Source organism: Chinchilla lanigera, unplaced genomic scaffold (assembly GCF_000276665.1).
Source record: "Chinchilla lanigera isolate Chin_1 unplaced genomic scaffold, ChiLan1.0 scaffold00078, whole genome shotgun sequence".
Classification (NCBI taxonomy): Eukaryota; Metazoa; Chordata; class Mammalia; order Rodentia; family Chinchillidae; genus Chinchilla; species Chinchilla lanigera.
The window spans coordinates 8,634,700-8,703,933 of NW_004955479.1; the positions used below are offsets into that span (position 1 = coordinate 8,634,700).

Here is a 69,234-nt window from a genome sequence, read left to right on the forward strand (position 1 = left end):
GGGAGGGAGGGAGGAAGGAAGGAAGGGAGGGAGGAAGGAAGGAAGGAAGGAAGGAAGGAAGGAAGGAAGGAAGGAAGGAAGGAAGGAAGAGAGGGAGGGAGGAAGGCAAGAGAGGAGAGAGAAAAGTACGGATGTCAGAAACATATGCACTTCCATGTTTACTGCGGCATTATTCACAATAGCCAAGAAATGAAAATAACTGATGAATGGATAAAGATGTGGCACATATACACAACAGAGTATTCATGTATAAAAATGAGATATTATTTGCAACAACATGCATAGCACTAGAGATCATGTTCAGTTAAATAAACAGGCACAATAAGCCAGGCACTGCATGAGCTCACTTGTACATGGAACACAAAAGTTTATCTCATAGAAATTGAGAGTAAAATGGTGATTACTACCAGAGGCCAGGGACAGTAGCAAGGACGAGATGAGATTGATCAATGGCATTAAAGGCAGGAGTAAGAAGTTCTGATGTGCTACTGCACAGTAGAATGACTACAGACATTAACATACAGTATATTTCAAAAAGCTTGGACTTTGAATGCTTTCATCATAATAACAAATTTTTGATGAGCTGCATTTAACCTGATTTAAACATTACACAATGTATACATGTATACAAACATTACTTGGTGCCTCACTACTATGTACAGTTCTTCTGTATCTGTTTAAATTTCTCAATTTAAAAAGCATAAATAAAAGACAAAAAAATGCCTTACAAAATAGGAAACCACCAATGATTTAAACTTGAATATATTAGTATTTCTAATTATGATACTAATGGTGATGTGTCATTTTTCCTATTTAAAATAAAATTGATTTTGTCTAACAAAAAATCATTAACCAAAGATTGAGCTTCTTTGCCCAGTTATTATCTTCTTAAAAGTCAAAAGCATAGAAATTATTAGTTCTAGAAAAGCAACTGTAACTATACATCTTTCTATTCAACCCACAACCACCTAGAAATAGCAACAATCACAAGATACCCTGCATTTAAAGAGACAAGGTAAAGAAAGGAAGGAAGTCTACGAAGGATGACCTGAGATACTTTTATAAGACACAATGAATCCTGAGTTTAAGGATAATAAAGTATTCACCAACAGATTACTTCTAGAGCTTGAAACAAATTGTAAGTGTCAAACCTGCCCACTAAAACCATGAGAATACTTCTCCTAGTGTAGCTGCTTTTACATAAACATATGCACAAATTCCAGGCTAAAAAAATGTGTAATAACTGGGGCAGTTAATATACTGAATGGGATTGTTGGGCATGGCACATGCCTGTAATCCCAGCACTCAGGAACCTAAGGGAAGAAGATCACAAAGAGTTCAAGGCCAGCCTGAGCTACACAGCGAGTTCAAGGCCATCCTGAACTAAACAGTGAGACCCTGTGTCAAAAAACAAAAGCCAAAAATATGTATTTTTTGAGGTGTTTCTCCCTGGATTCAAACTATAGATTAACAATGAAATATTATTTTCAGTCTTTCCGTCCACCATTTCTACTCACATTCTATTTATACTCAGATATATAGATACTATTAAGGAAACACACAGGTCAAATCACTCAGGTTTAGTAATTCCATAGTTTATTTTTATCTGAACACATTATACTTCTGTTTAAACAGAACCAAGGTCACCTAACTTCCCATTTAGAACACTGTGCATCAAAGTCTGCTATACCCCAAGCCCTCACAAAGCAGACATTTATGACAAACAGACAGATACATGTAAATATAACAGTCCAATTATGGCCAAGTATTAGTCTTTCAAGGCCAAAGATCTCTGTGACCAGCAAGAGCAGATGAGGAAATAAAAGAATAGGACCCAAGCTTTCTGAGACCCTCCTTTCCCTTTGTGAATAAAGCCACCCCACTGGGCAGAAAATACTCTGCCCCAGCTTCAGCTGAACTTCCACCACTTTCTTATGAGGGTCATAGGAATCTTTTGGAATCTTCTGCAGCAAATCTCTTCTTCCCTGTCCTTACAAAGCAAAAACAGCTGGGAGCAATTCTCAGTGGGAATTCCTTCTACCCAACCAGGATCAGAGCTTACCTTCGCAATTCCACTCCATAAGAGGCTGGATTTTCTCTCCTAATACAAGTTCAATATTAAGAAGATAGTGAAATCATTCACTCACAATCTCAGGGCAACCTTAGACAGATAAATTAAGGCAGAGAGAAGTGAGAGAGATCTACCTTAACCCTGCCCAGCCAAAAGCAGGTCATTCAGGAAATTCCAATGATCAAACTGGTGCTCAGGGTCCTCTCTAAAATGGTTACAAGGAGAGTGTTATCTAGATTGCTTAAGTCATCATGGGTCTACCTAGACCAAGATTCCCAGTTCCAGGATGAACTTACTGTGGATTAGCTCTAGGGACAAGTAGATAACCTGTCATTATTTCAAATTTTCCTACCTGTCTTTATGTCCCCAGAGAATTGGGGCAGCAAAGGACCACTCAGACAGGGAGGAGACAGAGGAAATATACAGAACTCCTTCTGGAGTCACATGTACTCCTATCTCTGCACTAGGAGCCTAATATTAAAACAAAAAAAAAAAAAATCTCATTTTAAAAGATTCTTATCACTTCCCCAACTTTTCTGCCTCAGACCTAACCCTTTGCCCAATTCCCTTCACATACACACAACCAAAAGATGCTGTCCCAACACATTTAGTATCTCCAAGGCCCAAGGATAAAGCAGCATTAATGGCATTTGGCAGAAAATCCCATCCCACAAGACTCCTGAGTGCAACACAGTGAAGAAATGATAAAGTAAGAGAGAGGGCAGTAAAAATCAGAGCTTGCCCATTCTCACCTAAAAGAGGCACAGAGATTTCAGAGTCAGTGAAAAAGTATCATCTCTTGCCAGAAGGCCACCAGCTACCACTGCTTGGGAGCCGCATTATCACTTGTTTCTCTTCTGGACTAAAGTGCAAAATAGTCAGAATTGCTGTGAGAGTCTGCTGGCGCCCCAAGCTGTCAGGTAAGGTCAGGAAACGGTAGATGATGTTTTTAAGGTACTCCAGGTTGGCCCCCTCTCTGCTCTGGTCCCTGATGTTCTTTTCGATGTGGCTCTGCAGGGCTCCAACTTCCTCACGATGCCGCTCCCCCTCCTCCAGGAGTCGATCCTGCAGCTGGTGCACCTCCACCTCCAGCCTGTGTTTCTGCTTCCTCAATGAGGTGATCTCCACCTCCTTGCGAGCCAACTGCTCAGCATACAGAAAAAAAGTTGGCTCATTGGCCACAGCAAGCTGCAGTGCTTGGGTTAGGCTATCTGGGGAAGATGTGTCAGCCGGGTCCCTAGGGCCCCCACCACCCACAGGGCTTCTGCGACCTGAGAGCCCAGATGACAAAGCCACAGAACGCAATTGCTCCAGCTCCAAATCCTTCTCAGTGAGCACAGCCAGGGCTCGGTCCCGCTGCTTGTGCAGCTCCTCTTCCAGTTTCAGCGTTCGGTCCCTGAAGTCCAGCTGGCTGCGCTCCTGCTCCTGCCGGTGAAGCTGCTGCAATTGGACCAGCTCCTGCTTCCAGTCCTCAGCCTCCTGCTGGTGCTGGCGCTCAAGCTCCTCACAGGACAGCCGAAGAGAGATATACTTCTCCTTCAGCTCTGCAAGCTGTTCCTGTGCTGACTCCAGCTCCTTTGCCAGGTTCCCATCTTTGGTATTCTTGCTCTTCAGCACAACCTGGGCCCTCATCTTGTAGCGTTCAAACTCTTCCTTTAGCTGTTTCAATTCCTGTTGATAATAGAGTGCAGTAGCCTTTTCCCCATCTACAGCCTCTGAACTGGGCATTATCTCCAGGTCACAGAGCTTCTCCACATCCAGGGTCACCTGGCTTTTCCTGGCTGCAACCTGCAGCAGCCTCTTCAGCTTCTCCATCTTATCCTTCAAGACACTGACATCCAGACTGGACTCATCTCCATAGCTGTCAAGGGGGGATCGGCTGGAGGCTGCAAGAGCCAGCGTCTTGTTCTCCAGATCCAGCTGCAGAATGCGCTCCTTTAGTTTCTGGATGGTCAGCTGGTCCTTCTGCTTGGCTTTCTCATAGGTGCCCAGCAGTTCAGACACTTCAGATATTTGATTTTCTAAGGCTGCGACCCTCTGCTCTTCTACCTGAGATTGCTGGCGGAGCTGATCCTCTGCAAGGGCTGTCTACAAAACAAAGGAACAGACAAAAATACATTCAGAAAAGTCAATACATTCACAAAACAAAGGAACAGACAAAAATACATTCAGAAAAGTCACACAGCAAGCTTTGGGGGTTGGAGAACAAAAGAGTCACAGTACAGTACTGGGACGGCCTAGGAAACTAGGAATGTTTACTACTAAGCTCCTTTGCATATCTATTATTATTACTATTCTATTATTCTGCTTTAGTTTTCCATAGCTCAAACATAAATTACGTTCCTGTTGTCTATCATGTGCTTCCCCAAATCCTATTAAGAAATTATACAACGTTCTTTTCTAATACTCCTAGACATTCAAAACTTAGTTAGATTTCCCCCTACAGTGAAAGGAGACACTATAAAACAGCACTTTTCTGCCAGGCATGGTGGTGCACACCTGTAATCCCAGCACTCAGCAGACTGAGGCAGGAGGATTGTTTCAAGTTCGAGACCAGCCTGGGCTACAAAGAGAGCTCAAGGCCGGCCTGAACTGCATAGTAAGACTCTGTCTCAAAAATACAAAAAAAAAAAAAAAAAAAAAAAAAAAACAGCACTTGACTAAAAGCAATTCCAAGACGTTATTAGGTCACTCTACCTACAGGTACATACCTTCAGGTATGCACACTACCTTGCACTGTACAACTGTAATTACTATGCTTCACAGAGCACAGCTGGTAAGATTCCAAAGCCCAGAGGCTCAGAGCCCTCTGGCTCAAACCCAGCCACACTCAGAAACTCCATATCCTATTGGAAGGACACTGTCTAGATACTGTTAACACTGCACAGAATAGGATTTCCCAGGACCCATTTTTTCAGGTTATCAAAAGGAGGAGGGGAGGGGCTGGGGATTTAGCTCAGCGGCAAAAGCGCCTGCCTGGCAAGCGCAAGGTCGTGAGTTCGGTTCCCGGTACCGGAGAAAAACCAAAAAAAAAAAAAAAAAAAGGAGGAGGGGAAAAAAAATCCTACTATTTCCCACTTTGGGCTAAATGGCCAATGTCTGAACGAAACATGGATGATTACCTTTCTTATTTCCTGCTGCAACTGAGCCTGGAAATGGCTCTTAAGGTAGGCGGCCTCCTCTTGAAGCTCTTGCAACCGGGGATCTGGCCGATTCTTCTCATCTCGAATGGCTTGTAACTCACCTTTCAGCTCCTCCACCTCACGAGTCAGCTGCTTGGTCTGCAGTTCAAACCCTTCCATCTGATCAGCTGCATATGCCCGCCCTGCCAGGGCTTCTCGGGTCTCTTCTAACCTAAGCTCCAAGTCCTGACGTTGGGTCCTCTCTTCCTGCAGCAATTTCTGGAGCTCACGCAGCATCAAGGCATGGTCACTCTGCTCTTGGGCCCGATCATGCTGTTGCGTGATAAGCCGGGCTTTGGTTTCCGCTATTTGCTCCTGCAGCCCCTTCACTTCTCCCTCTAGGCGGCCCCTCTCTTCCTCGGCCTTTTTATTGGCCTCCTCTAAGTCCTGTTTCATCTTCTTCTTGTCAGCCAGGTAGGAAGCCTCCATGCGGGACTTTTCCTGTGTGACGGTAGCCAAAGAGCTTGTCAAAGTAGCCAACTGGGTCTTCAGCTGGTGCAGTCTTTTGTCCACCTCACCACCTGCAAATGATCCATCCCCACTGCTACTGCTGACGCCACTCTCCGACCCACTAGCCTCTTCAGACTTCGGAGGTGGTGGTCCACGGGCCAGTCTGTCATCCTCTACACCAAGCTCACCCTTGATGCTGGTGAGACTGGCGGCGGTATCCAAGCTAGTGGCGGTCCCAGTGCTATCCTCGCTGTGAGTGGAGCAGTGGTCATCCACTGAATCAGAAAAGGTGAGACCTGAAGGCTGGACACCCGCGAGGCCCACATCCGCCTCGTGCGATACCGACAGCACCTTGATGCTGGCCTCCAGAGCCTCCTTCTCCTTAAGCAAACTTTTGTAGGCCCGGACCACATCCTTGAGCCGAGCCTGGTACTGGACAAGCTGCTTCTTCTGCGTCTCTATGGTCTCCAGCAGGTCTTTCTTGCTCGGGCCGCCGCCAAAATTCATCCCAAACTTCTCCATGGAGAATCCACGCGGGCTCCTCTACGTCAGAGTTTTGGCAGCCCAGGAGAGGTCAGCGGCAGAAGCGACCGTCTGGAAGCAACGCGGAGACCTGTCCGGCCGCAGACCACACAACCGCTGCACCCTACGGTCAGAGACCGGATACAGGGCGGGTGACAGCCTGGCAGAAACGCCTCCGGGCCCCAGGCCCAGAGCGGAGAGCCAGTCCTACCCTGGAGGCGGGGCGACGCCGGCAGGAGAAAAGCACACAGCCAAGATTCGCCCGCACTGGTCCACAAGCGGCTCCACCCTCTCCGGCCCCAGCAAGCCGGGCCGGCCCCCTCGGCCCACAGTCGGCCGAGGGTTTACCCTGAACTCTGTCCCATCACTACTTCCTAACTACCGCGGGCGCCTACGAGGCGCTTCCGGGTCCGCTGGAAGTGACGACAGCGCGACGCCGCAGGCCCCGCCCCAGGGAGCGTGTGGGCGGGGCTCCTTCCATGGCGGGTGGAGGCGGCTTGTAGAGAGTATCGTGGGGCTTCCCGCTGTAAGCAACCACTGTAGGGACGAGTGGAGCCCGGCTGTTTTGTGCACTGAGTGCTGCTTTGGCAAGCTAGCTCTCAGGCTGCATCAGCGTGCGCCGGGCGGCCACGTTGCACTGTGTTCCTCGCAAACATCCGGGTGAGACGTGTCCAATTGTTTGAGAGTCAAGACCTACGTCCCTAAAGGACGATGGTTAAGACTCCTACTTAGACCAAGGAAAAGTGCCGCCCTTTTGAGCACTACGCTTGGCACCTCGTTGGCGTTATAGCATTATAGTTGGTTCCCCTTTTCGGTTCTGCTGAGTAGCTTCAACAGTTACAGAAAGCAGTGGATACCCACGAGTTCCATCCTCAAGGCCAGCTATATGCCAGAAGCCTCAAGTTCAGCTGGTCTTTACAAAATTCTGTTCAGAGATATCATTAGCGCTGTTTTACAGATGTGGGAACAAAAGTCACAGGGAAGTTAAGTGCCGAAGGTCACACAACTAGTAATTCTAAGTGCAGTCTGACTTTCAATATACTAAGTAAGAAATATGCAGTTGATACGACCATGAAGAGACATGGCTTTGACCGCAAAGAGCTCACAATGTAGTAAGAAATCAGACAGGCAAAAAAAAAAAAAAAAGAAAAAGCTCCCATTATCATACCAGTATGTATGGGTATATTCAAAGTGGTATGGAAAAGGAGGGAAGCCTGTCTAGGGAAGGCACAGGACCTCAGGGAAAATACTTTTGGGATTTTGAAGGACAGTAATGATTGCCTGTCTAGAGATAAAGGAAGTCAGCATTCCAGGCAAGTGGAAGAGATTGCAAAGGACTTCTAGGTATCCAAGAGCCTGACTCATCCAGGAAGCATAAGAATAATCTCAAGGCAGTGTCTTAGGTTACAGCAAGAAGTTGACAATAGATGGGCCTACCACAATAGGTAGGACCCGACTTAAGCATTTAAATTTTATCTTGGGTGACAGAAACTAAAGGATTTTAACTTCAAGGGGTGGGGGTATCATCAAGACTTGTATGGCATCATGGAGATACCTAAGGGCAGGAGACCTGCGAAGAGTCTTTCAGTTATAGAAAGAGATGATCGTGACATAGGGTAGTGACAACAGGGGTGGAGAAAGAGCTGGTAAGAGCTTAAATGGTGACTGCTAGCTCTGTGAGTATATTGGGAATCTTTTAAATGTATTCTTCAACCTTGTAGAAGCCTTAAGAAAGTAAATCTGTGACCAAGGAGTAAGTCACACCAGGATCCAAATGTCTGTGCCATTACAGACTGCTGGACAGGATGGACTAGGCTCTGAAGTTCTATTCAGACCAAGTTTCCTAGCAGCCCAGCTAACATCCAGATGTGTTATACGAAACATTTACTGGCATTATCTTATCTTTTTAATCTTTACTATAACCCTGGAGTTAGGACAAGTGTAAGTTTTCTTTTATAAATGAAAAAATGAAGGTTTGTGGAGATTGTTGACGCCAGATCCTAAAATTAAAAAAAAAAAAAAAAGGAAGAACTGATATTTAACTTAAGGCCTAAAACAGGGCTGACACATTTACTGAGTAAAGGCTTTTAAATGCCCAGCTCAGCTCACCTCCATAATTACTCCATAAGTAACTAATGGGAGAAGTCCACCTGGAATCCAGAATAGACCTGTCCTAACTCCACTTCAGTCCTGTTCAAGCCAACATGCATTTGTTAAGCTGCATGAGATGCCTGACATCAACTCACCCACTCTCCACCATAAAAGAAGTGTAGATTAATTCCCATCTAACTACTCTCCTCCAAAGCTAAAATGACAGAGATTACTTGGGAAGCTCTGTAGATCTAAGAAGACAAAACCCTCAGAAAATCTTGGGTAGGTGTGCATTAATAATCCAGATCTTATTCCAGAAAGAATGGCTATCATCAAGAACTCAAATAATACCGCTGGTGAAGACTTCAAGGAAAAGGGAACCCTTCTACAGTGTGGTAGGAATCTAAACGAGTGCAACCACTATGGAAATCAATATGGAGACTCCTCAAAAAACTAAAACTAGAAATTACATTTGACTCAGCTATTCCTTTTCTAGGTATCTTCCCGAAAGTTAAAGACATCGTATTACAGAGATACACGCATACTCATGTTTCTAGCAGCACAATTCATAACAGCTAAAGCTTAGAAGCAGCCTGTATGTCTAGCAACAGATGAACGGGTAAAGAAAATGCGGTATTTATTACCATGGAGTACTACTCTACCATAAAGTAGGGGAAAAAAAGGCACAGTTCTTTTTAGGTACCTAGGTGTATCTTGAGACCATAATATTAAGTGTAATAAATCAGACACACAAACTTAAATATCACATATCTCTCATATGAGAAGCCAAAAATATAAGGAGCGAAATAAAAGATAATAGGGAGATCTTTTGCAAGTGGAAAGGGGACCAAGGGATGGAGGGGAAGGGAGAAAGACAGGGGCTGAAAAAATTGAGACGTGTTACGTACATGTACCAACTCCACAGAAGGAATGTAATCATTATGAACAGCACACATGTACTAATAATAAAAATTGAAAAACAAATCCAGATCTGCAAGTCTGTGACAAAGAAGGAACTTTAGAAAAGCTGCCCGGCCGGAAACCAACAGGCATCGTTCCTAGGGAGATGGAGACGGAGGCAGAGTTCTCCAGGAGCCCAGGAGTGAGTCAGCGACCTCTCTGTTCGCGGCTGGGCGTCCTCGCGCTGGTTCTGCTGACCGGGGTTTGAAAGGGGCGTTTTAGGTAACTAAGGGAGCCAGCCTGGTTCCCCGAGCGTCTTCCCCTCCCCAGAGCGATCTCCATCGACTGCGCGCAGAGTCCTCAGGGGGACCCCTGCAGGCAGCTTCCGCTCCCCTAAACTGGGTGCTGCGCACAGTCGGTGCTGCAGTTCCCGGATCTAAACCTGAGCCCAGCGTGGGTGGACCCAACAACTCAAGGACCAGAGGCCACCACCGAGGACAGACAGGGCGGGAGGCCGCCGTGGAGCGACAGAGCTCAGTCCTCCTTGGCTCCGGCTCAGCGGTCACAGGCCTCACCGGCTCGCCAGACGCGCAGGGTGCCTGCACCGGAGCCCTCGCAGGCCGCGCGCCCCGGCCGCCTGCGGCGCCGCGCTCCGCTTCAGTTTGCCCCGCACCCGAGCCGGGGGCGGGGCCGCGTGACGTCGGCGGCCCGGACGCGCGGAGGCGGCGGCCGCACCGGCACCTCCCCCTTCTCTGCTGCGTCCCATCCCCCAGCGGCCGGCCCGTTCCAGCCCGCACCCCGCGTCCGTGCCCGCGCCCCCGCCCTCGGGCCCCGCCATGGGCCTCACGGTGTCCGCGCTGTTTTCGCGGATCTTCGGGAAGAAGCAGATGCGGATCCTCATGGGTGAGGCAGAGCGAGCGCGCGGCCCGTAGTGGGCCGCCGGCCCCGGCGCAGCCCTTCCGCCCCCGCGTCCTCCCGCCCCGCTCACCTGGCTCTCGGACCCCGGTTGCCCACCTCCTCGCCGCGGGGCCCCGCTCCCCCGAGGGCCCGGGTCTGCGGCGCAGTCCCGGGCCTGAGACCTGGAGCTGCGGGCCTGGGCGGGGTGCGCTCCCTCCGCCCAAGCCCGGCCGCCTGGAAGGGAGGATTCCGCCCTTGGAGATGACTTTTGAAAGGAGCGCGGCCCCCCTCCCGTGCCCTTCGCCTCGCAGGCCTCTCTCGCCCCTCACCCGCCTTGGGCATAGGAGTTGGCACCGCCGTGCCCGCGCCCCCCAGGTCCCGAAGGTGGAGGACAGCGCGCACCTGAAGGCTCTGGGCTCTCCGCCCCTCGCCCGGCCGGCCTGGCCTCTCCCTTCCCCTGGTCTCCAGGGGGCTCCCTCGCTCGCGTCTCCATTCCTGTGCCCCTCTCCTTGCAGTTGGCTTGGATGCGGCCGGCAAGACTACGATCCTCTACAAACTGAAGTTGGGGGAGATTGTCACCACCATCCCCACCATAGGTGAGCCCTGGGGGAAGCAGGGAAGAGCGGAAGCGCCGCCGCGGGCCTTTTCGGTCCGGGTCTGCAACCAGTTCTGCCCAGGCCCTTATCAGGAGCTGACCGTGACACCAGATACCGCTGCTGGTGAAGTGGGTCACGGTATCTCTTCGTGCGGGTGGCGCCGGAGGCGGGGTGGAGGTGGCCTAACCCCATCTGTTGGTCGCTGATCACCCTGGATTCCACTTCCTCACCCTTCTGGTTTTGTGCCCCTGCTGAGATCCAGAGTTTTAGTAAGTTTTTTCCTTTAAGGACTTTTTCTCATATTTTTCCCCCAAATTATCTGCAGGCTTCAATGTGGAGACAGTGGAATATAAAAACATCTGTTTCACAGTCTGGGATGTGGGAGGCCAGGACAAGATTCGGCCTCTCTGGCGGCACTACTTCCAGAACACTCAGGTGAAGTGTGAGGCGGACTCCTCAGCTCCAGGGAAGAGGTGATAGGGCTAGAAAGACAGAGCCGTTGGCCTGGGAACCCCCTCCTGCCTCTTCCCTGCTTGGCTTGGCTAGCCTTTGCGCAGCCTTCAAAACTCACCTTAGTCTAGTTGAGCGTCCTAGCCACCTTGGAGGTCTCCTGGGAAGCAGTGTTCTGAGGACACATTGCCTGATGGAGCTCTCAAGTCTCTTTCCCTGGCCTTTTGTGTGTCTATTAGGTAGCTTGCTTCTTGGAGAGCAGAGGCTGTGTCCTTTGCAATGGTGTCCCTAGTTTCCACGGAGCCTTCAAGGAAGGTTGCTAAATAAGGAGGGCTGTCACCACTGAAGATAAGAGAGGAGAGAAAGCGCAAGGTTAGGGTAGTGCCTGGATGGGAGTGATTGCCTCTTCTTCCCCTCTTCTTTCCACCCAGGGCCTCATCTTTGTGGTGGACAGTAATGACCGCGAGCGGGTCCAGGAGTCTGCTGATGAACTCCAGAAGATGGTGGGTACCCAGATCCTTCAGAGTGAGCCCCTGGGGTGGAGTCAGGAGATCTCTGTGGTGGTGCGGGACTCAGGAAAGTCCCCACCGGAATGGAAGGTGGGGAATGTGGATTTCCTAGTGGACACAAGACACTTGGTGTTTCTCGCCGTTTGGAATAGGACTGGCTTTTTCCACGAGTTCTTATGCCTTTACATCGAAGTCTGAAAAGTTGGCAGGGAGAGGGGAATTACATGTGGTAGAAAGAAAGGACACTTCATATACTTGCTTTTTCTACTTAGAAATTTTGTCATCTTGCCTAGAGCAGGTTCTCAAATTTGAAGATTGTTTCTAAACTTTTAGGTTTAAGTCAGTGATGGTGAACCTTTCAGAGCTTTCAGTGGTAACAAACTGCCTGCTGCTGCACGTGTGCAGTAGGTTCGCCACCACTGGCTGAGGTGGCCTCCAGCTCACTGAAACTCTTTGTCTCGTGTTCAGCAATAGATTACATGATACTGTATTTTTCCTAGAAAGAAAATAGAAAGGGAGGCTCCTCAATACAGCATCTAAGAGGGAGCCTGGGGAACCCACGCATCCAGTTTCCACCCTCTCATTCCCTCTCAGCTCCAGGAGGACGAGCTTCGAGATGCGGTGCTGCTAGTATTTGCCAACAAGCAGGACATGCCCAACGCCATGCCCGTGAGCGAGCTGACCGACAAGCTGGGGCTACAGCACTTGCGCAGCCGCACGGTGAGGATCCTGCCCTTTCACAGTGGGTCCTGTCTATCCTAGGAGAGCCACAAAGTGGGGCAAACATAAAGACACCCCCTTTCTCCCTGCTGCTGATCTCCTTTTTTTGTTTTCTTCCTACAGTGGTACGTCCAGGCCACCTGTGCAACTCAAGGCACAGGCCTGTATGATGGGCTGGACTGGCTGTCCCATGAGCTGTCAAAGCGCTAACTAGCCAGGGGCAGGCCCCTGCTGCCCAGAAGCTCCTGCGTGCATCCCGGGGATGACAAGACTCCCGGACTCCTCAGGCAGTGCCCTTGCCTCCTCTACTCTTCCTCCCCACAGACAGGCCTCTGCTCCTGCTCCTGCCTGCATGTTTTCTCTGTCGTTCGAGCCCGGAGCCCTGCTCTCTGGGCACAGAGGGGTCCACCCTCCTGCCTGCTGGGACCTGTGGAAGGGCTTCCTGGCCAAGGCCCCTTTTTCCAGAAGAGGAGCAGGGATCTGGGTTTACTTTTGTTCTTTTCTGTTTTGGCTGTATCCTTGGGGCCAGGTTTGGGGGGGAAAGTGAGGGCTGTGGGTGGTGCTATGATGTGAAACTGGATATTGAGTAATAAATTTGCTGTGGTTTGTACTTGGTGTTGTCTGTGGGCTAGTAGCCGGAGGTTGGATTTATGGGGTGCTCAGAGACAACAGGGAGAGGGTTAAAGCAGCTGAGGCTGCAGGACCAACATACATGTGCATACACCCTCATCTAGTCCAGCTCCTCTTTTTATTCTTAAGCTAGAAATACTGGGGGGCAGTAGGGAGGGGTTCTGTTGCTATTTCCTAGGAACGTAAGCAAAGGATAACAGGATATAGTCTCATGGTTCCATGAACAGTACAACTATTTTCATCCTAGCTACATAAAGTAATGATTCTTCATCATTTTGTTTGCAAAGGGGAAGGGCTATGCATTAAAAATATGGATCCTGGGCACATTGCACAGAATGATTCTTCGGAACTAGTCTGAGGCCCAATGATAGGCATCTTTAGAACTTCCCAAATGAGCTGGCACTAGTCAGAATCCTACAGTTTTGTTTTACAAAACCCTAGTGGAGCCAGAGGATTACTATTTTTTACTGGGCACCACTAGGACTCTCTCTACCTAGGAGGACCCCATCTACAGAGAATCAGAAAGTGTATGTAAGGAACCAGGACTAAGGGTTAATTGTCCATTTCCCTTAGCCTCCCAGCAAAGGTGAAATAAGACCCTTATTTCATCATCATCATTTCGTTTCGTCTTCTTTACCCTGTTACTTCATGTTTTTGGCCTAGGTTTTCTCTTTATGCCTTATAGGCAGTGTCCCAAAGGCCACTGGACAGTAGAGCTTCATTGGAGGGGAAAGGCTGGTATCCTGGAAAACAGCTCCAACTCTCCAACTAGCCAGCTGACCTCTCCACTAGCAGTACAGCCAGGTGCTCCCTCCACCCAAGCCATTCTCAACATGGTCCTGAGCCAGCCCTTTCCAATTAGTATGAGTCATTTCATTCTTGCTGGTTATCTAGGGTTTCCTCACACTCCTTGCAAAATACTTCTGAGACATTCTGGCCTCATTTTCTCAAGGGCCTAAAAGCTGATTGATTTTTCTTGGATATCTTGAGTTGAAAAAAATACTTGTGCCACAAGAGAGCCAGGGAGAATCCATTTCCCTGAGAGGAAATAGGTTGATTTCTATCCTATTAATGAGAAACAGGCAAAAGAAAAAAAGGGGGCGAGGAGACAGGGCTAGTCACAGGCTGGCGTTCTGATTCCTAGTCTTAGCCCAGCTTACCTTGTTGCCTGGAGTGACATGCGGAGGTAAATGATAGGGGATCTGGGCACACTTCCTGTGGGCCATGCACTGATGTTGCTGTACTGTGGTGGGATAAAAGGTGGCTCTCTCAGTCACAATGCTCACGGGTCACAGAGGTGCTTGCCCCTAGGCCAGCCTCTGCCTGGGATGTTCCCTGTGGGAACATCATCTGGTGGGTACTACAGGCTTTATTCTGGGCCCTATGGCCTGTGGGGCCTCACCAGTGGGGGGAAGGCTGGGTGGGACAGAATCATCACCTGTGGCACCGGTTCCATGGATGAGGTGGAGTGGATGCACAGACACCCAAAGGCTGAGGACCTAAGAATTGGGCTCATCAGCTGGGCAGGAACCTACCTCACCTTTGAAGCATATAAGAATACAGTCACAGCTAATGCAAAGAGTTTGGGCAGGAGACAGGTAACAAGCAAACCCGTATGGAACCAGCTTCCTGAGTGTGTGGTGTGTGTGGCAGTGGGGCATACTCAAACTGATGGCTTTCCTTGCCCATACCATTGCCAAGCCCAGATGCTTCTACTTCAGTTTTCTAAACTTATCCGCCAAGGTGGAACCTCAGCCCTAAGCTGGTTTCACTCTGTTCAGGCTCCCTACACTCCATGCAAAGATGGGGCAGTTGTGTCATCACAAAGAGGAAAGGTGCAGTTGGAAGGCACAACTGGGGCATCCAGGGAAAGTTGAACCTACTGGACCATAGTACAAGGGCCTATGTTTCTGTTCTGATAATAGTTTGAGAATGGAGTATTCTACAAGCCTTGCAAACTTGTATCTCTGGAATGGATGCCCAAGTGAGACAGAAGCAAAGTCCTCCTCCTTATAACAAAATTGATTACAGCAAACTAGACACTGACATCGCAATAGTCTGCTCCTATCTTCGTCCCTGCAGGCAGGCCTGCTTTTAAAAGCTCTTGCTTTTCTCCTGCTCTGTTGGGAAGAAAGCCTCTGGGGATGGAGGTACTGGCTGAGTGTGCTGTCCAGAGGCAAGTGAGGACATAAGTCAAATTTAAACCAAAGTTTTTCTTGAAGCTTTTCTTGGAAAATTAGATCTTGAAGGACGGGATCAAGAAAAGTAGAAAGGTTTATGTTTTTGTTAGCTGGGGAACATGGGCAGCTAGAAGTTTTTTTTGGATCTTGAGGAGCCCTGTGGCTCCAACGGTGGAGCACCCTAGAGATCTTTTCATTACTGTCAGTTGGGAAGGTAGACAAGCTGATAGCAAAGGAAATGCCAGGGCACATGAAGATGGGAAGATGGCGGGTCTTGTTGAAGGTGCTGGGACGGTGGTTGTAGGTTTCCTCAGCCTAGTCTCTTGGCTACACCTATTTCCCTGTTTTCCCTCCTGATCTTCCAGATCTGGGATCTCCTGGTGAGCAATGAGCAGGAGACACAGGCCGTAGTAAGACTAAAGAGCTTGAAAGGCCTCTACCTTCTATGTGAGGGGGATGGCTCTGTGTGCCATGGCCAGCCAAGGACCAGTCACCATGGATGCTTCCTACTCCGATTCCACCGGAATGGCAAATGGACCCTCCAGTGCATAATTTCTGGTCGTTATCTAGAGTCCGATGGCGAGGATGTGTTCTGCAACTCCCGAGTCCTCTCGGCTTACCACATGTGGACCCCCCGGCCAGCCCTACATGTCCACGTGACCCTCTATAGCCCCATCTACCGAACCTATGCCCGGGCTGACCATGGTGTGGGCCGCGTCTGGGTGGACGCAGCAGTGCCTTGTGTGGAGGAATGTGGCTTCCTGTTGCATTTCCAAGATGGATGCTATCACCTGGAGACCTCTACACACCACTTCTTGTCCCACGTAGATCGGCTGGTCTCCAAGCTCTCACCACAGACAGCTTTTCACATGCAAGTGAGGCCCAGGGGGCTCGTGGCACTGTGTGATGGAGAAGGAGGCACCTTATATCCTCAGGGTTCACACCTGCTCCTGGGCCTAGGCTCCAGCCCCACGAGGGGTGCAGAGTGGTTCGTCCTGCGACACTTCCCTACCTGGGTCAGCCTCAGGTCAAAGGCTCGGAAGTTCATCTCAGTCGTCTATGGCAAGTCCTGGGTCAACATCCCCATGAAGGGAGGAAAGGCTGGCTACTAGAGAGAGGAAATTGTGCCTGAAATTAGCAAGGGTGTTTTTGTTTTTGTTTTGGGGGAAAGGGGCTGGCCTTGAACTCACTGTGTAGCCTAGGTCAGTCTTGAACTCATCATCTTCCTGCCTCAGCCTCCTGAGTGCTGGGATTACAGGTGTGTGCCACCATCCCCGGCTAGCAAGGGTTTTTTAACCTGCTCCTGAGGAAGATCCTAGAGTCCCAGGGGGATCTCTTGTGCAGGAGAGGAGAGATAAGCAGGAATAGGCGCTGCAGTCGAAAGTGACCCTGGTCTTCTGCAAACTACTGCGGCCCCACGATGAAGGCTGAAGAGGGAAAAGAGAGAGAAGCCCAGCAATAAAGCATGGAGCAGGGGCTGGGAAGCAAGGTGAGGTCAGACTGGAGTTCCGCTGACAGATGTTTTCTCTACAGGTGCTGAGGTACGTGCTACCTCTGAATGCCTGACACCAATGTGCTTGTTCCAGTTTGAGTGTGACAGCGAGAGTCCCACTTTGCAGCTTCGTTCCAACAATGGGTGCTACCTAGCCCAGGTAAGACTTGGGTCTCAGAACAAGAAACCACAAACTCTGAGCTCTCCTTTCTAGACACATCCTTCTCCTTCTCCAAGACAGAGGAGCAGACGGAGCGGTGAGGTGTCAAGGCCTTTGTCAACGTAAACATTCATTTTCCCCAAAGGAGCCTCATTTTAAAAATCAACTTTATTGAGGCATACATTGAATATATACTTTCTATAAAATACATATATATATGTGTGTGTGTATAGTATACAAATATATTTTGTAAACTGCTTATGTTTATCATAGGAATAAAATGCCCCCACTTTAAATGTAAAATACAGCAGATTTAACAAATGTGTGTGCCCATGAAACCACACCACAAGCATAAAAGTTAGAGAATATTTCCTCTACCAGAAAAATTCCCTCCTGAGCCCTTACAATCAGTTTCTCTCCCCTCTTGATCATTCCTCACCGTCTTCCTTGCACATCACCCATCTGTGTTCTGCTACTAGGGATTACAATTTCAGGTAAATAGACTCTTGTGGTATGTACAGTATATATACTTTTTTGTGTGTATGTTAAGTTTTATCTACAATGTTTTATATGTATATATATATATGTCTTCCTTTTTACTACTGAGTATATTCTCTAATATAATTCATAAACATAAACATAACTTTTTATCCATCCACTTATTGACGAACATTTGTGATGTTTCCACTTCGGGGTATTAAAAGTAAAGTTGTTATGAACATATTTGTATAAGTCTTTTAGTGAATCTATATCTTCATTTATCTTGGCTAAATACCTAATGGTAGAATTACTAAATTGTACAATAAATAGGTGCTGAATTTCATAAGAAAATGTGAAGCAGTTTTCTAAAGTAACTATACCATTTTATATTTTTGCCAGTAATGTCTGAGGGTTTCAACTGCTCTATGTCTCACCAACACTTGTATTGTCTTTTTCATTAGAGTCAGTTTAATGGGTATATAATGCCTTCTTACTAAGGCTTTTAGTTGCCTTTGGATTATAATTTCTCATTTGAAATATCTCTTTATGTGTTTATTGGTCACTTGTACATCTCTGTTAGGTGTCTGTTCAAATCTTTGCCCATTTCTTATTGGGTTGTTTTATTAATGAGTTGTAAGAGATCTTTATATGTTCAAATTCATGTCCTTTACCAAATATATTTGCATGGTACAAGTTTTCTCTCAGTCTGTGGCCTATCTTTCATTTGCATATTTTTGACTTTGATGAAATCCAATTTGTCAGTTTTCAAAGTTTTTACTGCTTTTTTTGTCCCAAGAAATCATTGCCTACCCCCAGAGTGGCCAAGAATTTCTCTTATATTTTCTTCTAAACATTTTGCAGTTTTTATTTTCATTTTTATGCCTGGAACCTACTTCAAAATGCCTTCAGGGTCAGGGCCAATGATCATTTTTCACCTTATGATAGTCTGGATTATTTTTATCCTGGGCTCAGACATACAGCACAGACTGGAGCAGAGAAAGCTGAGGCCACAACATGCCTTGCTAAAAGGATCTAAAGAAAAAACCATACTCTGGTAAAACGATAAAGGCTGAGTGGAAGGGGATGTAGGCCCAGAAATAAAAATGATAGAAAGAAAGCTGAGATTGCTTGTCCTTTCTCCTGTCCACATTCCCAACATTCTCTGAAGAGGCCCCACAGAGCAGTGATGGCTGATGGGCATCCAATGGAGTCGGACTCTTTCTTCCGTGTGCACTGGAACTGTGGAAAGATCATCCTGCAATCGTCCAATGGGCGCTTTTTGAGCATTGCACCCAATGGTCTGCTGATAGCTAATGCTACCATCCCAGGTGAGTCAAGGATCCCTCCCTCCCACCAGCTTATTCCAAACCAGAGATGCTTTTCAAGGTAGATGAGCTATGATTTACTTCTAAGGAGGCACTGGAACACCTGGAGTTGGGGGTCAGAATGTTTAGGTCTGTACACCTACTCAGTCACTGAGGTTTCCTTGTTACCAGACCAAACTGCCTCTTTGAGTTTCAGTTTTATTGTCAATAAGAATGAAGGTGCTATCCACTTGGCTGCCTCACAGAATGGTTGTGAGGATCAATAGATTATCCCAAAGGAAAGAAGAATATTAAAATTTCTTGGGCTAGATGCTTTCACAAGCACCTAACATCAAGACCTAACATATAGCAGGTGTTCGTTAAATGTTAAAATACTGACAACACCCATCTGCAATTAATGTTCCCCTCCTGCTTTCAACTGAGAAAGCATCTAGAGACAGTCCATCCAAGTAACTCCCTCCTATTTCTTTCAGGCCCAAATGAAGAACTGGCAATTCGATTTGCCAACCGCCCCTTCCTTGTATTGCGAGGTCGATATGGGTATGTGGGCTCCACATCAGAACGAGACCTCATACAGTGCAATATGGATCAGCCTGACTGCATTCAGCTCCTTCCCTGCCGCCAGGGCATCTACCACTTCCAGGGTGAGTGGCTTCTCTTCCCTACCCTGGAGTTCACTGTCTAGCCATTGCCTTACCCTCAGCCATAAAAGGCAAAGCAGGACCTTGGTTTTCACATTTCAAGGCTCCGGAATGGATTGGCAGAAAGGATCTAGTGGAATCCCTGTTGGTCCCCCTACCTTTCCATAGAAGGACCTGCTAACCCAGGATAGAGCAGGTGGGGAGGAGGAGCTCCCAGGAAACCTCCTCAGAGGCTTTACTGCTGGAGGACCCCTTCCAATCAAACCACCAACCTGAGCTCTTCCCTCCCCAGCACAGGGTGGATCATTCTGGTCAATAACATCCTTTGGCACCTTCCGCCCTTGGGGAAAGTTCGCCCTCAACTTCTGCGTAGAACTTCAGGGCAGCAACTTGCTCACAGTGCTGGCACCCAATGGCTTCTACATGCGAGCCGACAGAAGTGGCACTCTCGTGGCAGACAGCGAAGACATTACCAAAGAGTGTATCTGGGAATTTTAGGTAAGGGGGAGTAGGTGAAGGCCTAGAGGCTGGGGAAGCAGGAGTGGGAGAAGAGAGATGGCTTAGGAGGCCTATGATGGGAAGACCAAAATGCATTCCTGAGCTAACTCTGTCCAAGATTTGGTCAACTCTAGACATTTATTCCAAGTCTGTGCAATTCTTTGTGGGCTTCTAAACCTGGACTTGCTAGAGAGCGGAGAAAAAGCACATCTGTATTTTGCTATTATGTCACACTGAGATGTGTGCTTGCATACAATCCTAGAGGTGACAGAGTGAGGTGTGCTTGCCAATCTCTCCTTGAAAAGCCAGAATTCTACCCCACCACAGGGACATAGGTGACTTTGAGGATGCCGATGGGTGAAAAGATAGGTGCTTTCTTCCTATGCGCTTTCCATCGTTATCCTCTGGGTCCCTGGCTCGCTGATATTCATCTCTAGTCCTGATCCTTAAGTCAACTTCATACTGTCAGTTCTTCAGCATCAGCACGGCTAAAATCCGCCTCCTCGTCCTCCCCTCCTACAGGTAGTCACTTCTTTGGATGTCTCCTCCCTTCCTTCTTAGTCATCTGGAGATTTGCCCTTCTCCCAGATACTGAGACTCAAGACCTCAGCACCATCTCTCCATCCTCGCTTTTGCTCCCTTTATCAAACTGCATATTCTGGTACTTCCTTAGCAATCAGGAGTGCTTTCTCCTTCTTAATTACCATCGCTGCCAGCCATGGTGCACACCTGTAATCCCAGCACTCAGGGGGCTGAGGCAGAAGGATCCTGTGAGTTCAAACCAGCCTGTGCTACACATAGTGAGTTCAAGGCCAGCCTGAAATGCCTAGTGATACCCAATCTCAAAACAAACAAAAAACCCTAAGTACCATTGCTGTTCCAAGCTTTTCACCAAAGGCCTACCCTGCTTCCATCAGCAGTTCCTGCCCCCGGATCTGGCCCCATCCAATCTCTTCTCTACACTAAATTTACCTTTTTTTTTTCTTAGACAGGATCTCACTATACTTGGTCAGCTGACCTTGAACTCACCATGTAGTCCAGGCTGGCTGCTCAAACTCACAGCAAGCCTCTTGCCTCAGCCTCCGGAGTGCTGGGATTACAGGCGTGCACCACCCGGCAAGTTTACCTTTCTAACATGTTGCTTCCCTGTTATTCTGTGTTCACAACTCTGCAGGGCACATCATTGACCTTTTGCTCTTTGTCCTGTCCCTTCCCAATTGGCCTCACTTTCCTATCTTGGAAAATCACCAAGATACTGTAGGAAGACTTCAGTCCAAATATCAGGCAGAATGGGGTTCAAGAGCTAGTGAGCTAATAAGCTAGGTCTAGTGACCTTGGAAAAATTACTTTCACATTTCAAGACCTTGGTTTCCTCATCTGAAAAATGGGAACAGCTACACCATTGATTGTGAAGCTTAAATGTCAGTCTAAATCTAAATATAGACCCTCAGTAAATGTTCGCTCTTTCTCCCCATTTTCTACCAGTCTTCTATGCAAAACTTATTATTGAAATCAAACTGAGAAAAGTAAAATGAAATTCCTCTGGACTTCAGTTTTCTTATCTATTTCATGAACAGTTTGAATTGAAATAAATTTCTCGGGCTCCTTCCAAGCCTGATGTTCCAGTAGATGTTGCAGTACAGAACAGTGGCTAAGAGCTCACTTCTAGATTCAAACCTGGGTTTCACTTGGGTTTTCATCAGTTAAACTTTGTTCTTTGGCCTCGGGCAAGTAAACTTTTCAGAGCCTGTTTCTTGTGGGTGAAACAGGAATATTGTATTGACCTTGTAAAATTGTTGTGAAGCTTACATAGGAAAAGAAATGTCAAATTCTTGGGGAAAGCTGGCACCTAAAACACTGTCATTCTATTTGAAGTCTTCTTTAATCCAGTTCAGTTCTTAGTAACCAGAGCTGGGCAACAGCTCAGCAGTAGAGCAGATACTGGGGGGTATAGCTCAGTAGTACAGCATGAATTTAGCATGTGTGAGGCCCTGGGTTCAATCCCCAGCTGCAAAACAAAGCAATGCAAAGCAAAATGACAAATTCTTACTAAACTACCTTTCCTGTTTACTACACTTTTCCTCTGAACTCTGATGGGAGGGATATTTTTGAATCATTAATAAAAATAATTCTGCTTGCCTTTTCCAATGCATTAACTTCACATATGTCTACTGTTTATTCCTCACCATGAATGGGAGAAGTCATTTTATACTCTCTCCTCCCACAGGCTCTTCCCCGGTATCTCCCAAAAGCCAAGAATCAGCAAATGAATAACTGATTGCTAAAGGTTCTGTTTCCTCGTCCCTCTCCAGATCAATGGGATACCACCTGCCAAACTCCAAATCCTCCAGGAAAAACAGCTGCACCAAACGGCACAGGAACCCCCAGAGTCAAGATCCAAGAGAAGAATATCCGTTACACAACTTTTCCTACCCAGTTAGCAAAACACCTGTTTTAAGCAACAGTACATCACAACAGGCCTCCCCCAAGATCTTTGTGTGCATTTGACTCGGTAGAGAGTATGGGCCTGCCTGAGGGTGGGTGCTGCATTCCCAGGCAACTGTAAGTTCTGTCCAGGAGAAGGGTGACCACGTGGCCACCAGTTCTCCCACTCAGTCTCCCCATCTCTACCCAGAATCACTTAAGTTTTTCAGTGACTGCATGAGAAGCCAGCCTTGCCCTGAAAGATTCAGAATCTGCATATAACTTTAAATATTCTTTTGGTTTAGAACAAGTGGAGGTTTTTAAATCATAGAAGCAAAGGGTGATGGTAATAACACCTTGTTCTTGTATAGCCCACTCTCACCTCCCTCTGCTGCAGTAAATTGAACTACCTTGTCCTATCATTACCTTTGAACGAGGAAAATGGGCCGGACGTTACTTCTTCCACTATTTGTCACCTTGTACGATGAGCCAAAGTGATTCATTCACCTGGGATCCCATGACTAAGCACAACAGAGCAAGCCTGTAACTTAGATGTTCTGCCTTTGCTATCCACCATTCTTCCCATCAAAACAAGATTTCAAATAATGTCTGTCTTTCTGGCACTGTCTATATGATTTTGGCCTTTACCTTCTCTATTAATGTTTTTACTGAGCTAGATGCGAAAGGCGCTTATTTAGAAAATAATATTCTATCACTATCAAGGGTGGGGGGTGGGGAGGAAGGGAAGGGGAAATGAGAGGAATAAAGATGTGCCGTGTACAAGAACCTAATAACCCCTACTAATGTAGACACTATATGCCATAACATGAGCTAAGACAAATAATATCAACCGGTACCAAAAAAGGGGATGGGGGAACTGGAAGGGAAGAAGGGAGGGGGAGGGGAGGGGAAGGGGATTCACAAAAAGAAACAAGCTGTAATATGGACATGTAACCACCCCCTAAGATGACTGTAAACTGCACAAATTGCAAGCATATTGATAAAATTTAAAAATTATTAAAGAATATTATGTTAATATCATAAAGCAGAAAACCACAATCACTTGCCATAACAAGTGACTATAAAAATAAATACCATGAAAATAAAGTGACGTTATCAAATCCTAGTTAGATTTCCCCTCTTTGCCCTGGGCTCAGGACTCAAGGCTTCCTTTCCCTTTGTTAAAAAGAGATTAACGACTATTAAAGAGCAGCCAAAATGAAATTGCCTCCTGATGCAACCAGAATTCAAAGAGAATAGAAAAGGGGACAATTTTCTCACTTCTGACTCACTATTATTTAAAACAGCAGCCACGTGCCTCCTACAATGTTTCCAAACACCAGCAGCGATGCCCGGATGCCATCGTGAGTGCCTGGTTTGTAAATCCACTGAGAGAAGGCTGAGCCCAGAAGATGAGAGATGCCATTTAGATAAAGGAAAATGACCCTTTCTGTAAAAATATTTGTCTTCAAAATCATAAAAGAATGCACTGTTTCAAATGTGATAGGTAAAGGTTAAAATACTAGAGACTACGCAGCATCAAGCACAGGCCAGTGCTGGCCACAAGGGCAGGCATCTGTCATCCCAGCCATTCAGGAGACTGAGAACAGAGAATCACTTGAGCCCCGGAGCTCAATCTAGAAAATGCAGTGAGGCCCTCCCTAGAATGTCCTGTCACTCTAGAGAGATGGGACTCTTTGAAGGCCCTTTCATGCAGCATCATAAATACATATGCAAGGTGGGTGTGGTGGTGCATAATCCCAGCACTTGGGAGGCTGAGCCAGGAGGATCACTGTAAGTTCAAGGCCAGATTGAACTACACAGTGAGACCCTGTCTTAAAAAAAATAAATAAATTCAGATGCATGGGTGTGTGGGGGGGGTATAGGGGTGTGCGTGTGTGTGTGTGTGTGTGTGTGTGTGTGTTCAGAAATACACTTATATGCACACACAGACCACAAAACCTTGTTTATTTTCTTAGCAGTTGTGTCTGGCAGGGACTCCAGCTTGAAAACAGGGAAGATAAGACAGGGCAGGCTGAGCTCTAACACCCTTCAAATTGCATCCAAGGGCTGTGCTGCCACACAGAACTTTCCGCGCTGTTGGAAACATTCTATAACCTTCACGGTCCAGTATAGTACCACAGCATTTTGTGACTCGGGCACTTGAAATGTGGCTAGTGCAAGCAAGGGGCTGAACTGTTCACATTGCTTCACTTGCACTACATGTAAATAGCCTCATGTACTTAATCACTGGTTCCTGAACAGCACAGCTCTGGAGTATTTGATAATAAAAATGGCACACTTGAATGGATAAGTACCGGTCTCAGATGGGAGTAAACAAACACGTCCCCATTCCCTCATCTCCACTCCTCTGGAAACCATCATCACCCATTCCCTGCCCTTCTAAAAGGAAAGAATCTGAAGCTGAGCCATCCCCCTTCCTGAGTGTCTCCATCTTTACCTCGTGTTGCCTATTTTCCTCCTTTTCTCCTCATCCTAGGACTCTCCAACCTGGATCTTTCCCTGAAGGGGGATAGACTTGAGAAGATTTGGAATATCCATCCAAGAAGAACCTGCCTCAGGCCAGGGATAAACAGGAAAAGCATGAAAAATGCAATTTCCACTGTATTTGGTGCTACAACAAAATGTAATTAGGGAATTAATGTTTGTTTTCTTATGTAAAGGAAATTTCCTTAGGTGTGGGTATGGTACTGTGACTATGTAAAAATGGCTCTTTATTTTTCAGAGTTGCACAATGGAAGACTTAGGAGTGAAGTACAATGATGTAATAGCACGCATGTGTGTGCATGTGTGTGCACACATGAGTGTATGTGTGGACATTTGAACACCCAAACACCTAGACAGAAAGATAAACACATACGTAGATGTATAGAAACATACATAGAGTAGATAGATATATAGAAAAATTCATTTATTGGATACATATATATATACATAAATTTGATGATGATGGAGATAGATAGATAGATAGATAGATAGATAGATAGATAAAGACAGGTGACAAGGCACTGTTTACAATTGTGAAATACAGGATTGGGCCTATGAGTACTCATGGGGAAAAATAAAAATGAACAACAGGAACAGAAAAAAATTACAAACAACAGGAGCTACTACTAATGTAAAATTTTACTCCTGGCAAGTGGAGGCCTCTTAAAGCCAGTGTGAGTAGTGGCTGGGTGTTGCTTCTCCAGCCCTTCCAATCAGGTGATGCACAGGAGGGGCAGAGAGGCGGGGCCAGGCAAGATCCGAAGGCGAGGGAGAGGCCACAGGAAGGAGGGAGGAGTGGCAATCTGTGTGGGAAAGACAGTGGGGACAATGGGTAGGATAGTATGAACTTCTGCCTACCCTATCTTCTTCACATTCTAGGTCTTTTGACTCATCCGGGCCTAACGGTAGTGGAGAGCCAGGCCAAAGCACAGCCTAATGGGCACAAGGCCGGTGAAGGGGGCAATGGAAGGAAGGGCAGGGAAAGCAGAGCAGTATTGAATTCAAGGAATGCAGCTGTGGTTTTGAGTAGCCTGTAGGATAAAGAGGGGAGCTTGGATTTTCTGCTCCTGCCCCATCCCTCAAAATCAGTGAGGGGGAGTGGCTGAGACATCAGTTGCCTGCCATGGACATACAACTTGAATCCAATCTCGCCTCCTTTTACCTGCTGCGGCTGTCAGTGCCACTATAGAGTCGAGGGCTACCAGTCTCCCCAACTTCCTGGGCCAGGCAAGAAAGGAAGAAAGCTGCACTGAGGTTTACCTAGTAGCACCAATTAGAGATTCACGCCCTCTGGGTCTGTCAAGGAGTCAGTCAGCCTTCCCCCCACCTGCAAGATTGAGGGTTGGCCTGATTCTTACCCCAGCAGGGCTGGAGACAGGCTTGGGGTGGAGTGTCACTCAGACTCCTTCCTGGTGCTGTCCCCCAGCACAGCTGATAGCAGGAATGACCCAACAGGTCCAGGGCAGGCAGGGCTGCTGTGGACACACTGCCAGAGGACTGCTAGAAAAAGCAAGAGGAGACCCTCAGCTGCCAGTGAGACTTCCCATTTAGACCTCCTGCTCCCAAACTGTATCCTGCACAACTCCAGAGGGTACCATTCACATGATAGACTAAGGGATGACACTTTCCAGAAGTATATGTTGTGGGGACACTAGGGAGTTATGGATCTTAGCTCAGTCCTTCACCAAATATGGGAGAAGTAATGAACCCTTTAGTCTTCCCACATTGCAAACTCCCATGTACCTGTGTAGAGATGATCGGTGAGGAAATCCTTGATACAGTCAGACTTTGAGAAGCACCTACAAGATGAAAGTGAATCCACTCAGAGGAGGAGTTGGTGTTGGGGACAGAAGGTATATGGTAAAAGGCAAGGAGGATTAGGTAGGGAGTAGTGAATATCAAAACCCTAAACTGCCTTCCTCCCCAGGGCAAAGCCTTGGGAAATTAGAAAGAAAGGATTAAAACTCGGGGATGGTACTAGAGACAGTACAACCCTTAAGAGCAGGGACTGTGCGTACTCAACACCTAGCACAGACAGGGCCTGGAACATAGGAGTCGGTGTGTAAATATTAGGTAGGTGGAGGGATGGATGGATGGATGCATGGAAACATGGATGGATGAGTGGATGGATGGGTGGATGGACAGATGGATGGATGCATGGATACATGGATGCATGGGTAGATGCATGGATGGATGAGTGGATGGATGGATGGATGGATGGATGGATGGATGGATGGATGGATGAGTGGATGGATGGGTGGATGGATGGATGGATGAGTGAATGGATGAGTGGATGGATAAATGGGATGTGCACAGAAATCACCTGGCAACTGCATTTCCCACTTCAGCTTCTCTTGCCGTCGCCATTTGGCTCTTCTGTTTGAAAACCAGACCTGAGGAGAACAGGGACCAGATATCTGACTGCTTTCTGCCACCTGACAGCTCCACTGTCAGCACACTTTGCTGGCCTAGAACCTCCCTCACACCTGATGTCTACTCCCTGCTCTCTGCCTTTATTCTCTGTCTTTCCTCAACTCAAAGGCTTGGGGCAGGAAAGAGAAGAGAGCAATCAGCAGAAGGGAAACAAGAGGCTTTCATCTCTGGTTTTTCTCTTTGCTCCAAATAAATTTGTTTCCATCTTCATTTTTCTTGTGATTTGTGCACATCATGTCACAGAGCTTACCCTCACTGTGTCCTCAGGCAGAGAGGTGGCAGCAGCCAGCTTCCCACGGGCCACTGAATCAGGATACTGCCCACGCTGGAACTCTGCAGAGACAGAGGCTCACACAGGGAGGGCACAGGCAGGCAGAAGGGAATAGGTCTCCCCATCACACCCCACTCCCCACCTGCTACTACTCAAAACATCTTTCCTTCCCAAAGCAGAGCCAACCATAGCCTGCACCACCCCACCTTTGCCCACAGGCTTTAGGGCTGCTACTACCCCGTCACACCAAAGACTCCATGTCCCACCACCCACCCCAGTCCAGCACCTTTCTCTAGTGCCTCAGCTTGGCCTGGGGAGAAGATGGTCCGATTCCGGTGACTGGTCCCTGGATGGGGACCCCGGGGTGCTTCAGAGGCACTGTGAGGATTGGGAAGAGTTGGAGCCAAAGCAGCTGCAAAGGAGGACAACGTCTTGAGAAGACATTTACCATGGTAACTCCTCTGGCCGATGGGATCCCTGAGTCCCTGGGGTTGAGAGTAGGTGACAGCCACATGAGTATGTAGAGCTAAATGAGGGGAGCATTCAGTTACTTGAAGGTTGAGGAACGGGCCCTTGATGGGAATTGTGCTTAAGAAATATTTAGGGAATACAGCATCAGAATTGGTCCACGTTTACCCAACTCCATAGAACACAAAGGATACTCTGAGAAGCAATGCCTGAGGCAGAGGTAGGATGTGAAAGACCCAGTCCTGCTTCTTTCTTAGCAGATCCTGTGAACCAGGGAGTTAGGGAACCTGGGATCTGTTCTAAGACCTGCCAGCAACTAGCTGGTGATTTTGGGTAAATCATTTCACTTCTCCGAACCTCAATTTTATTATTCCAGGACAAAATAAGGGTCCTTGACAGGCTCTTCTTACTGGATTGTTGGAAGGGTGATCCAAAAAAGAACAAGGAAGTAATAAGGGCTATAAAATGTTGAAGTTTTGGCTCTGATTACCCCTGGGGGGCAACTCCAAGGCCCACCTGATGACCTCAGTTGTGTCCATTGCAGTCTCTGGTCTTCCTGTAGTGCCCGTAGAACTCGATTAATGGAGGAGACCTATATGTGTTAGAGCATTGAATGGAAAAATTGTATAAAGACCCAGCACTGCATCCTGACCATCCCCCTATACCCTTTCTCCCATTCTGCCTCCACCCTCGCATCATTCCCAGGTGTAGCCTCCTCTCTTCCCATGCTTTCTTCTTCTCTCCTCTCTCACCACCACCATTTTTCAGAAGAGAAATTTTATGAATCAGAAGACCACAATTGCCCACCTCCCAGCCAAGGAAAAAGAAATTTTGTTCTTTCAAGGCAACCCATTTTGCCAGTGTTGGTTCAGGGAAAAAGAACACTTACACTTGGAGTCTTGTCCTGGGTACAGAGCCCTTCAGCACAAAGCTGGCGTTGGATCTCCCAAGCGAAAAGGGCTGGACATTCATCCTTCAGCTGGGCAATTCGAGCTACCACAGGGGGTGTTGCCAGACGTGGCTTGCTTCCCCCAATACCCTTGGGCTCCAAGACACCTGTGCGGTAGTAACGCCCTAGGATCTTACTCACACAGCCATTAGATACCTGAAACAGGTAAGAAGCAAGGACAGGCATCCCTGGGAGAGAAGGAAGCTACAAAGCAAAGCAATACTTACTGGACCAAGCCATGAAGTTGAGAGTCCAGTCTTACCTTTGGACACCTAAGCCTCCCATTCTCAACCTCCAAGATCTTCTAGGAGGTAGCAAACCCACAAATTCTCCATACTCTCGCCTTCAGAGAGGCCCCTTCTTGCTGGGTAAATGTCTCGGCACTACCTTAAGGCTCCGTGAGATGTCACAGGGTCGCATCCCACTGACTGCTAGCTGCACAATCTGCTGCCGGGTGTCCAGAGGCAAGGGCCGACCATTCACAAAGAGTCCTCCCAGCTGATTTATGCTGCTGATCCCTGGGAATGGAAAGGGAGCATCTACACTGTCTCTCCCCAGGCTCCCCTACCCATCTTTCCAGAGGGCCACTCAGAGCCCTCCAGCCTGGATTCCCACCATAGATTAAGTCCTCCTCCAGGAGTCTGACCCCCCTCTGCCCTCAGAGTCCTCAAAATATGCCACTTTCTTTGAGAGGTAGCTTATGTGTGAGTCTTTGCTCCTTGGCCATAAATGCCAACCATCCTGATGTGAGGGAAGCAGGGTAAAGCAGAGAGGGAGTGACTGGGAAAAACTCCCTGAACATTAGCCAAGGACAGTTAAAATTGTGTTAATGGAAGGAATGGCCTGAAATAGACCCTGTCTTCGCACTCCTCCCGGCTATTCCCATTTCTCCCAGGCTTCTTACCATCCTGCTGCATGTTCTGAGCTGAGCGTCCTCACAGAAGGACAGGAAGCCAACTGGGAAAAGATGAGACAGACGAGTTCCTTCTAAGCAAACCTACCCCAGTTGGGGGCTGGGTCTGCAATAGTAGGGACTTATTTGGGTGAGGTCTTTTGCTTGAAGGTTTCTTGGGAAAGAAACCACAATGCTTTGTGATGGAGGGTTGGTTTCTAAAATTTACCAATAGGTCGGCTAAAATTAGAACATAAGAACTCTCTTTACATTAAACCTTTATATTATAAACATCACAGGGTCACCTGAAGACTGGATCTCTCTGGATAGCCTGAGAAGGGGCTGGGAGGTAGGCAAGAACCTCATTTCCACACATCCATTACAGAAAGAGAGGTAAAAAGAGATACTGCTTCCCCAAGGTAAGGAATTCTTCTTTCCAAACAGGAAAAGTCTGCCTTGGACCACTCATAAGCCTTTTCAACCTCTGTCTGACACACTTGAGCCAGATACTCCTGGTCCCCAAGTTCAGGGCTTTATCTTTACTGTCAGGCAATCCTGGGCTACATTCTCCAAGCCACCAGCAAAATGCTTCCTTCTGAGAACTTCAGGTGAAGGGCTTGCTTTTGTGTTTTGTTTTTATACTCACCAGGAAACCTTGGGAAAACTGTCAGGCTCAGTTCTACCACCCACAGCACAGGGATTTGGTCCCACACATTGTAAGTAAAAATGAACAAGCCTGAAGAGCTGGCTTCTCCTAGCAGACACACCTCTTAGGATCTTCTAATTGGTTGGAGTTGTTGGTTCTCTGAAGCGTTCTAGATATCACAGTGAAGCTTCATTTTCAGAGACCATCTTTCTGGGACCAGATATTCATCCATTTAACTAACATTTCTTGAAGATATATTGAAGGGAGGAAATAAGCAGAGAGAGTTATCTGCTGACCCACACAGAAGCCTTCTTGAGCACAAAACAGTCTTTGAGTAGCAAGAGACACAGTTTGTGTGTCTCCTGCTTTCATCAACAATTAATGAGAGTTGAACCTGCTGCCTATAATTTCTAGACCCCAAGCAACAGCTTATACATGGGACTTTCCCATAACAATCATGCTGTTTTGGTTCAGTCAACCCATCTGCAACTATTCATGAATAAGGCATTGGGCATAAGCGCACTGCTGGTTGCTTGGGATGAAGAGAGTAAGGTAGAACAGGGAAAAGGTCTTTGCTCTCCCCGAGATTATAATTCAGTCTGGCAAACAAACTAGCATGGGTGAAACAACAATGTATTAAACTATGGAATTCAGAGCCTACTGTGTAAATTCAGTGGTTAAATTGTATTTTATTCATCCCCATGCTAGGCAGGGAGAGACAGATTCCCCATCAAGTTCTCCCCACAAAATGGGGAAGGAAGGTAAAGGCTTTTTAAAAGAAATTGGCAGAGACTGGAATTCCCGCAAGTCTGGGGCCTCCCAGAAAATGAAACTCAAGGTTTAGAATAAAAACTCCTGATTCCTAATGACAGGAATCTCTTTTTAGCCAACCCTGCTTTGTGTTTGTGTAATTGCCACCACAGCAGTGGAGAGAGGAGAGTCAAGCTGGGAATGTAAAGGGCTATATCAGGATAGGGGGTGGAAGCCCAGAATGTCAGCCAAACTCTGAATCTTGGAGAGCACTATGTCCTCCTAAGTAACCTAGAGCAGTGGGTATCCTGAGATATGGGAATACAGGCTCAGTACCTAACCCTAAACAATCTCTAAAGCGAAAAGAATCATGCCCCAGCTCACAAACAGAAACCCCATTTGCAATAGCCACACCACATAGTCTCAAAAATAACTGGTACTCATGAGATGAGAAAGCAGAAAAGGGAGCTGAAGGGTGGGCTGCAAAGCCTGAGACAGATAGTTGGGCTTGGCCACACAAAGACACAGAGACAGCATGGGAGATAGAGCAGACAATAAGCCTGCAGGTGAGCTACCTGGGTGAAGGAAATGAGATGGGAGCTTCAGTGGAAGGTCTCAGTGTCCTGTGCTGGGCTCCTGAGACCCCTTTAGGTTCCAGGGGTGCTAGTAGTCTGGTCCTGGTAGCAGCTTCCACTGTGTTCCTGCTTCAGTCCTGCCAGGGGGTCCAGAGCTACAGAAAGCCGTGCTCAGGAGCAGAGGACAGCCTTCTGGGAGCAGCCAGTGATGTCACAGGCCATGAGCAGAGGAGAGAGGAGGAGGGAGGTGTGCATGGAGCTGACTGACACTGGTCCTATGGCAGGGCACACCGCAGCCAATGATCTACTGTGTCCTTCAGAGCCCACCTTGTGTCCCCCTACCAACCTGAATGAAGCAGGTAGAGTCATTCTCATGCAGGCTCCCTGGATCCAGAATGTACCCTGCAGGGGCCAGCACTCTGAAGGACATGAGGACCTTGGAAGATGGGGGGGGGCTTCAGACCACGTACCCAAATTTTTGAATGCAAAGAGGTACAAAGGAGCTTTCCAGGAGCACTGACATAGCTTCACAGACAGAATGCAGATGCCTGGGCTTTTGAGGCACCTCCTGGGTTATATGTGTAGTACCATGAAAGATAAATGGGTATTAAGTCTTACTCCTAAATAGTGAATTGACTCCTAAAACTCTAAAAGAAGAAAGCGAATGGACACATGGCTCCTGAGCTCTTTACCAATTCTATCCACTGCTTGGCTGGGGTGACATGAAAGGTGTGTTCTTTCCTGGAAAGGAGGGAGTCCTAGACTTCAGAAAAATGACATATCAGGGTTTCTTGGAAATGAGCCCCTAAGGGTAGTTAAAGATACATTTAAGGTACTTATAAGGAGACCTGCTCTTCCTTCTTCCTTCTCTGGATGTTAGCAGACTCCATTCCACTAGGGAGTTGGTGCTTTTACACTAGTAAGTCGTTAATGACACTGCCATTCCCACAAAAGACACCATAGGCTCTCTGGGTCATTGTTGCGGGGAGGGTACCAGTGGCTGGGTAGGTCTCTTCAGTGTGGCTCCCTAGAAATGGACATAGACTCCAGAGCTTAGAAGCATTTTGCTATCATGGTCTTGCAGAGATCCCTGTGGGGTGCAAAGAGACCAACACAGAAGGAACCTTTGGGTCCATCCTGAACCTTCGATTCTGACTCCATCATAGAAGCCAGGCTGAAGTAAACAGAGTATAAGACAATAAAATTAGATCCAGAAGTCAGAGGAAGGAGGATTGCATCTCACTGATAAATGCTTTGGGTTTTAGGGGGTGTGAGTACGTGTTATACATTTAACTCAATATTAGGGTAGGCAACTATTCTCAAGGGGCAAACGTACCACAGAGGTAGGTTTCTACCTTACCTGACACACATTACCCTTCTCTTCCAGTCTCCTCCAGCACCTTCAGGCTGGCCCAGAGACCTGGAGACAGGGGACACCAGAGCAGGTGGTTTCAGCACTGGGGGGCAAGACACACATGCCCCAGAGCAAGCAGAACCCACTCCACCCAAGGGCAGCCGCAGACTGATGGTCTCTCTACTTAGCCATGCCTGGGTAAAAGGAGGTCCCTAGAAAACCATGGGGTACCCCTCCTCCTAGTGCCCTTTTCTGCCTCATCCCTCTGCCCTGCCTCTAGGGGCTCAAGCCTCACGTCCTGACCAGCTATTCTCATAGACAGCTGCTTGAGGATGGAGATAGGGTGACAAGGGGGGAGAAAGGACAAGCCCTGGCAGATGGTGGTGGCAGCGATTTCCCCCATAAACTACCCTCTCCCTCCTCCTTTACGACGGGCTCTTGGGTCTGAACAAACAGAAGCATTCGACCCAGAGGTGATAGGGGGAGGGAAAAGGGGAAAAGGGCCCTGGCGGGGGGCCTAGCAAGCCCAAGGGCTCAGCCTCTCAGCCCTCTGCCCAGCGCACCAGACTGTTTGAGGAGCAAATATCTGCCTTCACTGTCTGACTCTCTCCACTGCCCCCACCGGGTTTGGGGCTAATTGTCCCTCATTAGCTGGGCCCAGGCCCCAGGCTGCCGCCAGCCCCCGCCATCTGCTCACAATTATACATTAACTCAGAGGTCTTGCCACCCGCCAACCAGGCTGTGCGCCCCTCTCCCGGGCAAGCTGTGGCCATTCCAGCCTATCCGTAACCCTGGATGTAGAGCTTTTACTGCTGACTTCTTCTACCCTTGGGAGCCCTCGCTGTAAAGCTTTGTAGCTGTAGTGGAAGTCCTGTCCTCGGGAGAGGTGGCTGGAGTTCCTCTCCCTTCCTCACAGAGCCAGAGGACGAGCCAAGTCCGTGCGTAAAACTGGGGAGGATAGGGCGCGGCCAGCGCAGAGGTGCGCTGACTTTGGTCTGACACCTCGCCAGAGGATTTCGGCACCTTTTAGGGGAGGTGACAACGGTTCCAGGCTGTTTACCATCTCCTTATGGCGCCTTTGAGTAGGCTGTGGGGTTCTGTCCCCATCTTCCCTCTCTTCCAGAAGCCCTTCTCTTACCCGCCCTCTTCTTTCCAGAGCGCACGCGCCACCTATCCAAGCTCACGCTCTACCAGCGGGCACCTCCCACTTTAAAGCTCAAGCTGTTTTCTTGCTACAAAAACGGGGATTCCTCAAGTTCTCTGGCTATTCCCCGAGTTTGGGACCCTCACACTAAAGTTGCATTCCCCACCTCCAAAGAAACTTCAGTCACCCTGCCCAGATTCCGCTCCAACACCAAAACCCTCTCTACCTGCAAATCCCTGCAGCTATGGGCTCCGCACCTAGGAGGCTGGTGCCTGGCTCCCTCCCTCTGACCGCCCTAGGAAAGCACACACCTTCCTAACTGTGGCTTTGAACTGGGGACACACGGGGAAACCTCCTTTGTCCCTCTTTTGCTCAGTGAGTCCCTAATCTTTGAGTGCAACATTGCCTTGGGTTTGTGTCAGGACCACGGTGGGTCAGGTAGAGCGGTGAGTCTGCACGGCCCTAGGCTAACTCCCGGTAGAGCCCGGGAGTTGAAAGGTGACAGCCCGCCAGACCAAAAGCCCAGGCAGGATGGGAAACACAGACAGTGAAGAGCCCAGCCAAGAGCTCGCAGGTCAGAAACCATGGCTGGGGCCACAGCAGACCAGGATGGGCAGATGACACCCTGTCAGTCACCCTTGGAGAGTGCCTTCTCCTTGGGTCCACAAGCCCTGCAATGTGGGGAAGGGGTTGCGTGGGGACAAGCCTTCTCAAACTTGGCTGGACCTAGAATCCTGAAGTCCAGTTGGTTGCCTGGGAACTGCCAGCTCCGCGCTCCTCCCACTCTGCACTACTTTGCATGGGGCGGAGGAACTGGGGAGGCAGACCAACAGTTGTTTATTTGTGTTAAAACAAACATTATTTTAATAAACTTCATTTTTAGAATAATATTAGAGTTACAGAGAAAATTTGAAGATAATGCAGAAAATTCCCATATACCTCACATCCAGTTTCCCCTGTTAACATTTTATATTAGTATATTTATTATACTGAAAAACCAGTGCTGACATATTATTAGCTAAAGTCCATACTCTCCAGATTTACTCATTTTCCCCCTAATGTTCTTTTTCTGTTGCAGGGTTCCATCCAGTAGATGGCTTTACATTGAACCATGACATCTCCTTTGGTTCCTTTTTTCCTATGACAGTTTCTCAAACTCTTGTCTTTGATAACTTGGACAGTTTTGCGGAATCAAGTATTATACAGAATACCCCTCATGTGGGATCGTTTTTAATGTTTACTTTTAAGCTAATACATAAAACCACAGAAATTGTACATATTTATGAGAGGTCTCATGTGATGTTCTGATACATGTGTATACATTGTGTAATGTTTAAATCAAGTTAAGGATATATATCTGTATGTATATATATACATCTTCAAACATTTATCATTTCTGATAAAAAGTTCAAAATCCTTCCTTCTAGCTCTTTGAAATACATAGTGCGTTATTATTATCTATAGTCACCCTCCTGTGCAATAGCCCACAAGAACATCCGACTCCTATCTAGCTATAATTTAGTATTCATTGGTCAATGTTGCCCCATCCTTCCCTCCTCCTGGAATCTTTCTAACACTTTCCCCATGGTTAGACTGTACTTGTAGATTTAGAGGAAGAAGACTAAAGAGGAACAGTACCATTTCCATCACACCATATTAAGGATACATGGTGTCGACAGGATTTATTGTTGTTGACGCTGACCTTGGTCACCAGGCTGAGGTAGGCTTTATCAAGCTTGTACACTGACATTACCCCTCCCCTCTAACTTTTCCATATAGGACTTTTCTGGAAGACGTTATTATGCACAAGTCATACTTAAGGAGTGAGGAGTTACGCTTCACCTAGCAGAGGGTAGGGTGTCTACGTAGTTAATTTGAATTTCTCCTGTTACAGAGATCTGTCTCCTATTTATTCAATGATTTATTTATATCAATGTGGATTTATTTTATATATAAGAAGCTTGTATTTTTAGGTTACAATCCAGTATCCCAGTTTATTCTGTTGCTCACATGCCCTCACTTTGGCCTGTGAGAGATTTTTCAGTTGGTTCCTGTGTCCTATTGGCCTGTTCCCATTGGCCAAATTGCCTTGGGGATTTGGTTGAATTTTGTTGCGAAGTTTTGTTATGATTTCCATACTTTCTGGCATCAGTTTATGTTGAGTATTTCTGCCCACTGTCCTACAGTCAGCCATTTCTCCTAGGAGCCCTGATCCCTTTTATTGGACAATGGTATGAGAATCCAAGTACTGGGCCTTAAGTTGCTTATTGCCATTAGGATGTCAGTGCTTATAGGTTGTCTCAGCCTAAGAACAAAGAAATGTAAATGTATATTCCAGTCACAGTACATATATGTTCATAAATATTTCTATCAGTAACCATTTGTGTCTACATAAAAATAAACATGTTGTCTCCCAACTCTAATCCATCATTACATGGATCATTGTAGTTTCTTCCCTGCTTTTCTGTAAAATCTTATTATAATATGAGAAATCCAATACTCCTAATCCACCATCACTTTACTTAATTGTTCAATTTCAGTACACTTTGTTGTAGCACCACAGTTGTTGGTTTTTGTTTTTGTTTTTGTTTTCCTCAGACAGGGTCTCACTATGTAGTACAGACTGGTCTTGAACTCACTTATGTAGCCCAGCCTGGCCTCAAACTCACAGCCATCTCTCTGCCTCAGCCTCCCAAGTGCTGGGATTACAAGTATGTGCCACCACATGCAGGCCGTAGCATCACAGTTGTTAACACAAACTGTCTCATTTTTTTTTTTAAACTTTATCAACTAGAGTACAGTGCTTATGTACAATGTCTTTTACATTTAATACTAGATGCCTCCTATTTCCAAAGTATGTAAATCAGTATCTTTATCTCTACTCTTTTTTGTGAGATTGCTTCGTATATATGTGGTACAGTTAGTTTTGTCATATTCTGCAAGCCATTTTGGATTCATACATGATTTTTGAAATTGCATACCTTAAGGCTCATCATTTGTGCTCTACAGGTGCTCTAAAAGTCTTTGAAGTTCTACAGGTGGCAAATACATAGTGTTATGAATCCACAGTTATCATACTGAATAGTTTCGTCACCCTAAAAAATCATGTGGCTCTCTCTCAGCCTCTGGTTACCACTGATCTGTTATCACTGCTGTAGTTTTGCCTTTTCCAGAATGACGTATCATGGAATCATGGAGCATGTGGCCTTTTCAGACTTGCTTCTTTCAAGTACAAATATGTGTTTAAGATTAGTCTATGTCTATTCATAGCTTGATAAGTTATTTCTTTTTATTGCTGAAGAATATTTTATTGTATAGGTGTATCAGTTTATCCATTCATTTATTTATTGGCAGACATCTTGGCTGCTTCCAGGTTTTGTCAACTATAAATAAAGCTTCTATGAACATTCAAGGGGAGGAATTGTGGTACATAAATTTTCAACTCATTTGGGTAAATACCAAGGAACACATTTGCTGGATTGCATGTAAAGACTGCACTTAGCTGTGTGAGAAACTGCCAAATCTGTCTTCCAAAGTCAGTGTACAATTTTATACTTCAAGCAAAAAGGGGTGGTTGCTTCTGGTGATTTGTATCCTTGCCAGAAATTGGTATTATTAGGGGTCTTGTTTGTTTATTTTTTGTATTTTAGCTATTTTAATAGATGTTTATAGAAAATCTTATTGTTTTAATTCACAATTCCTTAAAATAAATGATTTTGGATACCTTTTCATATGCTTATTTGCTTTCTGTACATATTCTCTGGTGAAGTGTCTGTCAACTTTGTTTTTCCAAATCAAACCCATGGCTTCATGTATGCTAGGCAAGTACCTACTGCTAAACAACATCCCCAGCCCTGGTCCTCTTAAATTTGATTGTTTTCTAATTATTGAGTTTTAAGAGTTCTTAAAATACTTCATACATCTTTAGCAGATATGTTTTGCAAATATTTTCTCTAAGTCTGTGGTTTGTCTTATTTTTAACGTTGTCTTCTGTATAGCAGAAAATTTTAATAAAGTTGCATTTATCAGTTTTTTGTTGATCATGCTGCTAGTTTGTTTCTAAAAAGTTATCACTTCATTCTGATTTTCTTCTATGTTCTCTTCTAGAAGTTTTATAATTTTGGTTTATGATCCATTTTGACTTGATTTTTTGTGAAATACGTAAGGTCTGCATCTAGGTTCTTTTTTTACATACGTCCTAATTGTTGAATATTTGTTGAAAAGATTACTCTTTCTGCACGGAACTGCTTTCGATCTTCAATCAAAATTAGTTGACTATATTTGTGTGGCTCTATTTATGGGGTATTCATTCTATTCCATTGATTTATGTGTCTATTTTTTTTACCAATACCATACTATCTTCATTATGTAGTTTTATAATAAGTCATGAAATTAATTCTCCAACTGTGAGTCCTCCAACTTTATTCTTTTCAACACTGTACTGTCTAATCTATGTCTCCTGTTTTGCTTTGGTTTTGGTTTTTTGAGACAGGGTCTCTTATGTAGTTTAGGGTGGCCTTGAATTTATGGTGATCCTTTTGGCTCAGCCACCCCAGTGCTGGGATTACAGGTGTGATGTGCACCACTACGCCCTGCTAATCTTGTCTTTTGAACATAAACATTAGAATAAATAAAACAACCTCTACAAAATATCTTGCTGAGATTTTGATTGGGATTATATTGAATCTGTAGATTGAGTTGGGAAGAATGGACATTTTAATATTGAATTTTCCAATGAACATAGACTGTCTCATTTTTTTCCATCAGAGTTTTATACTTTGCATTATATATACCCCATGCACATATTATGTTAGATTTATACTTAAGTATTTTACTTTGATTATTTTGGTAAATATATTATTTTTAAAATCTCAAATTCCAATAGTTTATTGCTGGTATAAAGGAAAGCAATTGACTTTTGTGTATTAACCTTGTATCCTAAGACTTTGTCGTGCTTGTTCATTAATTCTGTTTGCTTGATTCTTTGAGATTTTAAAACATGTCTTCCACCAAGATAGTTTTATTTCTTCCTTCCCAATCTCTGTATCTTTCATGTCCTTTTCTTGTCTTATTGCACTCGCTAAGACTTACAAGGTGATGTTGAATAGGAGTGGAAGGAAAGAATATTCTTGCCTTTTTCTCAGTCTTGAGACAGTGTCCACTTTCTCATCATTAAATACGTTAGCTGTAAATTTTCCTTTTATCTTCTGAAAATTTTATTTTGCTCTGTCATTTATTTCCATTATCTATTGCCCTTTCAGACTTATAAATGTGCTGTCATACATTTTAATAGATGGAAGAGCTAATCCCTCTTTATTCTTTGTTAGAATTTTTCTTATGTATCTTGCCTAAGCTTATTGTTCAGTTGAGCATAAGTATTATTTTGGCAAGTTAAATAATTTTGAAGCTGGGCATTTTGAGACTGCGCACTTTGGAAGGCTGATGCAGGACGTCACAAGTTCAAGCCCAGCCTGGGCAACCGAGCAACATGGGGTCAGGGGTTTATGTCTGTGTGAAGGCTCTGTGTGCAACCCCCAAAACTGTAAAAACAAAAATTGCTTTGGGGGATTTTATACCAGTTTGTATTTTTAATAGACTAGTTTATAAAGCAGTTTTAAGTTCACAGCAAAAATGAAGTGAAAATACATGAATTTCTCACAGATTTGTCCCTATATGTGCATATCCTTCCTTATTATCAGTATCTTCCATCAGAGTGGGAAATACAATGCATGAACTTGAGCTATGAGTTTTGTATAGATATTTTTATCAAGTTGGTGAAGTTCCCCTTTTATTCAGTTTGCTGAGAGGTTTTTTTTTTATTATAAATGAATATTAGATTTTGTTAAATGCTTTTTCTACATCAACGATAAGCTGATAAGATTTCTTCTCTAGCTTATTGATGTGGTAGGTTAAGCTGATTTTTACATGTTTAACCAGCCTAACATACCCAGAATAAATCCCATTTGATTACAGCATATAGTTCTCTTTATTCATTACTGGGTTCAATTCACTAATATTTTGTTATGGATTTTTGCATCTATGTTTTTTTTTTTGTTTTTTTTTTTTTTTTTTTTTGGTTTTTCTCCGGTACGGGGAACCGAACTCACGACCTTGCACTTGCCAGGCAGGTGCTTTTGCCGCTGAGCTAAATCCCCAGCCCCTTGCATCTATGTTCATAAGAGATATTGGTTTACATTTTCCCTTTTTATAATGTGTTTCTCTTGGTATCAGGTAATGTTTGCCTCATAAAATGAGGTAGGAAGTATTTAATCAGCTATTCAGCTTTGACAGCAAGGGCAAGACTTACCCAGCACATGTAACTTGGGTTGAGAGACCCTCAAAGTTGATCTCCTGTACAGTATCCAGGATCGCCTGGAACTTCTAGAGCTCCCAGACTTCATACCTATCCCGGTCTTTCTATGTCATCTGCATGATTTTGGATCTGTTAACTGTTAATTCAACAAGTAATTATTGAAGCCAGCTGTGGTAGCACATGCCCGTAATCCCAACCCTGGAGACTGATGCAGGAGGATTGCCGTGATTTCAAGGCCAGTCTGGCTACATATTGTAGCTTGTCTCAAAAAAACCACAGAGCAAAACAAAACAAAACAAAAACTCAAATAATTATTGAGTGTGTGCTGGGAAATGGGAAAACAGCAATGATTTATTTTTTGTCTTTGAGACAGGGTCTTGCTATAAAGTTTAGGCTGGACTTGAGCTCACTTTGTAGCCCAGGCTGGCCTTGAACTCACAATGATCCTCCTGCCTCAGCCTCCTCAGTGCTGAGCAGTGAATTTTTTAAAAACCAAATGGACTGTGGTGGCTCACACCTGTAATCCCAGCACTTGGGAAGCTGAGACAGGATGGCTGCAAGTTTGAGGCCAGCCTGGGTTACATAGTGAGTTCAAGTCCAGCCTGGACTACATAGCAAGACCGTGTCTAAATAAATACATAAATACCCAAATCCCTGCTCTTTTGCAGTTTCCACTTTTTTCTTAAGGTTATACAGTGGGTTGGGGATACAGCTCTGTGGCACAAGCACCTGCCTAGCAAGCAAAAGATCCTGAGTTTGATTCCCAGTACCAAAAAAGAGGTTACACAGTATTCTGAAACTTTCTACGCTTTATATTCTCACATTTATAAAACAGAAATGACACTATGGCTACCTCATTTGGTCACTATATTATGTAAGTTAATGTGTTTATAATTATTATTATTACTATTATACACCAACACTTAACTTTATTATCTATTGACCGAGTTCAACAGTTAGAGTCTCAGAGATTCCCAGACCACCCTCTCTACCCTAACTCTGTCATTCCTGCCTCTTCAGTTGGCCCCTTCATCTCTGGGCTCATTAACCCAGTATATGGATTTCCTTTTCTGATCTAGAGCTACCTTTCCTACCAGACGGTTGGGTGGCTATCTTTTTTGTCTTTGAAATATACCAAAACCTGCATTTTTTGAAAGGGAAGGGAACGAGGAGTCCAGGTAATTACCCAAGTCTTCGCGTGTATTAATTCTGAGGGGTGTGGGGTCTCCTGGCTTGGTGTAGGTTAGAGTGAGAGGGCAGTAGACTGGTTTTCTCTGGCTATTACTAAAAATAAATCCCTACTGGAGTAGGAAAACTCAGCGTAACTTGCCACGGCTTAGCAGAGTACAAAGGAAGTAGGCAAAGAAACTCACTGCCTGCGGATGAGAATCCTACCTCCGTCCCAGGAATTTAGAACCCTTCCTCTTTACTGTGTCCACAAAGGCCCCCCAAACAACACCTGCTCAGCCCGACAGAAGCTCTACACTACCTAGAGAACAAGCTATGTAAAGATAGGTAATTATAAATCAAGTCTTATTACTGTCTTTGGCTTGGTACCATCAAACACAATAACCAGACACTAAATGACCTATTGCCGAGGATCTCATTACCAGCCCAGCTGGCATCCTCAGCCCACTAATTCTTCTTTACTAATCCTTTTTGATTCTAAATCAGACACCGCTCCGAGGTCGACACCTTAAGTCGGTGAATTTAGCCTTCTCTGCCCTCTCCCTCTCCTCTCTTCTTCCTTCCCCTCCCTCCCTTTTTAGCCCAACATTAATGTTAAGCGAAAGCTTCTTTTTCTCTCTGATTGTTTTTTTTTTCCTCTCTCACCTTCTAGCGTTTAGACCCTTCATGACCACCCTATCTCCACCAACTTTACTAGTTTCTCTCTTTATTCTCCTGTTCCTTTGCATTCTTTCTCCTAATTTTCGTTATGTTTTCAGAATTGAATGTGTAATTACAATTGCTCCAACATTTCAACGGAGCTGCCTGCACTGTGCCACCTGGTTGAGTCCCTCGCCAGCTTGGCAGATGGAGGTAGCGGAAAAGGGTCGGCTCTCTGGCTCCCCCTGCAGGTTGACTCTGGCTCTACATCCTGTAGGGACATCCTGCAATCCAGACTTCTCCGTGCCTTCTCTGACAAGCCGGAGCAATATGGTTGGGAAACCGGGAAGCAGAGTCTCAGCACCCAAACAGAGAGGAGCACAGGTAATGCAGAGCTCCGAGGGACATGGCAGCAGTGAGAGCTCTGAGATTCCAGTTCACAGTTCACTCCTCCCTCACCGTAAGTCTCACTTTCTCTAGGGAAGGAATTGAAAAGACAGGCTCTGGGATCTAACAAAATAAAAACCTTTGAGCACCGTTGGCACTGTTGGAGGAAGTGGGTTTGAGACTAGAATTCTCCTTCTTGAGGAAACAAGGAGCGTGTCCTAAAACAATCAGTAAAAGAATCAATCAAATTACCTAACATAATTGCCCAAAAATGGTAATCATAGTAGCCCAGAAAGAGGAGTAATTAGCTGGGAGTGGTAGTAAGAATGCTCATTTTACCTTTGGAACTTTATTTTCTTTTTCCTTGTAGCAAAACACAAGGTATCTTTAAGGGCACAATTTGGCAACATTAAGTGCATTCACAGTGTTCTACAATCATCACCACTTCCCATCTCGAGAACTTTTCATCATCTCAAACCAAAACTCTGTCCTTTACACAATGGCACCCCATGCCTCTGCTCCTCAGCCTTTCATAATGTCTGTTCTAATTTCTGCCTCTCTAAATTTGCCTGCTAGGTACCACATACCATGGAATCATAAGATATTCATTCTTGTGTATCTGGATTAACATGTTGTTTCTGAGAATAGAGAACTACTTTAATGCCTATTTTTTTCTTCCTGTGTGATCCATCGATTGATCAATTGATCAAACCCAGGATGAAGAAAGGGTAGAATGGAATTCTCACACATGCTTCCAATTCCCTCTTCATCACCCTGGTCTCAATGAAAAATGAAAGCTTCTTTTGAAGCAATTGGGGGAGAAAGAGTGGAGATGTCAGTGTACGAGCCTTGGGCAGCAGTGAAGATGTCAGTCTATGAATTGTAAACGCAAAGCAGTTGTGCTTGAAAATGTCAGTCTATCCAACTCGAAACCCCTTTAGAGAGTATGGCTCACTTGTCTTGAGTACTTGGGAGAGCTGCTCATGAGGGAGAAGGCAAAGCAAGAGAACTGCACCAAGCACCCCACATTGATGCTAAGCAAACGGGCAATGGCAGTTGGCCTCTCTCCCACAGATGCTTGGATTTCTCAGAACTGGCAGGTGAGTTCTGAACTCTGACCTGGCCAGAGAGGCAACAAAAAGACAGGGGGCCAAAGAGAGGAATTAAAATGCCAAAGTAAATCCTGCCTTCAAGTTTTTAAGTTATTTCTCTGCCAATCCATTTTTGTCTTTTAGAACTTCTAAGTTGCAATCTTGTAAATTAATTCAATAGGAGATAAAAGTTTAAAGTAGGCAGAAGGAGTACATGGGAGGAGTATAGGGAAGAAGGCATGGGAACTTCTATGCTCTGGAATTCTGGCTTCACCTGTTGTTATGGTTGATACATTGTGTCAACTTGGGGAGTCAGAGGTTTGGCTAAGTGACTCAGCAGGAAGCCAGGGTGCTTACTTTGTAGACATCCTGAGCCTGTGCAAGAGGAGAGCATGGAAATTATGTGAGAGCTACACTCCCCTCAGGTGGGGGTAGCCTGTTTACAATGTAAGGCAGGGAAAGAGGCTGCTTGCCACCATTCCTCCCTCTTGCTCTGGCTGCTTTGCTGCGAATCCCTCTTTGCTCTTGTTACTTTGTTATCTTCTGCCTCAGAGCCAGCCAAGTATGGACTGAAACCTTCACAAACTGTAAGCTAAATAAACCTTTCCTTCCTTCATTTTGGGCGCTGGGTATTTTGTCTCAGCAAGGAGAGAAAAGTAACCAAGACACCTGTCCTGCTCCCCCTATGGGGTGGGGCATCACCTTCCATTGTGCAGAGGGCAGTACATTGCTTAGACAAACAGATTTAGGTCAAACTCTGTCACTTTTTTGCAGACCTCGACTTTCTAATGAATAAAAGTAATCTTAGTTCACCTTTTCCATTTCATCATAGAAAACTATTAGTTTGCTACAGATGCTTTAACAAGATCCTGAAAACTAAATAGCTTAAACAGTCCAAATTTATCTTCTTACAGTTCTGAGGCTACAAGTAAGAGATCAAGATGTCAGCCAGGCCACGTTCCCTCTGTGAGTGGCAAGGTGAGATCTGACCCAGGCTTTTCTGCTGGCTTCTAGTAAGTCCTTGATTTGAGGCAGCATGGATCCTAGTCCTCACATGAAAACAATGTTCAACGTTATCGGCCGTAGAGAAATTCAAACTACAACAATGCAAAGATTCCATCTGACAGCAGAAAGAATAGCAGTCGTCGAGAAGTCAAAGAATAGCAGAGGCTGGTAATGGCTTTGGTGAATCCTCCTACATTGTTGGTGGGAATGAATGTAAACCTTATGTACTAGAAACACTAACAAAACAATTTTAAAAATATCCCCAGGACTTTTGAAGCTTCTCAGATACAATTAGCTTGTCTTAGCCCAAGGAAAAGGTTATAGGAGACTCCCTTTAATCTTTACTTTGTAGAAATAGAAATTTTCTTGGCAGAGAAAACATATACAATCAGGTTGAATAAAAAGGGAAAAATTACCTAAGGTCCTGGATAAAAGTTTTTGTAGCAGAAACATAGAGAGTTGATGCCGTGGCTTAAAGCAATGCCTAATCCAGCCTAGCATTTTGTTTCTAGGAATGTTAAAAAGCAAAAGCTCATCTCATGAGCAAAACAAACAGGTCGACAGGAGGCCTTGTGAGATAAAAGTGGGCACATATAGAAATGTTATGAAATGGAAAACGTGCAGTGACTCCAGAATCCGTGTGAGGGGCAGGACAGTTTATAGCAGGCTCCCAACGATGCCTTGTGAATAGATTAGCTGGTAGAAAGGATAAAGGCTTGAACTTGGGAGTTAAATAGAATGGGTTGGAATACTGACCTCCTTACCTTGTTCAGTTTTATCGTTGTTAGACCTAGCAACTTTTCCCCTATGGGATTATTATAGCAATTTCATGAGATAATATATTGATACATATTAAATGTATGGTACTTGGTCTGCCTTGTTGTAGAGATAGTAAGTGGTGGGTAGTTCGTATAATTTACTTAAGCACCAACAGAAGGCAACAAGAGCCTTCTTTAGCTATCAAAAAATTATGAACATATGGATTCTACAGGTACACAGAAATGGGGTACAACAAAACAAGGTAAAGCAAAATGCTGAAATAGGAAAGAGTCTTTTGCTACTTTTCTGGGCTGTTGCTTTATGGTCACATGGGACTCCTCTTCATTCTCTCTCACCTAGGGGAATTCTGATCTGGAGGCCAGAACAGTATAACACTGTCCCTGTCAATCACACTGTCACTGAAGACAAGCAATTTGCTCTCTTGCCAAGGTGCACTCTGGATGGTGCTGGCCAGCAGATAGGGCTGCTGGGCCCAAGTCCTGCAGAGAGGCAGCGGCTCTTCCCTGAAGGCATAAGTAGGGCTTTGCTTCTGCGCCCTTCTCTAGCATTACACAAGCAGCGCACATGGTTCACCCCCACCCCACCCCCTGCTCTGGGAACTGGGACAGGCCCTCCTGAGAAGGGCTGGGGATGGGAGGGCAGAGCGAGTCTCTGGAAGCAGACAAGTGCTCCGGGGACACTCTGGAGCTGTCTTGAAATTTGTGTCTCTTTTACAAAATAATATTTCTCCTTTCTCTCTCTCTCTTTTTTTTTTTTTTGGTTGCAATTACTTCTAGCTCAAATTTAAACTATTGTAATGAGTTTCTGATATTAGACTGCAGGCTCCTAGAATGTGGAGATTTTGCCTATTTTTGTTCCCTGTTTCAGGGATAAAGCTTTAATCAGAGGAACAGCTCAAAGGCCCTAGGCTGGGAAAGAGGGTTTTTGTTTGTTATCACTTTTTAAGCATATAAATGTCACATGCTTTGTGTTTCGTTAGCCTGTTTCATTGTAGCATAAAGCAACATCCTATACTCTGAAGTACTCTTAAGACAGCCTCTTAATTGCTCTCTGCTGAACGATAGAGTGTAGTTTAATTTTAGAATTATCTTGCTGTTTCATAAAATTAGTGGAAGGAACCCAGGGCCCTGAGCTACATCCCCAGCCCTGTATGTATGTATGTCTATTTAATTTCTTTAGTTTTGGGTTATTTTGTTTTGTTTTGAGACAAGGTCTCCCTGTGTAGTTGAGACTGACCTTGAGCTCACTGTGTAGCCCAGGTTGGCCTCAAATTCAAGGAGATTCTCCTGCCCCTGCCTTCTGAGTGCTGGGATTAAAATGTGTGTCACCATACCTAGCTTAATTTTCTTATTGTGAGAGGAGCCACTAAGTCAGTAACTTGCATGGGCTGAGCTTGAACTTGCAATCCTTCTGCCTTAGCCTCCCAGAGTGTGCCCCTGTGCCCACTTCATAGTTATTTCTTACTGGCATTTATGCTACTCTGGAATGCATGACACAAAGACTTCCTGCTTTTTTGTTGTTTTGTGGTAGTAGTGTAGGATGTAGCTGAAACAGGGTGTTGTTCTGCTTGAAATAGTCATCCTTTGGGAGAATGGATCTGCAGAAAGTCAAGTAAAGGACACCCGAACAGATCGCACAGGTCAGTGGGTGTGACGCACATGTGTGTAATCCCAGCTCCCTAGGAGGTCTGAGGCAGGATGACTGTGAGTTCAAGGTCAGTCTGGGCTAACAGCAAGTCTGAGGCAAGCCTGAACTGAAATCTTGTCTCAAGAAAAGAAAAAAAATATGCAGATGATACTGAATTCGATTGAGTGGACCTTGTGGCCTTTCAAATTGCCGCCTGAACCTTGGCTTCTTGCTCCAGCTCCACCCAGGCCTTTGATGCATCACCCTGAACTCTGGTCTTATTGATGGCTGCCCCACCTCCACATCCCACCTACTCTGTTTCAGGTCACAAAGCTCTGGGGTGAGGTGGGTATGGTTGCCTGCATTTGTCATCCTAGCTACTTGGGAGGCTGTTGCAGAAAGACTGCAGGTTTGAGACCAGCGTGGAGAATTCAGAAAGTACTTGTCTCAGAATTTTTTAAAAATATGATAAAAAGGAGTGGAAGTATGGCTCAGTTGTAGAGCACTCCTGAGTTCAGTCTCCAGGGAAGCAAAGAAGGAAGGAAGGAAGGAAGGAAGGAAGGAAGGAAGGAAGGAAGGAAGGGAAAAAGGGAGATGAGGGCAGAGAAGACGACAGGGAAAAAAAAGGAAGGGGAGAAAGAAAAGAGAAGAGAAGAAGAGAAGAAAGGAAAAAAGAGGAGAGGAGAAGAGAGGAGAGGAGAGGAGAGGAGGAAGGCTGGGTATGGTGGTGCACGCCTGTAATCCCAGCACTCAGGAGGCTGAGGCAGGGGAATTTTTGTGAGTTTGAGACCAGCCTGGGGTACAAAGTGAGTTCAAGGTCAGCCTGAACTGCATAGTGAGACCCTGTCTCAAAAAGACATGCACACAGAGACACACACACAAAAGAGCAAAAGAGCCCTAGGCCCATTTCTCTTACTTTTTGGCTTATCCTTGCACTCCTGACCTCTTACTTTGCTTCCTCTTGGTTGCTCTGCTCCCTCAGCTTTGATAGCTGACACTGACTGTGGTGGTGGGGACCATGTCCACCCACCCTAGAGTTCTGGCGTTAGTTTGGCTCAGCATCTTCCTCCTCCTTGGCAAGGGTTTTGGGATGATGGTTCATATAAATACAACAGGAATTAGTGAGACAAGAGTTAGGATTCTATTAGCCAGTAAGAACAGTAGCCCCAAATGGAATCTGCTGAGTCACAGCCTTCTAAGGATCTTACAGAGACATCTACCATGTGTCCCTCGACTGTCTGGGACCTTCCAGATCATGCAGGATCAGATACTGGCTCAAAAGCACCTGGGCCCTGGATGAGCACTGCATGGACATGGCATACATTGGACCCTGTCTTGTTTACTTTTCTCTCCTTGCTGAGACAAAATACCCAGCGCCCAAAATGAAGGAAGGAAAGGTTTATTTAGCTTACAGTTTGTGGAGGTTTCAGTCCATACTTGGCTGGCTCTGAGGCAGAAGATAACAAAGCAACAAGAGCAAAGAGGGGAATGGCAGCCGAACAGCAAAGCAGCCAGAGCAAAAGGGAGGAATGGTGGCAAGCAGCCTCTTTCCTTCCCTTACATTGTAAACAGACTACCCCCACCTAAGGGGCATGTAGCTCTCACATAATTTCCATGCTCTCCTCTTCCACAGGCTCAGGATGTCTACAAAGTAAGCACCCTGGCTTCCTGCTGAGTCACTTAGCCAAACCTCTGACTCCCCAAGTTCACACAATGTATCAACCATAACAAACCCTAAAAAGTATATAGTCCCCTATAGGGCAGAAATTGTGTTTCTTATACAACAGCCCAAGCTCCCTTCTAAACCCCTTAAAAGTCCCTAGACAAAGAGACCTCATGGGTATCCTACTCTGAACCCCTTCCAGCTAGCAGGATATTTACTTCTTTGCCTTTATGTCTTTTAAATAAATTTTCTTTTACCCTACCTCCTGTGCCTATGGTTTCATTCTTTGTCACAATGAACCTGGTGTTGCAGTAACATAGCTGAAGGTCTATCCAGGATCTCAAGAGAAAGTACGTAAAGTCTATACGTTCATACACTCTTTGATTTCACTTTGTGGCTTTCTGCTCAAAACAGTATTGGGGCCATAGCCACCAATTAAAAGTGATTAGCATGGTTCCCAATCTTAGAGTCTCAAGGGACAGATTTCACTGACGTCTGCTAAGTCTATCCTCTGAGTGGAGGGAATGTTGGCCCAGTCTTCCCTCAGTTTTCCTTTCTGATTTGATCTCTCTGTTCCCTGCCTTTGGTACTCTTGGCTCTCTGCAGCTACTGGTCCTTGGACATATGGTTTCTTTAACTTGCCACAGGCAGTAGAGGGAACAAATTGCCTTTCTCTATCCTGAGTCCCTTTGTTGGTGAGCTGAGACAGGAGGTGAGAAAGACCCTGTATCTTATTGTCTTGTTTTAACTCTATGGTTACACTCTTGCAGACATAGATCAGACAGTTAAAGGCCATTAGGGCATCTGCCATTTCAAAGATTCCCATAATAAGATAACTTGATCATGAAACAGGACATTGTAAACTCCTCTGAGATCAAAACAACTATGCATCTGGTAGGTTTATGTTTTATGTATGTTCATGCAAGAAAAAGATAAAATGTCTTTGCTGCATAATATTTTCCTATACCATAAATGTTTTGCTCTGTTTGCTTCTGAGGCTTGAGAGTCTTGCTTGTAATTCTTTAGCTCCCTTCTGAGTCACATTCTTCCTGTCACTCAAATTCTTTCACCACTTTCACCTGCTGAATTATTCCACTAACCTCCTAAATGTCAGATAAACTGGTGCTTGTAGACAAAGGCTCTGACTTTCATTTCTGCGGTCGACATAAAAAGTCGAGTAGTGTGCAGCCTGCACTAGGTCCTAGTAGATAGCTAAGTTGGGGTTAACTCTTCTGTAGGAAAACCAGGGTAGGGAACAAGCCTTCCTGACAAAACTTTTGGGGAGTTACCAAAAGCTCATTGGGATAAATCTTGGTTGACTGATAAATTTCCTTTTAGATTCCAATTTGAGTGTTTTTGTTTTTTTGTTTTGTTTTTGTCTTTTTGAGACAGGGTCTCACTATGCAGTTCTGCAGTTCAGGCTGGCCTTGGGCTCACTTTGTAGCCCAGGCTGGTCTCAAACTTGCAACGATCCTCCTGCCTCAAACTCCCAAGAGCTGGGATTACGTACCCGGCTATTTTTTGTTTAATTGATATGCTGAAAACATTTCTTGTACATTGGGATAGATCTTAAACTGCAGTTAAAGGCTTAACTTGCTCTTCTGCTGCTTTCTGCTTGGGCTAAGATAAGCATGCTATTCAAAGCCTCTTGGAGGTCTGTTGGTCAGCCAGTCCTAATTGAAATGTAAACATCTATATCTCACTCTGGAGCAAAGAAAAAAGTGTACTGGGCACATTTTAAAATCCAAGCAGAGGGCTGTGGAGTTAGCTCAGTGGTAGAATGCCTCCTGGTAAGTGCAATGCCCTGAGCTGGGTCCTCAGCACCAAAAAACAAACAAACAAACAAACAAACAAACAAACAAACAAGTCCAAGAAACTACAAGTCTTGTTACAGAAAGAAACCATTAAATTGAAGAGAAAAGGAAATACAAAGGAAGTTTTAAGTATGAAGGTATGTTTTTGATATGAGAGAATTTTATATGATAAGGTTCCGCCTTGCCAGGATGAAAAAGGAAAAATAGTGGCAAAAGTAGGAAGTCCAGATTCATCAAAAAAAGTTTGTGAGGATGAGGTTTATAAAGGAAAAATACAGTATATGTTTGGTTATTTTCTGTTTTAGACATGTGTGTTTGGGTGCACCTAAGCTGTTCCTTCTAATCCTCGTTACTCAAAATCATCAATCACTCCTCCCCATGTCCCAACTCTTCTATCTAGTCTGTCAGCATTGGTCCTTTTCTATTGTCTCCTGTTCTGGGGATACAAAGGCAAGAGACATCACAGCTGAGTAAGATTTTCTGTCCTCTTAGATGGTCATGATGTAAAGGGACATATGTCAGTGACACCCTGATAGATGGATGATCACCTAGGTCTAGTTGATATCTCTGCTTTCAGTTTGATGACACATATAGCCCTTTTTTTAGAGACAATTTCTCACGATTTAGTTCAGGTTGTCCTTGAACTTACTATGTAGCCCAGGCTGGCCTCAAACTTGTGGCAATCCTCCTGCCTCAGCCTCTCAAGTGCTGAGATTACAGGTAAATGCCACCACACCTGGCAAATATAGCCTTAAAAGAATGCTTGGACTACTTTGCCCGACTTTATGCCTGTTGGGACCCTGCCCCACTTTAGCCTTAATGCCCTTCAGGATATAACAGAGGGTCCGACAGCCAATCTTCAGTTGTATTTATAGAGATATTTAAATTTCTTTTGGGTAAAGCAAGTTCAACCTCTGGTCACAACCAAAGAGCTTCAGTGATTCAAGGGCAAAGGCACGCTTGTTAGAGTGACTAATCCAGTAGCTTTGACCTCTCTCAATCCTAGATTGCAGTCACCAACAACTAGGACCTCACAGGCAGCCAGCGGATGCCTTGGGCAGGGACCACTTTCTTTTTCTCCAGTACCGGGAACCGAACTCACGACCTTGCGCTTGCCAGTCAAGCGCTTTTACCGCTGAGCTAAATCCCCAGCCCCTAGGGACCACTTTCATAGGGAAAGCAAAGGCACTTTCTCTTCCTTTAAATTATTTTTAAATGTGAAACTCAGTCTCAGTTTCCATCACTTTTTTATAATAAATCTTTGTAAATTGAGATCTTTGACCTTCAGACCCTAAAAAAGTGCTGTCTGACCTTTTTCATATCTTGCCTTTGTCCCCTTCCCCTAGAGGAAACAGAAGGCCTTGGCTTCAATTCCCCAACTGGAAAAATACTCCCCTGGGACAGAACTGTCAACCTGTGGCACAGGTTACATCTCTACTTCTTAAACCTCTTTATTGCTTCTCTAACCTTAATGACAGGACCTGTCCTAGGATTACTTAGACTCTCCATTTATGATGTCTCCTTGTAATATGTATGGGACTAAGTTGAAAAAGACCACACTGGGAATCCAAAAGAAGAGTAATGGGTATTAGGAGTACCTCAACTTCTCTTACTTCTCCATTTGGTGGAGAAACAAACACTGTAACTATTCTGGGACATAGACAGTATTTGGGCTTTATATTCAATAAGACTTTATCTCCCAAGTTTGCTCTTTTCACTCTCATCACCCAGAACCTTACATGTCAGGCACCCCACAATCACACCATTAAAGACCCCCCTGTGTCCACAGACCACTAGTTTTCTGGAACCAGACCTCCCTGCATAGGCCCATGGTCACCTTCCTCCGTAGGCCCATGGGTCCCCACATCTCCTCCACTGCCATGAGCTTACAGTCCAGCTTTAATTTTGCCCAGCTACCGGGCAGAAACACCACTGTTTTCCTTTAGGTTGGCCTCTATTTCCTCTGTAAGAGGCTCTTATGCTTTGCCTTCCTCCCAGAAGGGGAGATATACTGTTGCCAGTCCCTCCCCTGATGTCTGCTTCTGTACACCTTTACAGCAGCTAGATCCACCTCTAATCTGGGCTCCTTTCTAGAACAGTCTCTCCCTCAGTCTAGATTCAAAAGTGCCCTCTTTAAATCTCTATGGTGGTGGGCCTAGATCCTTACAAGACCCTGCACTCCAAGAGTTGAAACTCTTGCTACTCCTCACTATTTTTAGACCCTGTTTACTAAATCTCTTTGTCTTTTCTCACCTAGAGTGTACTAAACTTCAGATGGTCATACAAATAAAACCCACCATGGAGCTCCCACCTGGCTTCTCTGACAGGCCACTGGACCACCCCTCTGGAGTCTCCCCCTGACTGCCAGTCCCTTCTAGGCACCACTATCCTGCTTAGCTAGAGCACTCATTCTCTTACCTCTCTTACAGAGGGGACTGAAACAGGAACTAGGGAGATAGAGTTAAGATTCTATTAGGCAGCAAGGACAGCAATCCCAAATGGAGTCTGAAATCCCAAAATGGACAAATATCTGCCAAGTGTCCTTTGGCTGCCTGGGACATCCCCAGAGCACGATCAGGAAGGCCAGTGGCCTGAGGGTGCATGGACCCTGCATGAGCCCTCTGTGAACACTACATAGACTGGATCCTAAAAAGCATGTATTCTCCTATAAGGTAGGAATTATATTGCTTACACAGTGTCCCATGCACTCTTCTAAACCCTTTAAAAAGCCCATAGACGAAGAGCCCTTGTGGGTATCCTACTCAGAACCCCTTCCTGGCTAATAAGAGCTTTATTTCTTCCTTTTACTTTCTTGCCTTTCTATCTTTTAAATGAATTTGCTCACATCCTACTTCCTTTGTCTGTGGCTTCATTCTTCGTCAATGTGGGACATAACCCTGGAGTTCTGGTAACATAAGGACTCACACTCTCTGCTGATTTACCAGTCCTTCTACTTTACTTAGAAGACCGAGAACACCCAATGTGACCATCTCAGTGTCTTCCTTCTACTTAAAATGTTTCTGTATCACCACGATTCCCCTTCCTTTGCCTTTAAATCAGCACCTTTTTTCTTGGCAGAATCCCTTTTAAAGGGATGGGGGAGCTGCCACCAGCCTCAGTATTTGGACAATTATATGAGGAAGGTCACAGTCCTCAGCTGTTATTTACACTAAATACTTTGTTGGGTTTTTTGTTTCAGCAACTGGCATACCCTAATACACAAAAACAGGCTATGTTCAGGCATATATCATTTCCAGGATTTAGGAAGAGGTGGAGACACACTGTTGTAAATCATCAGTAAATAAACTTCATGACTTAATGAGCTATCATACGTTGGGACCTGTCCAATAATAGCCCTCACTATAATCCCCAACTTGCCCCTAAGTATCCCCAACATTCTCAGGTTCAATTTTCAAGAAACATAAAGGATATATGCTAGAAACATAGAGTACAAAGAGATGGTAAATAAGGCCTCCCAGATATTTGAACAGACTAATTCAAAATATACTTACTGAGTGCTTATTGAGTGCATAGGGCAGCACCAGACCAACAGGGAACACAAAAAATAACAAGATTCATACTTCTTATCAAAACATTTATAAGCCAGTTTGACTGATACACAAGTAATTATGACAGAGGGAAAGTGTGGTGCACACCACTGAAAATGTATTACCCAAAGGGTCTGGGGATACAGGGCAGAGCTCATTTCTGCCTGAAGGTATCATAGCTTTCATGGAAGGAGTTGAGTCTGAACTGAGCTATAGAAGGGCATTGGGTGAACAAAATACAGCAAGAGAAATCTCTGGGTGTGTGTGGGATGAGTTCTTTAGTGTGGCTAGAGCTGCTGGGGCCTCGAGCAATACAGGGCCGTGCAACCCAGGACTGTGTCCTTCGGTGGATAGGAGGCCTTTCTATAGGTAGAAGGTGAAATTGGGGAAGCCCCTACTTTCAGATCACACACTCTGAGGAGGCAAGCCTTTGTCACTGAGGGTCTTCATCTAGAAATGGCAAGAGGGAAAAGACAGCCTTACTGCTTTTGGCTTTTTCAGTCTGGAGAGAATAAAGGAGCAGGATTCTAACTCAAAGAGGGAACAGGGCTGGGATACAGGGCAAGGTTCTAGAAAGAGAATGGGGACAGAAATGAGGAAGCAATCTGGAGTTCAGGTCACCTTAGCAACCCAGTGCTGAGTCCCTCTCTCTCGTCTATCTAAATGCCATTTGGGCCTCCCCTGCAGGGAGGAGAGACCTTATGACAGGTATTTCTAGGAAAACTTTTGCCTTCCTGATAAAAATGTGCAGATATTTCTGGCATTGATTTTTCCACTTTCTTCTTCTTTTCTTCCTCTTCCAATGCCTGGAGCTAAAGCCACTATTTTGCAAGTACCAGGGAAGAGCTAAGAAAACTGCAGAGATACTTGCATGGAGATGGCTGAGCTTCTAAACAAATACCTCTAACTTCTCCACCTGGGAAAGGAAAAATATATGTTTATCCTACGTCCTACTTTGCTGTTACTTGCTGAAACTTTACTGAATTTGTTAATCACAGACTTCATGGTTGTGGGGATAGAAAAAAAAATCCCCAGTGTTATGATTTAAATACGATTTATATGTTCATAGGCCTGATTTCCAATGCAGAAATGTTCAGAGGTGGAGCCTACAGATATGTTAGATCACGATGGCTTGAACCTCACTGATGAGTTCATAGTTGAACGGGCCATTAGGAGGTAGGGCCCACTTGGAGGAAGCAGGTCACTAGGGGTGTGTCTTTCAAGGGTGTATCTTATTTCTGGACACTCCTACTTTGGCTTTTTCCTGCTTTCTCTCCTTTCTGCTACCATGAGGTGAGCAGTTTTCTTCTACCATGCCCTCCCACTGTGATGTGTGTCTTGCCACAGGTCTAAAAACAATGGTGCCTGCTAACCATGGAGTGAAACCTTCAACCCAAACAAATCTTTCCTCTTCTATATTGTTTTCCTCAGGTATTTGGTCCCTAACAAAAAGCTGACTAACACACTCAGGTTCCATCATTATTCAGTCATCTCCGTTTACAGACTCAGAGTAACATGCTGCCTTAGAATGAAGGTGGCACGGCTGGCTAGAGCCTTCCACATGCCTTTTCCCTTAGAAATGTGTGTGTCAGGGAAAGGCTACAATGAGAAAACTTGACAGTGGTCAAAATCAATAGCTGTAGCAGGAGCAAATCAATATATAATTATCCAAGGCTACTGACAACTCAGGCATTGATTAATGACATCTGAGAGAATGGAATGAAGCAGAGGGACAGCCACTGCGATTTTAAGGCAGGGGTTGACATGACCGAAAAACGCATTTTAGAAAGAATAACTGATTAATTGTATGGAGGATGGGTTCAAGTTGGAGCTGGGCTGAGAGAATGGAGGCAAGAAGCCATGGTACCCTGTTTTCTCCTGTTTCCCTAAAAGAAGTTTACTGGAGAGTTGAGAACACTGTCCAGCTTCTGGATTCTAAAAGCTGAGGATGAGGGGCCATGTTCGTCTGCCTTAGAAGTGGGCCAGCTAAATACCTAGAGCAGGCTATTGATGGTAGAAAGTTCTGAGTTTAAATCTTGACTCCATCCCTGAAATTGTTGACCTAGGGGAGTTGTTTGAATTATGCAATGTTGAGAAAAGCGTTTAGCATGGAGTGTACTTCCTATCTCTGCTTAGTACTCAAAACATGGCCATTATTACTGACTGCTAGGGTAAGTTGTTAAGCCGTAATGGCTGACTACACAAGATAAAAAAGACCTGGGTGAATAAAGGACAGCAGTTATCGACAAAGAAGGAGATGGCGTTGGTTTACAGTTTCAGCCGTGAAGTTACAGTGTTCATCTGCCCGGTAGTGGGTGGCTAAATGTTATAAAGGTCAGATTCACAAAGGTGAAGCCAACAAGGAGCTGAGAGACCAGGGTATTAGATAAGCTGTGATCATAAGTACTGAAGTTATTGAGGATCACTGGGGAGAGGAATGTGCACCAGGTGTCAACAAATTCACAGAATGCCAGCATAGCAGAAGAGCATGGCAGACAACCCCAAGCAGAGGGAGAGTGATACAATCGGGTGAAGTGAGTCTCCCCACACTTTTTTTCTTTTTTAAGAGGGTGGCAAATTCATGGTTTGGAAGGGGTACTGGGGAGCTAGAAAGATGCTGACCCCAAATCTTGACCCTGGATTATGTGAAATGCGGGAGAACAGGCAAACTTCTCAGAAGAGCTAGAGGGAAGTGGTGTCTTCAGGGTAGATAGGCTTTATACGATGCAATGAGGATACACAGCCGAGTAAGGCCCTCGGCTCCTCACAGTAGGGACTTGACAGATACTAGTTCTCACTAGACACGCATGCATTTGGATATTTGTAGGCCCGGCTCTTCCGATATCTCCCTGCACGCTATCTTTAAGCTGCGGCTGGCGCTAGGAGAGGCGAGGGAGGGCTGGAGGCGCTGCCCACGCGCGGTCAGGGACGGCCTCCTCCCGGCCCGGAGCGAGCCCTCCGAGGTCGTCCTAACCTCTCGTGGAGCAGCGGGGAAGACGCCAAGAAGCGAAGTCGCTGTCCTCCACGTACGGGACTCGTCATCCCGCTACCGGACGTTTATTCCTTCCGTCAACAAACATCAGGGGAACGCCTCACAAGCGGGAAACCCAGCGACACCAATACACGAAGAGCGCAAGACGCTCCGACCACAGGCGCCGACCGCTCGCCCTCGCCGCCGCGTCCCGGGTCAGCGCCAATAGCCGCAGGAGTTTTCGCGACGCTCGACTTATTCCCTCCACTTTCAGCTGAGGTTACACGTTGGAAGTCGGCGTGCAGCCGGCACCGATTCTTCCCGGACGTGGCTCTAGAGTCCCGCGTCGCCAGTCCACGCTCGGTACTCAGGGCGCGCCAACCCGGAACGCCCACGAATACCTGGGTTCCCGCAGCCCGAGGGGCGGGGCGAGAGGGGGCGGGGCCAGGCGGGAGGGCGAGGTGGGCCCGCCTTCGGGTCTCCCATAGCCCCCCGCGCCCCACGGCCAGATGCTGACGTGTCCTTCCCTTCCCACTACACCTCCCGACACCACCTCTCGGGCTGCCCCGGAAGTCCCGCCCCATACTTAGTCCGAAACCACAAATCAGCTCTTTCAGCGCTTCCTGGAACGCGCCACCCTTGTTGGTACTAAGGGGCGGGGCTCCTTGAGCAGGGCGCCTATTGGCTTGGAGTCCGGCCTGCTCTGAGCGCTAATTGGCTGGAGAACGGTGGCGCTCTGGCACGCTTGCGCGGCGAGTAGAACGTGTGGCGGCGGCGGAGATCGCGTCTCCTCTTTTGCTCTCAGTCCCGCTGCCGCTCCAGTGTGCGTTCTGCCGGTCCGTCCGGTGCATCGCCTGTAGCCGGTCGCCCGCCTGCCTGTCCTCTCGGCAGTCTCCCGTCAACGCCGACATTCACACTGACATCTCCAGCAAGCCGGTCGTTCTACTCGCTGCCTTTCCAGCTCCACACATGGCCTCCTCCGCACAGAGCGGCGGCTCCTCCGGGGGACCCGCGGTCCCCATCGTGCAGCGGGGCATCGTCAAGATGGTGAGAGCGGGGCCCGGGACCCGGACCCCTCTACCGCCTTCAAGCGGGAGTCAGGCATTGACTCCTCTGCCCCTCCCGCCAGCTTGCATGGTCTTTCGGATCCCCTTTCCTTTGCCCCCTTCCTGACTTTTTACCCATCCTCGGAATCTCCTTACTGGACGGATCCCGACATAAACTCCCCTTGATCTGTGCCTCCCCGGCACGCTGACATCTGGGAGTGCAGTGGCTTTCGTGTTCACAGCTTTCAGATATCTACTGGCCGTTTACTAGGGCAGATCAATTACTGATTTTATTAACGTAGATGGTTCGTGGCTGGTTTCCCCCATCCCCCTCTTCCTGTCCATTTTGACGTGTGCTTAGTACTTTACAGCTTTGCGAGATCCTGACCTCTCTTGCCTGGAACCCTAGCAGCTTTTCTGTTGCCGCCAGTGCTCAGTTACTTCAAGTTTTCTCACTCTTTGGCCTTTTGCTAACCTTTTTCCTCCATCTTTTGTGCCTAGACTGTAGGCTTAAGAGCTGAGTCTTGTGTACCTCTGACTCTTAAAGTTTTAAGCAGGCAGGAATCTTAATGATCACTATCAGTGCCCACTCCATGAGGATGAGGAGACACGTTGAAAGACAGCAAGTGACTTGCCTAAGGGCACATGGCGGCTTGGGTTGGAGCCAGGGCCAGAGTCCGTGTTTTGATTTTCAGTCCAGGACACTTGAGGTTGTAACCGATTTTATATGCTTTTACTTTCAACATTCTTGAAGTTCGAATTTAGCCCTGCAGGGTTCACCTGTAGTTCCATATTAATTTTTAAAATAAATCTTATCTGCCCCCTAGATTGTCCTCCCCCCTCCCCCCACCCAAATCTTGGAACCTGATATTGCTGGGTTACCAGATTTTCTGGTTGCAATTCAGGCTGCATTTCTAACTTTTCCACCTGGAATAGCCTATATCTTTTGTGATATTTTCTCCTAGAGCTCCCTGCTTTTTACTGTTGCAGAAAGTTTTTAAAAATTCTGTATTGTCTCATTGACTTTCATAGAGTTAAAATATTCTGCAGCTTGTGTGTACGTGTAAATCGATTTCAAGATCCCTTTCCTAATTCTCATGTTTGCATTTCTTAGGTAATAATTTGCTGCCAGCTGGGATTCTTGGGATATTCAGTATTGCCTTTTCTCTTTATGTATACACCAGCAGTCAGAATTTATCAGACTAAAGGGAATTTCTAGGGTCCACGTTCTTCTCTCTGAGGTATTGATCTGACCCGTGAAAGGATTCTCCTACAGCGGCTCTTGTTTCATTGGCTTTTTCATTCTGTAATGATTGTCCCTCACTGAATGAACAAGGGATTGCTTGGCTGTCTGATTTTGGGATTGTTAGTAGAGTGGACTTTGGTGTTTTCTCATTGCCAAGGGTCAGATTTTTCTAAAGGCCCCTCTTCAGTGGGATAGGAGTAGAATGACGTTGAACATGGTTGTGTTTACATCAATACTGGAGGCTTTGAGAACATATGGATTCTATGAGATGATCGTGCCTGTTCACAAGTTACCTCTATGAATACTGCATATCAACAGTAGCTGTTGTCCTATCGTGTGCTCCTATCATGTGCCCGGCAGTCTACACATGTCATACCTAGCCAATGGATACCAGTATTGGCTATTTTTTACAGATGTCTAATCTGAGGTTTAGAAAGTTTACCCAGGACAGGCACTTTTTATTGGTAATAAGAAACAGCCAAGACTTGACCCCCAAGCCTGTCTGCCAGAACGCAAGCTCCAAAACATAGCTTTGGATTTAGGACTCCAGGGTATAACTTTGCAATGTAGAGGGTGGGGCCAGCGATGCATGGCCACAAATTGCAGGAAAGTGAGGCTGACTGTAATTGAGTGGAGAAAAGATTAGATGTTACTGCTTGTCCTGGAGCTGCTGTTGCGGTAAGTGACTTCATTTCATGTTCTTGCTCTTGTGTGCCTTGGGGTGTTGTGTAGAGGACATTTACATCTGGGAGGTGGCATTTACAATTCAGTCATTTGGGTAGCCAGCACTGTACTCATACTGCACTGCACCCTGATGACACTTCAAGGGGTAGGTGGATGAGTTATAGACAGCGATTAGGGGAGGGAGTGACAGGCAGATTTGTGCCAGGCTTAGAAGCCTTGTCTGGGATGAAAAACTGGCCACTGGCAAATTGCTGTGTGAAGCTCCTGTGCTAGGCAAAGTTGTATTTTCCTTGAGAGGAATCATTGCCAGCAGTACCGCGAACTGCTTTGTAAGAACTCCATGAAGGAAGATGGAACTCAGGGAAGCAGGACAGTGAGAAAGAAATAGTTTGATGAATAAGGAGGTGCTACTTTTTCTATCTTTAGGGAAAAGACAGAAATTGAAATACTGGCTAACCAGAGAGTGCTCTTCAGTGGGAGCCCTTGGGGGTGGAGTGAGTCTAACAAGGCTTAGGGATTGAAGTGTGCTACAGTAGAGAGGAATAGGCCTTCCTCTTTTTTATTTTAAGGAGAATTTAAAAAAATAATAAAAACGATACAGAATTTCCTCTTTTTTGGTAAAACAAAGTGTTATAGTGCTGTAGGTCTCCCAAGTGTCTTCTGATCTCTGCCATGCCATCCTAGTGTGTCCTGTGTTACTTTATTTAGAGTTGAAGAAAATGTGGGAACCAAGGAACCAAGTTGTAAAAATTGCTGTTTCTTTTTTTTTGATAAGATGATAATGATGGTAGCGGCTGTGTCTGCTATCCAGTGGGGGTGGAGGGACCTAGCTGGCTGTGGAATGTGTTGAAGGAGGAAGTGGGTAGTAAGTTGACAAAAGCATTTTGGAGTTGTTACTGAGAAAATCAGGAAGATGGAAAAACTGAAGATGTGTATGTTTTCTGAGTTGGGTAAGACTAGCAAATGTGTGGGTGGACAAAATACAATTTGTGTTAGGTAAATGTCTTTGTCAAATTGATCTTACTTTCTCAGAATCCTGAAGGAGTCCAACTCAGGGTTTCCTTGAATAATTGGCTAGATATTCTTTTTCTCAACAGAATTGTCAGCAGATGTTACGCAGGTAAAGTTGAGAGAAGTCTTGTGGGTATTTAGTGTAAAATTCAGTCACTGACTCAGCAGCTGCTTACAGGTATTTTCTCTGGAGTTACTGCCTTGGTTTACTTTCTTTTTGGGGAAAGAACCCTTTTTTTTTTTTTGTCTTCTCACTCTAACTTTCCCTTCTGATTTCTAATTTTCTTTTTTCTTTTTGAGGCAAGGTCTCACTATGCAGTTCAGGCTGGCCTTGGACTCACTTTATAGCCCGGGCTGGTCTTTACCTTGCAGTGATCCTCTTGCCTCAGCCTCCTGAGTGCTGGGATTACAGGCATGTGCCACCATGCTCAGCTCTTAATTTCTAATTTTCTAATATTTGCTTGTCTCTTCAAGCAGGAAGCTTTTGAAACAACAGCGTGAATTGGCTACAGTTCTTGAGTCTTCTGTGCTTGATCAGAATCAACCATGGAAGCTGCATATCTTATTCTGCTTATAGTGCAGAAGACCAAAAGGAAATCAAGGTCAAATTCCAGTTAGTTCCCATTTATCCCAGCCTCACCCTCACCCTCACCCTAACCCTCACCTATCCAATTGCTTCAGAGGTAGAAAGGAATATCTCTGCCAGTCTTTATGGTTGTATACTAAGAACCATGATTCTCACTGAATGACCAAGGGAAAGAGACACCTAAAAGATGACCATTATTTTCTCCTTCCTTGGGACTTGTGCTGCCAAGTTGTTGTAAAGTGAATTGTAGACTTTTTCTCGAAATTGCTTCAGTAGGAAAGGCTTCCTGTAATCTAGTTCATTATAACTGAGTGTTTCTTAGGTTTTTGAACAAGAAGTACGTGTCTTTTAAGAGTTGAATGGGGACAGAGTAGTCCGTTAACATGCTCCTTTCTATGTGCGCTTAGCTTGTGCAGGGGGAGGAAAAACACTCCTTTTCTTAAGCTACTTAAAATACCCTTATTCTACCACTCAAATGGGGAAGGTAACGGAAAAACAAACAATATTTTAGAAGGGCCATTTGTAAAGAAGTAGGTAGAATGAGATGAAAGGCTTTTCCATATAGACTCAAAATTGCCCATTTCTCAGCAGGTGACATGGTGGCTTTCAATCAAGATTGCACGTAAAGGAACATTAAGTGTGACTGTGTCTTAAAGGCTTTCTGTCATTTTTGTGTGAAAAGGAAACATCCATCTGGCTCCAGTTTGCTAACAGTAGTGCTGCCATGTAGTAATAGAATGATAAGTAATCATATTGCCTTTTTTTGCTGAACAAAAATTTATTGGTCATCTGCAGTCTGTCAAGCTCTGTCTAGGTAATGGAGAAACTAGAAAAGTAGATCCGATTTCTATTTTTATGGCTCATGGAGGAGTCAGACAGAAAGAAGTGAAGAAATAAACATGATGGATACATATAGGATAGTGATTTCACACGGTACTGTGACAGAGTTGGGAGGAAGAGTGGGATGGTTCCTTAATAGTGTATTTAGGACAGAATTCTCTCAGAAGATGGCATTTCCCTGACATCCGATGGACATGAGAGGGCCAACCACAAGGAGAGTGTGTTTCCAGCAGAAGGAGCAGCAAGTGCAAAGCCCCTGAAGTTTCCATTGATGATCCTTCTTCAGTGTTTTTCAAATAACTCCTCTATTTCTCCAGGTTTAGTATTTTATATAAATTGTATGCATTTAACTTCAGTTATTATGTAATGTACGTGTGTAAGGATGATAAAGGGAAGAGAGGCAGTAGAGGTGGTGTTCATTGTTCTGGTGTCCTTGTGAGATCAGTAGCTGACATTCAGTCACCGCATAAATACAAAGAGTGGGAGACTGATAAAGAATTGCAGTACTTGCTCTAAGCAGTATTTGGTTCTCATAGGTCCAAGATAGGTTTCTCCCATTTTGATAATTTCTTTTTTGTGGTTAGCTGTTGACATAGCTAATGAGATGACACTCATCAGGAATACTGCACCAGTTTAGAAATTTAGAGCACTTCATGTGACTCCATAACATAATTGTATTTAATTCACTTAAACCTAGAGAGACTTTTTTTTTTTTTTTTCTCTTACTTAATTTGAGACAGGATCTCACTGAGTTGCCCAGGCTGGGCTTGAACTTGTGATCCTCCTACCTCAGCCTCCCAGAATGCTGGAATTACAGGCATGTGCCACCATGTCCTCAGCTGAGGGTTTCCAGCTTCCTATCAGGTAGTCTTGTGTATTTCCAAATCACTGTCTTCTATGAAGAGACTGTGGATAAAAAAGTTAATGCCAAGAACAGGCTCAATGAGAGTTAAATAGCATCCAGAGCTGTCACTGCTTATACTTCTGTTAGCATTCTGTTGTTACACAGAATTTAATGCTGATTTGGGCCTCTGGCAGTGCTTTCTAGCTTGGAAAGTTTTAGCTGTCAGTGACAGTGAGAAGCAAAGCAGCACGTGGAAAGTACAGACGAATGGTCAGGAGGCAACTAGTTCTTTCCTGGTAGGGCTCATTAGCATGGGTGAGGGGGGCTTGTGTGGCCAGTGACCAGTCCTGGTCATAAGTGGGCAAATGGTTTGGTAAAGTCTGTGGTCAAGTTTACTTGAGGATGAAACTGGGAAACAAGTGAGCGTTTTAGTTTCCAGTTCCAGGTTCAAAGGAGAAAGTTAGGTAGATTTCTGAATTCAGGTAAGAAGACTCCATGGTCTCTGTTGTGTGCTCATGTAGAATGGCTCGCTGTCCATCTGGCAGGTGTGGTCCCAGCAGGGGCACAAACGAGCATTTGAGGTCTGATGTGTTGTTTCATTTCTCCAAGAAGAGTATAGGTAAACAGTATAGGTCAGTGATGGTGAGCCTTTTAGAGACAAGGGTCCAAACTGCAACCCAGAACTCGCTTACTTATTGCAGAGTGCCAACACTGCAATTAAACTGGAATAGTGAGATTTTAGTTTAGCGAAAACAACTCATACATTAACATGTTTTATCTTAAAAGGAAAGCAACACATGTACCATAGGTTCACCACTACCACATAGGTGATTTTGCATATTATTAGAAAAAAAATGCAATAAAAGCACTCAAGTCTTACTGGGCTTATGGAGCTTTTCCTCTTATTAACTACTGGAGATGGATACACACCCAGTTTCTGTTGCTACTTCCTCTCTTGGGAGACTGACATATGTTTTTTGTTTTTATAGCAGAAGCTGATGCAGAATCAGGTTGTAAGCATTTGACACAGATGGAACGTTGAAGGATTTCACTACTTTTACTGAGGCTTAATACGATAAATTAATGTTATGTTTTTCTGCTTTAATGTTTAAGGGAAAAAATGAACAGTAGTTTCGGTTGGCATTTTCTTTTTAATTAGGGAGTTAAGCAATTTTGAGGTCATTTGAAGAAGCATTGAGATTTGTAATATAAATTGGCATCTTTTATCCATTTTTATGCTTATGACTACTTTAAGGTACTACTTCCTTTCTGTGCCTCAAAAAATTTGAGTGCTGTAAGTTCTGTGTGTAGAAGTCCATCTGCTTGAGATGGTCATATAACATTAACATATGTGTATAGGAAGAATTGAGATTTGGAGGAATCTGCTTAAAGTTAATAAATCCAATTTTTAACATTGTCTCTGGGAATCAGTTTGGCGGACAGAGGAGAGCATTGGTCTAGAGGTCACAGGACACAGGTTCTGGCCTGAGTGCTGCTGTCCTCTATTTGTGTGATATGTTGGGTAAGATATTCCATAGTTTTTCTTTTTCTTTTTTTTTTATCTTTTTGAGACAAGGTCTTGCTGTGCAGTTCAGGCTGGCCTTCAGCTCACTTTGTAGCCCAGGCTGGTCTCGAACCCGCAACGATCCTCCTGCCTCAGCCTCCTATGCTGGGGTTACAGGCGTGCACCACCACACCCCGCTAAGATATTCCATTTTGAACTCAGTTTTTCTCTATGAAGAGGTGGCTTGACTCATTGTATCTAAGCATCTTCCAGTCCCATAAGGTTGTGATTATGTAAGAAACCCTATATTACATTTCGTTTAGGCATGCTGAAACGAAACTGAGAAATCTCATACCTTATGACAAGCTTGACTCTGAGTTGCTGCTTATCTTGCACGAAGCATGCTTCTGTTCCCATAGCTTTAAAAAAAAACACTTTTGAAGAGGGTGGATTAGTTGTAATATGGTATAGTGTTGAGGACCAGAGAGTTAGAACATGAATTAGATGCCTGACAAATGGAGTGTGTGGAGGGTGCATAGAAGTGGAGGAGGTTCTGGCTTCTTTTCAGGCTCAGGATAAACTAGTATGAGTGGCTGCCTGGGACACAAGGGAGCATGGTGCCAGTGGGTTTCATCTACCCAGTCTCCCCTCTGCTTTGGAACACTTCAACATTTTCCTGCAGCAGGAGGTATTGACTTCAGAAGGTGAGGATGAGGAGGGTACTTAGCTCATAGGGAGAGACTGCCTTTGCCCGGCTCTTAACTGAGGGACTCTGGGCACTGCTTCTTGCTTGGAGGTCAGACCTTTTCTGCTTTCATTGTATGAGCAGGTGTAGGAATCATCGTCGTGTGTGTGTGTGTGTGTGTGTGTGTGTGTGTGTGTGTGTGATGGAGATGAACTCAGCCTCGTACATGCCACAGACACTCTTGGAGTTACACCTCCAACCCATCTTAATCTATTCTTGGTACTTCCTCACATGGTTTCTTGCCTTTTGAATTTCGTTTTTGTATTAAATGTTCTTAAATCTTTTCTGGGAGCAGGTTTAAAGCTGGAGAAAGGAGCCCAGTGATTGCCTAAACAGGTCATTGCATGGGGACCACCAAGAAGACCTTTCAGGGTACTGAAGTGGAGTCTTTAGGAGTGGCCTGGGAATCTGTAGTTTTATAAAAGCCACTCCCAGGCATTTATAACTGTCAGTTTGGTATGATCTGGGGCAGGATTTTAAGATCCACTGACGATGTATGACTCCTATACTGTTGAAGGAACAGGGCATAAATGATAGATGAAGTGTGTGTTTGTGAGGGTGAGTGCACCGGAATTTTATGAGGAGAGCATAGTGGTTTCTCTTTTTGGCATTTATCTTGATAATTCTTAGGACTCTCTGCATTGCTTTTAATCTGTAGCTCGATATTGGGCAGGCATCCTCAGGGTCCATTTATAATGACTGAGATCCATTCCTGGGTCAGAACTGACAGCTGAGAAGTTGTTGTTTTGTATGCCTGATTTAGGCCATATGCTCGTTTCAGCACTCATCTGCCACTTTTCCTTGTATTTGCATAGATTCCTAAGATCTTTCTATAATTTGGCACCAATAACCTGGCACATTATTGCTATGGAAGTCTTTAGTGTCATTTACAAATATGAACACTTTGAGCTCCTTGCTTTCTGTTCTTAGAATCCTGAGGAGTCTGATAGTTGGGCCTTTCTCCTTAATGTATATTTAGCTCTAGCCTGTTTATGTGTAACTGTCTCTGTTTTACAGTATTGGAGATTGAACTAAGGGGGCTTCATACTCAACTACATCCCCATCCCTTTTTACCTTATATTTTGAGACAGGGTCTTGCTAAGTCTCTGAATTGCCTAGGATGAGCTTGAACTTGGGATCCTGCTGCCTCAACCTCCTAGAGTGCTGGGATTACAGGCATGAGCCACTATCCTTAGCTTAAGCCCCATTCTTAACAGTAGTAGTAAAACCCAAAGTATTCTATGTGGTGGTCTTAGCCTTCCCTTTTTTATCCCACTGGGTTGTCCAACATGGAAGTAAAATTACCTTGTAGTTGTTAGACTGATGTCCTTCTGATGAGGGTTCACACTCACACTTGCTTTGTCGGCCTTTTCTCATTTTGGTCAGTCATTTTCCATTTCACTCCAGTGTTTTTTTCAAAATGCTCAGGTGAATGACATCCAGTGTTACTATTAATAATTTGTATTTAAAGTATGGTTTTGCTCTTAAAAGATAAAACAGTATGGACATATTATAAAGTTCTTTTTTTTTTGTCTGCCTTTTTGGGACAGGGTTTCACTGTGTAGCTCAGGCTGGCCTTGAACTCATTTTTTAGCCCAGGCGGGCCTTGAACTCACAGTGATCCTCCTGCCTCAGCCTCCCAAGTGCTGGAATTACAGGTGTGTGCCATGATGCCCAGCCAGCATATTATAAAGTTAAATAGAAAAAACCTCTCTCCTCTACCCTCCTTACTCAATTTTCTGTCATTTAGTCTTGTTCTTCTTAGCAAATAGGGACAGTACTTTGGCTTCCAAAGTTCTCATACAGACATATTCCCTCTTTTTTCTTTTTTTTTAAGAAACAGAAATGTCATAGTCTGCGTGTGACAACTTTTTTTAATGGTTCAGTGATATTCCAAAGTTCTGCTGTGTTATAACTTACTTCATTTATCTGTAGGTGCATGTTTTAGCTTTTTATGATATTCAACACTGCTTCACTGGTGGAAATTTTATATATTTTTGTGCTCTTGTCCTCACATTTCTTTTTTTTTTTTTTTGGTACTGGGAATCGAACTCATGACCTTGTGCTTGCTGGGTAAGCACTGTGCCATTGAGCTATATCCTCAGCCCCTCACATTTTTATAGGACAGATTTCTAAAAGTGGAACCAGTGGTACCTTTGTTACAATCACTTTGTTTTGGGTGGTGAGTGGGTGTTTTACTTATACTTTATCTGTTTATTTTTTTGTAAGTTACATAAAATTTTGGGCAGAATACTATTTAATGTCTCATTACTCATTAATTTCTTATGTGAGTGTCTTATTTCCCCAATTCTCTTTCTCTGTTTTTTTTTTTTTTTTTGGTGCCTGGAATCAAACTCAGGACCTTGCTCTTGCCAAGCAGGCACTGTCCCACTGTGCTATATGCCCAGTCCTTGTTCCCCGATTCTCAGAAGCTACTTTGTTTCTTCTGTGGAGCGTAGGCTCAGCACCTGGGACTCTGTAACCACTAAGTCCCAGAACTACTGACTTCAACTTGTTTTGTGACTATTTAGTTCCTGGAAGGTTCCCAGCTGTTTTAAGGCCTTAACACCTGTAAGATGAGGTGGACCTTTGGGGCTTACCCTTACCTACTTTATCTCAGTTCTAGACAGCCCCCTGCCTACTAGAGAAATTTGTGGTACTGAAAGTACAGATGATAAGCAGAAGTAAGAGATGAAATCACTTGAGAAGATTCTTGAGTTTTTTTCCTGATGCCTGGCACATAACTCATTCTCATTCTTCTTTTCTTGAGTAAGAAGGTGGAGATGTGTGATACTGTGTTGTAAGAAATATATATTAGGTCCTCCTAGCACTGAGTCCCTGAAACCCTTGTCATTTCCAAAGTGACAAGAGTGATAAAGGTGGAAGGAACATCTTTTCTAGTCATGTCACCATCCTAAGTGGTACCTCAGATGATGTTAGTGCGGCCTCTGGGAAGCTCTAAGGGGCCGATTGCCGGAGTGTTAGAATTTTCAGCTCAGCTTGTGGGAGGGAGATGGAGTGAAGAGAGGGGTTAGAGATGGAGCTCACGCCAGTGATTTGATCAGCTGTGGCCTATGTGATGGGGCCCCTCACCCCCTTAGGGGATGTGGAGGGTTTGGAGAGCTTTGAGATTGGTGGACACATGGAGGCTCTGGGAGGGTCCCCTGGGGAGGGCAAAGAGTGCCCCGCACCCCTTTAGCCACACCTCACTCTGTGTATTTCTTGTGTCTCTCCGTTTCTAAATTGTATCCTTCAATAAAAATTTAGTCATTTAGTAAATAAACTGCTTTCCAGAGTTTTGGATCTGTTCTAGCAAATTTACAAACCTGGCAAGAGGGTTCCCAGAAACTCATCTATAGCAGGTCAGTCAGGAGAAAGACCTGGAAAGAGAAATGAGCAGATTTGTGGCACTGTGCCTTTAACCTGTGGGATCTGATGCTAATTCCAAGTGGACAGCCAGGATCGAGTGTCGGTGAGAACTGGAGAATTGCTTGG

General features: G+C 45.3%; 5 protein-coding genes and 1 long non-coding RNA gene across 8 annotated transcripts in view; 4 read left to right on the forward strand and 2 right to left on the reverse strand.

Moving 5' to 3' along the window:
* Window positions 1-1,574: 1,574 nt before the first annotated feature.
* Window positions 1,575-7,328, reverse strand: Gcc1 (GRIP and coiled-coil domain containing 1). Its single transcript, XM_005402361.2, has 2 exons — window positions 5,194-7,328; window positions 1,575-4,159 (listed from the first exon to the last, which is right to left on the reverse strand). The coding sequence occupies exons 1-2, from the start codon at window positions 6,223-6,225 to the stop codon at window positions 2,864-2,866; spliced, it is 2,328 nt and encodes a 775-aa protein (XP_005402418.1). The 5' UTR covers window positions 6,226-7,328; the 3' UTR covers window positions 1,575-2,863.
* Window positions 7,329-9,958: 2,630 nt separating this feature from the next.
* Window positions 9,959-12,998, forward strand: Arf5 (ADP-ribosylation factor 5). The gene is made up of 6 exons (XM_005402360.2): window positions 9,959-10,119; window positions 10,629-10,709; window positions 11,035-11,144; window positions 11,591-11,662; window positions 12,263-12,388; window positions 12,512-12,998. Exons 1-6 carry the CDS (start codon window positions 10,053-10,055, stop codon window positions 12,596-12,598), a joined length of 543 nt encoding a protein of 180 aa, XP_005402417.1. The 5' UTR covers window positions 9,959-10,052; the 3' UTR covers window positions 12,599-12,998.
* A 1,324-nt stretch (window positions 12,999-14,322) lies between these two features.
* Fscn3 (fascin actin-bundling protein 3, testicular) lies at window positions 14,323-22,200 on the forward strand. 3 transcript variants are annotated; one of them, XM_005402358.2, is made up of 7 exons: window positions 14,323-14,616; window positions 15,564-16,260; window positions 16,732-16,850; window positions 18,499-18,658; window positions 19,129-19,299; window positions 19,589-19,794; window positions 22,022-22,200. In XM_005402358.2, the coding sequence occupies exons 1-6, from the start codon at window positions 14,347-14,349 to the stop codon at window positions 19,792-19,794; spliced, it is 1,623 nt and encodes a 540-aa protein (XP_005402415.2). In that variant the 5' UTR covers window positions 14,323-14,346; the 3' UTR covers window positions 22,022-22,200. The 3 variants fall into 3 exon arrangements, with proteins under 3 accessions (XP_005402415.2, XP_005402416.2, XP_013358743.1); XM_005402359.2 differs by having other exon boundaries at window positions 22,107-22,194; XM_013503289.1 differs by lacking the exon at window positions 22,022-22,200 and adding an exon at window positions 20,783-20,821.
* A 3,189-nt stretch (window positions 22,201-25,389) lies between these two features.
* Pax4 (paired box 4) lies at window positions 25,390-29,764 on the reverse strand. The gene is made up of 10 exons (XM_005402362.2): window positions 29,752-29,764; window positions 29,235-29,365; window positions 28,788-29,003; window positions 28,415-28,490; window positions 27,717-27,842; window positions 27,410-27,492; window positions 27,050-27,119; window positions 26,470-26,525; window positions 26,085-26,226; window positions 25,390-25,529 (listed from the first exon to the last, which is right to left on the reverse strand). Exons 1-10 carry the CDS (start codon window positions 29,762-29,764, stop codon window positions 25,390-25,392), a joined length of 1,053 nt encoding a protein of 350 aa, XP_005402419.1.
* Window positions 29,765-41,963: 12,199 nt separating this feature from the next.
* LOC102023591 lies at window positions 41,964-45,274 on the forward strand. Its single transcript, XR_263737.1, has 3 exons — window positions 41,964-42,036; window positions 42,626-42,808; window positions 44,741-45,274. It is a non-coding gene; the product is annotated as an uncharacterized LOC102023591 (long non-coding RNA).
* A 12,700-nt stretch (window positions 45,275-57,974) lies between these two features.
* Snd1 (staphylococcal nuclease and tudor domain containing 1) overlaps window positions 57,975-69,234 on the forward strand; it is a 431,831-nt gene continuing 420,571 nt past the window's right edge. The window contains exon 1 of the mRNA XM_005402366.2: window positions 57,975-58,280. Coding sequence (XP_005402423.1) covers window positions 58,203-58,280 — 78 coding nt within the window. The 5' untranslated portion in view covers window positions 57,975-58,202. The remainder of the gene's footprint in view (window positions 58,281-69,234) is intronic.

Bases quoted from the DNA above. Each gene is read 5' to 3' on its own strand.
- Gcc1 (XM_005402361.2), bottom strand. From the start codon at position 6,225: ATGGAGAAGTTTGGGATGAATTTTGGCGGCGGCCCGAGCAAGAAAGAC. The intron at 4,160-5,193 runs GTAATCATCCAT...TTTGTTTTGTAG, and splicing joins TGCAGCAGGAAATAAGAAAG to ACAGCCCTTGCAGAGGATCA.
- Pax4 (XM_005402362.2), bottom strand. The intron at 28,491-28,787 runs GTAAGTGTTCTT...TAACACATATAG, and splicing joins CCCAGGACAAGACTCCAAGT to GTCTCCTCCATTAATCGAGT. The intron at 26,526-27,049 runs GTGATTTCTGTG...TTCATCTTGTAG, and splicing joins GTGGGAAATGCAGTTGCCAG to GTGCTTCTCAAAGTCTGACT.
- Fscn3 (XM_005402358.2), top strand. From the start codon at position 14,347: ATGTTCCCTGTGGGAACATCATCTGGTGGGTACTACAGGCTTTATTCT. The intron at 14,617-15,563 runs GTAACAAGCAAA...CTGATCTTCCAG, and splicing joins AGAGTTTGGGCAGGAGACAG to ATCTGGGATCTCCTGGTGAG. The intron at 19,300-19,588 runs GTGAGTGGCTTC...TTCCCTCCCCAG, and splicing joins GGGCATCTACCACTTCCAGG to CACAGGGTGGATCATTCTGG.
- Arf5 (XM_005402360.2), top strand. From the start codon at position 10,053: ATGGGCCTCACGGTGTCCGCGCTGTTTTCGCGGATCTTCGGGAAGAAG. The intron at 10,710-11,034 runs GTGAGCCCTGGG...AATTATCTGCAG, and splicing joins CACCACCATCCCCACCATAG to GCTTCAATGTGGAGACAGTG. The intron at 12,389-12,511 runs GTGAGGATCCTG...TTCTTCCTACAG, and splicing joins AGCACTTGCGCAGCCGCACG to TGGTACGTCCAGGCCACCTG.